The sequence below is a fragment of the Clarias gariepinus genome, chromosome 9 (genome assembly GCF_024256425.1).
Source record: "Clarias gariepinus isolate MV-2021 ecotype Netherlands chromosome 9, CGAR_prim_01v2, whole genome shotgun sequence".
In the NCBI taxonomy this organism is placed as follows: Eukaryota; Metazoa; Chordata; class Actinopteri; order Siluriformes; family Clariidae; genus Clarias; species Clarias gariepinus.
Genome location: NC_071108.1, coordinates 33,398,735 through 33,470,823, shown reverse-complemented (window position 1 = coordinate 33,470,823; position 72,089 = coordinate 33,398,735). Strand labels below are relative to the sequence as shown.

Genomic DNA, 72,089 nt, shown 5'->3' with positions numbered 1-72,089 from the left:
CAGAGACATCGCAAAGCGTAAACGTGTGAGCGTGTACAGGAGTGCTGAACATACTGTAGACAAATAATTAAAGTTAATGCCGTAACTCAATAATGCCGTAGTTGGTGTTAGGAGGCGTAGTAGTTAGTACAGTGGCCTCGCACCGCCGGGATCGGGGTTCGATTCCCCCTGCCCTGGAATCCCCTGTACTTGGTGGGTTTCCTTAGGGGTTCTCCGGTTCCCTCCCACAGTCCAAAGACATTAAACAGCAGGTTATACTGATGGACGTTCCCAAATTGCCCATAATGTGTGAGCGATTTTGTGAGTGTGTAAAGCGAGCCCTGTGTGGGATTGGCACCGTGTCCAGGTTCCCGAGGATAAACAGTATAGAGAATGACTGCATGTGTGTGAGAGAGAGGGGGGGGGGCGGGGTGCTAATTACAGAAATGACAAATTCAGAAATATAAAAAATAATAAACGCCCCCTGACCAATCGGAAAAAAGAAACTGATATTTCCCTTCCTGTACCTCCTCACTGAGCTCCATCTACCATAGGGAGACTATTAATCTAGGGATGAAGTGAATTAGGACGCAGCCTGTAAACAGTATTAGAGAAAAAGAAAGGAAAAAAAAAAAAAACCTCAAAGGCATTTCACAAGTGATGGTGGGAATCCTGAGGTCACGTGACCGGTCATGTGCTGCTACATTGAGACTCGGCACAGAAATGAAAGCAGATGAAGGAAAAGGCTGAAGAAAACCAGAACGTATATAAAATGTACAATATATATATATTTTTTAAATAAAACCTGACATAAACCGGAAATAAAGAACAGGAAGTGACTTTTATTTTAAATAATTTTTCCCTGCTGACTCTCGCGCACAGCTAGTCTGCATTAAGAACTTACTAGCAAAACATAGAATATGAAAAATAAAAAAAAATTAATAAATAAGAAACTTAAAAATATCTAGACCTATATAGATTAGTCAGCTTTGTTTTGTTTTTATGTTAATTTATTTGGTAGTCTCACTCACCCTCCTGTAGGAGACATAAAGTCTCCGTCTTCATCATCAGCAGCGAACATGGTTATCTCTCAGAGCTGCAAATAACCTCGGAATAACCCTAAAATGCACATTTAATCAGAAACACACTGATATAAACCGGTTTAATAACGCACACGGGATAAAGGAACATCCGAGCCCTAAACTTCGCTCCAACTTCCGGCTTGAGCTGATCAGCTGACCTTCCACCTGATGCCGAGGTTCTCGTGCGCCTATATTCCTGGTTTTACTGTAAAAAAAACACACACAAGCACAATGAGTTGCTCACGCGCGCGCCACAATACAGGGCATAAAATGGTCAAATTGTACAATTTTCAGTACTTTCACAGCAATAAAATGTTCGTTTTATACTCTTTTCTGTTCTCAATATGGACTCCGCTTACTATTGGCTGCCCATAAGAAGTTTTTTTTTTTTTTACCATGGTATCCAGTGTTCTATGGTAAACTATAGTAGAGTATACACCATAATATGGCATAGTATTACCGTAAACTATGGTACATACACACCACAGATATATACATAATAGTATTACCATTAACTTTACATAATACATAATACACAGTACACACCATAATATACCACAGTATTACTGCTATTACTCTTACAGTAAGTACTATTACTCACAGTACTTCAGGCATGACATACTGTATGTTACTAACCATAGCACTTTATAAAGTACCAATCCAGGTATTATGGCAATACAGTGGGTACTGTGGTGATACAACGATGTGTCCCACAGTAGGGATAAGTGGCATAAAGGGTCTATCCACATGCCACCCGGCACACCGTGTGAAAAATACTTCCCACCCTGGAGATATATCCGTAGTTTTTGTGGCAGCTACTTAAAGGGGTTGCCAGCTCGACATCCGATTGTATCTGAGCACTTGGGGGTGAATGACCTTGCTCAAAGTTCCAACAGTGGCAGCCAGACTGCATCAGGGCTCGAACCAAGGACCTCCTGATCAGTTACCCCTGTGTACCACAATATCAGGGTACTTACTGGGTACTACAGTGGCTTTTAAAGTTTAACAGGTATCTAATATGGTATGTTTGTACATACTGTACCATATTAGATACGTTAGAACATATTACTTGTATGGTATTGCAGTGGCATATGGTCCAGCCATGTTATATTCAATAATATGTATCATTCTGTGTACAATAATATGCACCGTTATCTTCAAACGTACCATGTACAATGTACTCATGTACCATGAGTTTTAACATACACTATGGCATTTCATAAATGTTAAAACCATAAAATATTACCATTATAGTACATGTAGAAGATATTTTTATGGTATCTTGGTATCTTGGTATATTGTCATAGAACCATGGACCATACTATAGTACATGTACGGTTATAGCAAAGTTTGTACCGTGGTAGAGTCATAGTACCATAGTGTAGTACATGTACTATATCTCAAGTACATCTCTTAAGTACAATTATACCATATATCATGGTACAGGTAGTATCGGACAACCAGGGAAATTATACCATGCTAAGTATTTGTTTTGGGTATATTACATGTCACATTTGGACATAAATATCTCCTAAGCAATGCCAACAGTGTTGTGATAACTGAAAATGGCACTAAGAACCTAAATATTTTACGTGCTGATTGTAGCAACAGGATGCTGCTTAATTAGGTAATAAGGTGGGATGAGCTAAACAATTAAGAGTAAACAGTAATATCAGATAATATATTCTCTGTTTTTTTTTTAAACATTTGCTTACATTCTGCATGTGCATTCATCAACATTTCTAACACCACTAGGGAGCAGTATGAGTCTTTTTTTCTTTCCTCCTGTTGCCATGGTGACTCGTGTTGGCTGTGTTCCAATAATAAGGGCTTGTCATCTCTTCCCTGAGACTTGATTTAAAATAGTTGTTCTCACCTTTCAGAAACCTAAAGGTCCAAGTTTGAGAGGTCAGTGTTGGTCAGGCCAGAGTTCAGGTTTACCTTCACAATTTGGTAACCCTCTTTCTGAAATACGCCCCCACCCCCAAAGTCAGGCAGGTAGTTCCCTTTCATTTAAAGTGTTGCTTCAAACTGTGATTTAAATTAATTTAATTTTCTTTATTTAGCTCGTTTTGTTTCTGTTATTTGTCAGTCAATTCAGCGTGTGAGTTTGTGTGCATCGGGATTACAATTACAAGCTTGATGTTGCTAAGCAACCAAAGTTGATCCAAACAACTAGTTCTCTTAAGGAGTATAAATGATTTATCCTGTTCATGTTCTGCGGTGCTCGTCCAGTCTGTTATGTGTTAAGGTAAGAACAGCTGCAATGCATTCATTTCCATTTATTGATCTATTTATTATTATTATTATTATTATTATTATTATTATTATTGATGTAATCAGTGGACACTTTAATGATGTCAGTGCTGTGATAAACTGGAAACCTTTATGTAAGCATTATTTATAGCATTAGAATTAGGGTAGTAATAAGTAGAAAAAGTAGTGGAATAGAATTTATTTTGTACATAAGTTATGACATATATGTATTATGCATATGAATAAAGAATAAAGCACTCAGTGATCTGTAGATATAGGAAAATAATCAAGGATGTACAGTAAAAGTGTATTGAAGCATAGACACTGTTACCATTAATTGTTTTTCAAATAAAGCACATTCTGATGTTTTATTCCTCTTATTCTAAATTTTCTATTTATCAAAGGACAAGTCATATTATTTTATCTCTATATGACTTTTCTGAAGCTTCCACCAAACTGCTATATAGCATAAAGAAGGTATGTGCTTGCTTTAATCCAACTAAGCAGTAAAGCGTCCTTGCTGCATTTTAGTGAAGGTGAAGGTCATGTCCAAGCTTGTGTCTATGCTGAAGTCTGGTCAGCATGAGGAGTCTCGGAGGTGATGAGCGCCTGGATGAGGTTCACTGTTTATGGGCTCTGTGTCCACATCCGTGCTGCTGGGAGGCCGAGCGACGCATCTCTGAAGGCGTTTACCGCCGTGCAATCAGAGCGACGACGAAACACAGCCCTAACACTGAAGGTAAAGTGTACACACACTCACTTACTCACAAAGCTTTTTCTAGTCTAGTTTAAACTCTAAAAATTAAAGACACAGCCAGTTATTTTTATATTTCTAAGATTATAATACTGCTGCAGGTCCAAAACTAATGTAGAAAACCCTGATTTTTATTATTGACATACAATCTAGCACACTGCTTTTCATTTCAAGTCATTTCAGTGCTTTTCATATTCTGTCCGTATATTTCAGGGCCAGAAATAAACTCCGCCCACAACTGAAGCTAACTAAATAAATAAACGCTCCTCAGTTTTGCATTAATTAAAGGGCAATTCACGAGGGAGGGGGGGGGGGGCACAGAGGATGGTGTTCATTTTGGACAGAGGGGATTTTCATGTGTATATTTTCTCCATCAAAATTTGCTTCTCATTCTAAGAAACTTACCTGAACTGTAAAATGTGTAATGTCAAAATGAACAAAATATTAGCTAAATATTATGAATATTAACAAAAAAAATTATGTCTCCAATCTAATATTTATACAATATGTTCCCATCCATCCAGGAACTTCTATAGTCCAACTAGGGGCCGTGAAGGTCAGTGGTGATTACCAATGTATTTATTCCCTTTTTTTTTTTTACAATCGTGGAAGTACTACAGGCATTTTGGGAACAGCAGTTAGTCTAACCTGCATGTCTTTAGACTGTGGGAAGAAACCTGAGTACCCGGAGGAAACCCACCAAGCACTGGTGGGAATCGAACCCAGACCACAGAGGTGCATGCGACAGTGCTAACTAATAAGCTACCATGCCACCATACAATATGTTTATTGTACAGCTAAACGCTTTATAGAGTAGCAGCAAAGCCCCCCCTAGTGGCCCATGAAGTTACTGCAAGAGCCATTTGTAAATTAATCTTAAAAAGTATTTATTAATAGTCATTGACAATATGAGAAAGCCATGGCATTTAAATAATGTCTCATTCTCAATGTAATTTTATCATGTGTTGATCAAAGTTATGTTAAATGTTACCTTTGGGTTTGCCTACATTATACGATATGTTCTTCCCTCCCATGTAAAACATCTGGATCAGCTGCTTACGGATTTCCAGTAGCATCTCATGTCCATTCCTATTTTATTTTTTTTTTTTTTAAAACATGCTTGTTTTGAGCTTGACATTAATGTGTTGTGAATGCTAAGCTCAAAATCTAATCACGATGCTCGGTCTTTATTATAAGCCCTTGCTGTAGCTGCTCAAGGAACAGTTTGGACTGTTGAGGTAACGATCACGACGTGTCTCATTTGGATCTTTGAAACACTTGTACTGTATGTTCTTTTGTCTGCAGAAAGCTTACCATCTCTGGCTGTGGTGGATGTTTCTGAGTGGGCAGGAACGAGGACTGCAAGTTCATACAAAACAGACCCGAGCACAATTCCCTCCCGGAGCGTTCGTCCATGGAAAGAGACCACTCCGAGGTTTAAAATGTGAGAGATTTAATATTAGTTGATATTCACTATTAGCGCATTACAAGAACATAGTGAGGAATTAATACTGAAATCTTATTGATTATTGATTGAGTACAGTGTGTTATTAATGTGATCATTGCAACTGGTGCTATTAGTTTATTAGTAATAAACCAGATTTTTGTAATAAATCAGATCTCTTTGTTTTTACAGGCTTAAAGTATTAGTATTTAAATTCAGTGGTATATTTGACGCTGGATTTTGATTGTGCAGAACAACAGAACACAATTATGAGAGTAAAATCTCCCTTTATTTCTCTGTATGATCCCCTGATACACTAATGCACTTATCCCAATGTTTCACTAGTGCTTGGACACCATCCAGATGCAAAGTTTTTTTAGTACACCAGAGCCATGATCCGAACGTCTGCTTTATGTATATATAGTATATACATACACTGTGTATAGTGTATATAGTATTATATTGTGGCTGTTTTCCCTGCAGTTCAGATCCACCACGGATCACCTCACAAGCTGCCAAATCCCACACCGGAGAAAGTGGCAACAGAAACAAAGATGTAAGTATAGGTCAAAGGTCAAACTGTACAGGTAGCAAGGCACTGCAACAGATCTTTTGACATATTTGTGTGTGTTATTCCGAAAGGTTAACGCCTTTCACATCAGCCCTCTGATTGACATGCCATGGGGATCAGACTCTTTAGTTCTGTGGGTCTCGAATCCTCATTACATCCCTCAGCGCCGCAAGAGGTGAGCAAGCAAGCACGCGGCACTACAGCATAACAATCAGATGACGTCAGTGTTACGATGAACGTTACATTCTTCTGTTGTTTTATCATCAGCTCCAAATCTCAACGCTGCTCGGTGAACGAGTTGGTCTGTCTCCCGACTGCTCAGACAGAGAACACCCCTAAAGCGGTGAGTAAATGGCATCTCTCGAAGAAGTGACATTTACATTTACATTTACATTTAGGCATTTGGCAGACGCTCTTATCCAGAGCGACTTACATTTTTTTTTTTTTTTTTTTTTTTTTTTTTTTTTTATCTCATTACACATCTGAGCAGTTGAGGGTTAAGGGCCTTGCTCAAGGGCCCAACAGTGGCAACTTGGTGGTTGTGGGGTTTGAACCTGAGATCTTCCGAACCGTAGTCCAATGCCTTAACCACTGAGCTACCCCTGGCCCCTAGTGACAGCATTGTCACGGCATCCCGACCCCTGGCCCCTAGTGACAGCATTGTCACGGCATCCCGAGTGACACGTGTGGTTCCTCGCAATCAGATCCGTAAAGGAACGACGAAGACGGTGCGGTTCCAGCTCACATGTTCACCCCTGACTGTATGCCCCAGCCAGAAGGTGGAGCCAGTCGCTCCTGGTGGGCTGGAGGCGGGTACAGGAGGCGCATCAGCAGCAGTGGACGAGCCTGAAGTCCTGAGACAAACGAGTGCGATCCTGGTGAAGAACAGACCCGTCGTTTATCACAGCGTCCGAGAGAAGAGGGTCAGGAGGGCGAGCCAGGACCAGGCAGCATCACTTTACAAACTGGACAGCAAGGTAAAGGGACAGACATAAAATTGGTCTCTGTCTCTGGTCTCCTTCAGGTCATGATTATTTTCCTATAACAGCATGATCTGGAGTCATTTATTCTCAAACAGTGCTTGTGATGGACATTTTGTCCATCTGTGTTACTCCCTAATCTGTGCAGACAGGAGTGGAGGACGTGGACTGGGGCAGTCTGAGGGGACAGACGTACCTCTGGAAAAGACGCAATGTCCCTCCTGAGCTCCTCGGTCCACCAGGAGGTGCCAGAGGAGCTCAGGAGTCAGTCAGCTTGCCTCCTGTTTCTAAAGTGAGCTCAGATCGAACGCTTCACAGCTCACAGTGCACAGGTGAGGGAACCGTATCACTGTTATTGACTGTATCTGGAACGGGAACTTTTTAAACATATTAAATATATGTGTGTTTATCAGTTACAATGAAGGAGGCGTGGCCTGTGTGTTTATCAGTTTCAGTCAAGGAGGCGTGGCCTGTGTGTTTATCAGTTTCAGTCAAGGAGGCGTGGCCTGTGTGTATATCAGTTACAATGAAGGAGGCGTGGCCTGTGTGTTTATTAGCTACAATAAAGGAGGCGTGGCCTGTGTGTATATCAGTTACAATGAAGGAGGCGTGGCCTGTGTGTTTATCAGTTACAATGAAGGAGGCGTGGCCTGTGTGTTTACCAGTCACAATTAAGAAGGCGTGGCCTGTATGTTTATTAGTTACAATGAAGGAGGCGTGGCCTGTGTGTTTATCAGTTTCAGTCAAGGAGGCGTGGCCTGTGTGTATATCAGTTACAGTGAACGAGGCGTGGCCTGTGTGTATATCAGTTACAATGAAGGAGGCGTGGCCTGTGTGTTTATCAGTTTCAGTCAAGGAGGCGTGGCCTGTGTGTTTATCAGTTTCAGTCAAGGAGGCGTGGCCTGTGTGTTTATCAGTTACAGTGAAGGAGGCGTGGCCTGTGTGTTTATCAGTTACAATGAAGGAGGCGTGGCCTGTGTGTTTATCAGTTACAATGAAGGAGGCGTGGCCTGTGTGTTTATCAGTTACAATGAAGGAGGCGTGGCCTGTGTGTTTACCAGTCACAATTAAGAAGGCGTGGCCTGTATGTTTATTAGTTACAATGAAGGAGGCGTGGCCTGTGTGTTTATCAGTTTCAGTCAAGGAGGCGTGGCCTGTGTGTATATCAGTTACAATGAAGGAGGCGTGGCCTGTGTGTATATCAGTTACAAAGAAGGAGGCGTGGCCTGTGTGTTTATCAGTTACAATGAAGGAGGCGTGGCCTATGTGTTTATCAGTTTCAGCGAAGGAGGCGTGGCCTGTGTGTTTATCAGTTTCATTGAAGGAGGTGTGGCCTGTGTGTCTATCAGTTACAGTGAAGGAGGCGTGGCCTGTGTGTCTATCAGTTTCAGCGAAGGAGGCGTGGCCTGTGTGTTTATCAGTTTCATTGAAGGAGGTGTGGCCTGTGTGTTTATCAGTTACAATGAAGGAGGCGTGGCCTGTGTGTATATCAGTTACAATGAAGGAGGCGTGGCCCATTTTTTTATCAACTGAAATGAAGGAGGTGTGGCCTGTCTGTCGGTTAAGGTGTGTGTGTGTGTGTGTGTGTTTGTATACATGCTTGCATGTGTGTGTGTGTGTGTGTGTGTGTGTATGCCCAGCTCCTGCAGCACAGATGTGTGTGAAGAGGCCATTGCGTTCCTGCCGGTACACTTATCCCCAGCTCTCGCACCGCAGAGGAACCGACTCAGAACTAGACATGACCATCTGTAGCAGTTCTGCTGTAACCAAACACAGAGTAAGACACACACACACACACACACACACACACAAACCCAAAACACAATAAAACAGCTTTTAAACATAACATTATAGGGAACTAATAAGAAAGCACTACAGTATATCTGTGTTAAGGATAAAGTCAATATATATTCTGTTTTTTCTCTCACACACACACACACACACACAAACAATCACAATAAACACGCCGTGTAATAGGAGTGTGTGTGAGAGTGTGTGAGGGGGTGTGTACCCGCAGTATAACCTTAAAAACGTCTTTTTATTGTGCACACGTGTATCTAACAGCTTTTTCCTAAGATTTCCCTGAGAGCAGAGCCGAGATGAGCTTTGTGTAAGGATGGAGCGATGGACGATCATTTAGCCTTCGCGTGCGAATGTGTGCATCTCTATAAGATTGGTATGTGTGTGTGTGCGTGTGTGTGTATGCAGATGTTGGACACACATGAGAGCTGTGAGAGAGGCGAGGGCAGTAAAGGCGTCGTCGTTCCAGTCAACTCCGGGTTTTACGAGCAGCGCTCCACCCACGAGCTCTATGGTGAGACACATGGAGGGGTCAAAGGGCACGAGACGGATACCTGGAGTCGCTCACATTCTGGCCTTCATACTGGTCATGGACAATCGAACAAAACTGAGAACTCTTTAGAACTCTTTAGAAGAGCCGGCAAGTAATGTCCATCACGTTTTACCTACACTGACTCCTGACTAATCCGTGTGTGTGTGTGTGTGTGTGTCTGAGTGTGAGTGTGTGTGTGTTGGGGTGATTAAACACTCACACGGGGACCAAAGTGCTGGCGAGAAAGTGACGTTTGTTAGCGAGTAAACACAGAGAGATTTATGACATAACGAATTTAATATTCCTGTGTTGCAGTTAAATAGGTTTAAAGGAAAGTAAGTGAAAAATCATTTCCTTCTTTCTATCCGTGTGTCTCTCTGCCTCCGTCTGTCTGTCTGTCTGTCTCTGAGTACTTGTTTTTCTCTCTCTCTCTCCATCTCTCTTTCTTCCTGCACTTGCTTTAGTTTCATGTTTTTATCCTTTTCTTTCTGTATGTGTCTTTCTTCCTGCATTTATCCTGGCCTGTCTGTCTGTCTGTCTGTCTGTCTGTCTGTCTCTCTTTTCTTTCTGCCTGCCTCCACCCCAATCATTCTCTCTGTGTCTCTCTCACACTGTTTTCCCACCTTTTCTCTTTGTCCTTCTCGTCCAGTTTCTCTTCTTCTGTTTTGCATTATTTGTCTTTACTCTTGTCTGTCTGTCTGTCTGTTTTATCTTTCTATCTGTCTCTATTACTCTATTCACATTTGTCTGTCTGTCTGTCACATTTGTCTGGCACGAGTGTCTGTCTATCTTTTTATCTGGCCCTGGCGTTTCCTTTCTGTCTATATGTCTGTCTTTTTTCTCTTTGTCCCAGTCTATCTTACTCTCTCTGTTTATCTGTCTGTCTGCCCCGCCCCCACTCTGGCCCTCTACCATCACCTTCTGTCTGTCTATCTGTCTGTCTGTCTGTCTGGATGTCTCTCACTGTTTTTTCTCTTAGAAGAAAGTCTATCTTCCTTTCTTTGTGTTTATCTGTCTGTCTGTCTGTCTGTCTGTCTGTCACCCCCATTCTGGCCCTCTAACATCACTTGTCTGTCTGTCTGTCTCTCTCACCGTCTGTCCTTCTGTCTCTCATTGTTTGTTTTTCTTTTTCTCTCTGTCTATTTCCCTCTCTCTTTGTTTATGTCTGTTTGCCTCCCTGTTTCGCCTCACTCTATCCCTCTTACATCACCTGTCCATCTGTCTGTCTGTCTGTCTGTCTGTCTGACTATTGTCTCTCGTTGTTTTTTCCCTTAATCTCTGTCTATCTTCCTGTCATTGTGTTTATCTGTCTTCCTGTCTTTCTGTCATGCCCCCACTCTGCCCTTCTAACATTACCTGTCTGTCTGTTTGTCTGTCTGTCTCTTGGCTGTCTGTTATTGTTTTTTCTCCTTGTCTCTGTCCGTCTTCCTTTTTTTTGTGTTTATCTGTCCATCTGCTTCTCTGTCTCCCCCACTCTGGCCCTCTAGCATTACCAGTCTGTCTGTCTGTCTGTCTGTCTGTCTCTCTTTTTTTTCTCTTTGTCTCTGGCTATCTTCCTCTCTGTGTGTTTATTTGTCCATCTGCCTTTCTGTCCCCCTTACTATGTCCTGCTAACATCACCTGTCTGTCTGTCTGTCTGTCTCCCATTATTTTTCACTTTTTTCTCCTTCTGCCTTTATCTGTCTGTTTATCTGTTTGTCCACCCACCCTCTCTCTGTCTCTCTGACATTATCTCTCTCTCTCTCTCTCTCTCTCTCTCTCTCTCCCTCTTTAGAGAACTCTAATGGCAGTCCTAACACTGGCCCAGGTCTGAGGGTCTCCAGTGGAGCGATGGAGCCCTGGGGAGGAAGAAGCTCCACCACTGAACATCTCTGCACTTCCACTCCAAGCCTCAGCTTTCTGTAACACACACGTATAATAAGTGTGTATCTGAATCATTTACAGGATTATGAACTACTTTAATGCAGAGCTGTAACAGCTGTGTTATAACATCTGTAAGAGTCATGAGCACCTCACTGAACACAGAATAAATATGAAATATATGTTTAATATGATGCTTATTCATTCTATATGAGATGTTCGATCAGCGTACAGTCGCAGGTCATATTGTCTGGGAAGGAGAGAGACACACCCGGGTTCTGCATTCTTCATGAACTTTAGTGCTTACACAGCAGTTTTTACTTTTTTAGCAATCCACTGCCACGACATATTTCACTATTTTCCACTTACCTCAAATTTGTGGAGCTGGAAGGCTAATGAAGCTTGGAAAGAACTGAATCATGGGAAACATTCATTTCTTTCCTGAACCGTGTAAGGTCTCAGGAACTTACGGCACAAGGCGGGGGACTCAATCACAATCATACACTATGGGGAGTTTGGAAACACCGATCTGCCTGTAGGAGGAACCCGGAGGAAACGGAGGAAACCCACCAAGCATGTGGAGAACATGCAGACTCTACATGCACAGACCAGAGATGAGATTCGAACCCCTAACCCTGCAAAGGTGCCCGGGATTCACCCAGAAATGCTGAAACCCACATTGCTCACCTGTTTCCTTGGCAACATCTGACCTGTACGCGAAACACCATGGGATGATTATCAGCACCTCCACTTAGTGAAGAACAGGAGGCTGCTTTTTGGTGAGGGAAAGAACTGCAAAACTCCTGGTGGAGGGGTTTAGTATCTTAGGATGTAGCTCAGGTGCTCAGTTTGCAACATATCTTTCTGTTACAGTGACTTGCAAAAGTATTCATACCCCTTGAACTTTTCTCCATTTTGTCACGTAAACGTTCGTCATAAACGTAAATGTATGTTATTGGGATTTTTTTTGTGGTAGACCAACACAAAGTGGCACATCATTGTGAAGTGGAAGGAAAATTATTAAAATTAAATTTTAAAAAAGTATCTGAAAAGTTTGTCTGTGGTGGTTAAAGCTTGTTCTTGGAAAACACACGCTCTCTGATTGACGTCCGTTACCATGGCAACCCCGTTTGTTTGTCCTGCTCATTCCTCATCCTCAGCATTAAAGTGGGTGTGGTTTATGTGCTACCAGGGGGTCCCCCATTTGGTGCCCCCCAACACCATCAGATTGCAACTGTTGGACCTTTGAGCAAGGTCTTTCACCTGCAAGTGCTCAGATACAATCGGGCATTAAGCTAGCAACCGACCCCAGATATATACTGTATATCCATTGCACAATATGCCGGGCAGGACGTAGATGGAATCATTTATCCCCTAAGTCATTACTTAGTAGAACCACCTTTTTCTCTACCATCTTTCCACATCTGGCTCCACTGGATTTTAGTTAAGGGTATCAGTGTAAAGGTGGCTGAATACAAATGCATGGCACACATTTCGCAATTCCGTTTTCATAATGTCACTTTCATCCCTTTCACTTGTGCCACTTTGCATTAATTTCTTTACATAAAATCCAGATAAAAACATTTCCAGTACATTTGTGGTTGTAACGTGACAAAATGTGAAAAAGTTCAAGGGGTATGAATACTTTTGCAATGAATTGTAAGTTTATTCTCTCGCTCAGTCTACGTCCCTGTCCCTATGACCAGGAGTCAAAAGCTATAGGTAGTACCTGGAAGAATAAAGTTCCTCCACAGGGACTCTATGTGCTAGCCAAGCCAGGAAAAGCAATCGATTAGCGATTCAGGCATGTTACGAGGACGCCCCCTGGCTGCGTCTCAGAAGAGCTGACCTGGAGACCCTGGGGCAGACCTGAGACGCGCTGGAGAGATTATGTCTCACCTCACAGTCGGTCTGGGGATCCTCCAGGAGTAAGGCTGGAATCTCTGGCCTGGAATAGATGTCTAAACCTGAAACCGCCGTGAACCCCCACACCCCCCACACCCCCCTCCTCCAGAAAAAAGAAAATAAAAAAATGCGTGAATAATGAACGAATAATGAAATTTAACCGATTCGAATTCCTCGAGTCCTCGAGCAGCGGTGATAGTCATGAACATGAGCAGAGCATGTGTATGTGTTTTAGTTTGCATGGTAACACACACACACACACACACACACACACACTTACACACATACACATACACATAAAAGCACAGCTGTGACTTCGGTCAGTTCTCACACCCAGCTTCTGTACCGGTGCCAGAAAACCTGCAGTCCCACCTCACACACACACACACAGACATATCCAGCCTTGTTTCCATGTTGAGTGCTTAGCTTGACAGAGCTATGTGCCCGTAGGTACGCGAGCACGAGCAGTGTTTCCTCAGTGAGAAGAGATTTCCAAAGTCCATGCCTAAATCCACACACACAGGGATTTTCACCTCCACCTTCAGCACCCTGCTCTGGCAACGACGACAACAACAACAACAACAAAAACACGTCATCCTCAGGGAAGACCACAGCGCTCTGAGCGCCGATCACAGGATCACGGGGACCCTGAGGTGTAATTACACACACCGGATTCCTAAGAGCGCACTCAAAATAGTGAATCGGATAGCTTTTGAGTTCGAGGTCAGGGTTAGGGATTATCTAAATGGCTTGGTGTGTACGTTTCTTGGGATGGACCGCCGCTGCATATGGTTTCGAAAAAGAAACCACGCCCACTTTAATGCCGAGGATGAGGAACGAGCGGGACAAACAAACGGGGTTGCCGTGGTAACGGACGTCAATCAGAGTGTGTGTTTTACAAGAACAAGCTTTATTCATGCAAATTCAGTCAAAGCGCCAGTGTCGGTACAGTTAGTTCATGCATTAGGTCATGTTGTTATGGGAAACCAATCAACAACAGGTTAGCGCGATGAACCGGAGTCGCTGTTACTATCCGGAAACTAGATCACTTAGGCGTACGCGTCTTTTTTTAGTGGGATGCTCATGCTGGCCAGACTGAAATACAGACCTCTGTACAGAAATACTGTGTGTGTTTGTTTGTTTGTTCATATAACCAAGTGTCACTATGGTATAACGCGGTCACCAACAGCCAGGTAAACTCTTTGGAATGCGCTCAGGTCCCCCCCGTGAGTGTTGGTAATTTCGTCTGATGGCGTCAGGGTGTGTTTGGTCAGGGTTTTAAGGTCGGCTGCCTCCTCTGCGTGTTCACACACAGTAAAACGAGCCAACGTTGTTAGACTAGTGTGCGCGGTTGCCGGGCAGGAATGACGTCTCTGCAGCGTCTTGGTGCTCCAACGCGGCAGCTGCTGTATATCATACACACAAATGTGTGTGTGTGTGTGTGACTGATCTGGAAGCGTTTGACACAATTAGAGTAGTCCTGAGCACCAGGGAGGCTCTAGGATAAAGCCGTCTTTTGATGGCCATTGACTCAGGGAAAAAGTGAGCGTCTGCGAGGACAGCCTGGCTGAGGCTAACAAGCAAATCGTTGTAATCGTTGAGTAAACAAATGACCTGGTGGCTAGCTCACTGTTCCTGTGTTTGTAAGAGACTTAATTACCCCTGAGCTTGCCATCTTGCTTGGCATCATGGATTCAGCGTAACGCCATGTTCATTAGCACTAAGCATGAGTGCGTGTGTGTGTGTGTGTGTGTGTGTGTGTGTGAAAGTGGTGAGCCGTATTTGTTTACGCCATTCCTTCTGATTTTCTCAACAGGAGGTGCTCTGTGAGCGAGGACTACACACCCTGTGCTGGACACAGCAAAGCCAGTGTAAAGGAACTCCCTTTCGCACCACCACTCGGGTATTTGCTGTGGCGCCAGGTTCTAAAGAACGGGGCACCTCAGGTTCCTCTGGAGAAAGCCCACCGAGTCACTCCTGTGCTTACTGCTCCTAATTTGACCTCGTCTTTGCACAGTGACTCAAGGACGCCAGATATTTGGACTGTACTCTGACACTTATACTCGGACACCACTTGGAGTTTGAATGGTAAATAAATCTTTATGGCAGAATCGCCATAAAAGTGTATTGGAGCAAGCGTATGAAAACTCAGGCTTTAAATTTGAGGACTTGCAAATTTTCCAGTAGCTTCATGGATTCTGTGTGAAATGAAAGAATGTCAAACATGAAGCGAGTCTTTGCTAACATGCCTTGTTTTTTGTCTTTTGTGAGCATAGCTAGCTTTCAAGGAGTTGACCCAGGTTCGATTCCCAGCCTTTATTATGGGGGAGTGATGGCTCAATCGGTTAAGGTTCAGGGTTACTGATCGAAAGGTCGAAGGTTCAGGCCCTAGGTTGCCACAGTTGTGCCCTTGATCTGCTGCAGGGGGCGCTGTATGCTGGCTGACCCTGCGTCCTGACCCCAGGGATTTCACTGTGCCGTAAGGCAGTGAGTGGTCCCCAACCTTTTTATCACAGCGGACCGGTCAACGCTTGATAATTTAACTGCGGAACAGAGGGGGCATGAACCGCCAGATAAGCCTTCTGCATGTTAATGTGTTCGCTAATACTCACAAGCTCTACTCCTCTCCAGAACACCAGTAAGCGACCCATTCCTCGTCACTGAAATGTGCTGCGGTGACTTCTTTCCTGAGAGAAATCTTCGCAGCGGCTCTCGTAATGGCACGCAAGAGAGAATCCGGTCATTTCTTAAAAGAAAAAGTTTTTCAGATAATTCATAGAACGGAAATCTTTAATTATTTATTATGCGGCCTGGTACCATTTGCTCCATGGACCGGTACCGGTCCGCGGCCCGAGGGTTGGAGACCACTGCTGTAAGGTACATGTGACAAATAATTAAATCTTAATTGGTGTATGGGCCAGGGTTTGAACAAGCCAGATATTTTCCAACCTAAAGTGACCTCATATAAGAAAACTCTCTCGAGGCTTGTCGTTCAGCTCCGCTGTTCTTTGGAGGGGGCGTGGTTCAGCAGTAGCTCATTTACATAAACACTGAAACAGCACATTTGCAGGAGGAGTGAAATAAACGGAGTTTCAGGTGTATTACCTGAGGGGTATTTCAGCTGGAGTGTTAACACACATACACACACACACACCCGAGTGGTAACCTATTAAAGAAATGGTAAAACATGGGACCTTTAAGTACATGCTGTTTCTTGAACGATCATGAGTCGTTTCTGATCTATAACACTTTTATAGACCTCCATATGTAAAAATCGTTCTCCTGCAGGCCTAGGAGAAGGTAACATCTCCCAAACGGTCCAGTCCAGCATATGTTCAGGCGTGCTGATCTATAAACCCTGTAAGGTTAATACAGTCATCCATCTGCTCATCACAGCTGTGTGCTAAGGCTGATAAACATCTAGCACCTATCTTACACTTGGACATCTTCCTGATTTAAACCTAACGCTCGAACACAAACTGAATAACAGCTGAACACTCTGAACCCGACATGAGGAATTTTTGTGTGACTTTCGACCTTTTGAGTCTTGTGTGTCAGTGCTGAGGAGGGTCAGGGTTCAGTGAGACACAGCTGACTCCACACACACACACACACACACTCCGTCCTGTTGCATTGGCATGTCTGAGACGGTCGTCCGTTAACCGACAGTTAACTTAGATGCAATTTTATTCATTTGTAATAGAAAGGCAGAAACGTTTTTTTTTTTCTGTCAATCTGTCCATCGCACACATCCGTTGTTGTTCGCCTGCCATGCTGATGCAAATCCTGGTGAGTCAGTGGAACACCGATTCCGTTACAGCTCAGAGGGAAAAAACAAACTGCCTTTCTCTCTTTCTCTTGGTCTCTCTCTCTCTCTCTCTCTATCTCTCTCTCTCTATCCTTCTCTCACACACACACACATATTGCACACCCAGAGTTCCTGTTTGCTCATTCCGTCTATACAGTATGTCCATCATCACAGGTGTGTTTGGCAGGATCTTAGCACCCAGGTGTGAACTGGAGGCGATATGCATCAGCCGGCCTCGCTAAAACACTCACCATGAATGAGAACCAAATAAATGATTTCTGGCACAAAAGGCAAGCTTTTTTTATTCTCACCTACCATCGCTGATTTACAAGGGTTTCTCAAGTGCTTTCCTTTTTTTTTTTTTTTTAACAGAAGCAAAAAGATTCATTTTATTATAGGCCTCTTCCAAATGGTTGAGATGTTGCTTTATGGTAAAAATATGAATATGTTTTCAAATTCCAAAGAATTTCAGAAAAAGTCAAACGCTGTATAATGCATTTTTTTGGTGTGTGTGTGTGATGGTGCAGGAGCACAAGTGTTTTTGCACGTTAGATCCCCCTTAGTGGAAGCTACAAGTTTAAACTGAATTTAACTGAGCAGCGGAAGCTCAGAGGGTTAAAGCACTTACTGAGTTACTGATCAGAAGGTCGACGGTTCAAGCTCCAGCTCTACCAGGTTGCCATTGTTGGGCTCTTCAGCACTTAACCCTATCTCCTACAGGATGTAGGGTATTAACTACAGCTCCAGGGATGCTGTATCATGGGTGACCCTAAACTCTGACCTCAGCTATGCAGTTTCACTGGGCATAATGTATAAGTGACAAAACTTGGTGGGCAAAATCATGGTGTGCTACAAAGCAATTGAAAAGGCATAGTGCTTGAAGACACAGCAACATTTAGTAGACTTTTTTTTGCAGAGCATACTATCTTAACCAAATGGTAGAGATGGCTCAATTAGGTTGAGTGCTATATATATATATATATATATATATATATATATATATATATATATATATATATATATATATATATATATATATATATATATATATATACATGAGTGCTATATATATATACATCAACATATATATGGGGTCTTGCAAATTTCTTTGTTTTTGTTTAGTGATTTATTTTCTACATTCTGCAACACTACTGGGGATTTCAAAACTATAAAATAACACATATGAAATTAGGTAAGTACGTAACGACAAGAAAAACAACAGTTAGTTGTTATTTTAAGACACAGAGGTCAGACTTTCTGTTAAAGTTCTTGCAAGAACAGTATTGTCAAGTGCATTTGCAAAATCCGTCAAGCACCATAATGAAACTGGCTCTCATGAAGGCCGTCCCAGGAGGGCGAGACCAAAACCTACCTCTGCCGCAGACGAGAAGTTCATTTAGAGTTATCAGCCTGAAAAATGACCAAATAACATCACCTCAGATTAGAGGCGTTATGAAGTCTTTACAGAGCAGAAGTAGCAGAAACATCTCAATATCAACTGTTCAAAGGAGATTAATGAATTTTTTGGACGCCTTCAGCATTCCTTTACAATGTAGAAAGAAATAAAAATCAGGAACGATCATGGAGTTAGAAAGTGTTCTAAAACTTTTGAACGTTAGTGTATATATAGAGAGCAAGGCCCTTAACCCTCAACTGCCCGGATATAATAATAAGATTAAAAAAAAATTATATAGTAAATGTATTTACAGTATACTGTATATAATACTTTTTAAGTATATAATTTCCCCAATAAAAGATTGGGGAAAAATGCTTTCTTTTCTTCCACTATTTAAGGAGACTTTTGGGACACCAGTATATTATATATGTATATGGATATAACAAACAACAAAACTAATCAAAATGATATATCAATTAAAACATTTTCCAACCATAGCAATGCACCTAAAAAGTCTGTAATTTTGCACAGAATATTTTTTTATCCATGAAACAGCACCCTTTTGAAAACAACCACCATCCTGTCCAGGTAGCTGCAAAAAGTAAACATAAAACTCCTGCATAAATGACTGCAGGATCCTGCCCCTGACACACACCCCTACCGTTCTTATCTGTTCATCACGCATGTAGAAATACAGGTATTTTCATTTGTATTCTCCAACATCTCTAATATCCTGGTAATCTTTTGTTTTCTTCTTCATAAATCCAGCGCTCCAGGACGTACAGTATGATGCTTTCCAACCTCAGCCTGCTCAAGTAGTCAGGACTGAAGTATTAAAATGACCCTGCGCATTCCGAGCACTTAAACACACCACTGAACGGGTGGCTAGCGTTGAATTAGCTACGCTCCAAATGCAGCTTTAATTTCAAAATATGCTAAGTGAAACCAGTTGCACACGGCCTCAAGAATGATGGCTGAGGATTTTAACACATGAACAAAAATTTGTATGATTGAGCAGTAATACAGTAAAAACCTTAGAAGAGCTCGCGCGCCAAAGTGTGTGTTTGAAGGCAATCTTTCTGAACAATGTCTAAAATTTTTCCAGACACCAACTGCAGTTGCCGTGCTATTCTTGGACGAAAATGGCTGTTTGGGTGATTAAAGAGCTGTGCGGTTAAACACAACAGGGATGATTTTTCTTTTCTTTTAGAGCACTCAACATGATGAGCTGTAATTGTCGAAGACATGATGATGATGATGATGATGAGGATGATTAATGATTAAAAATTGAAAGACAGTGGAAGGGAAAAGTACTGTACGGTATTGTACTACAAACCCACTACAGATTTATCCAAATCTGAAATGATCGTTTGAACTGGAGACTCCTTCCCAATTCATAAATTCCCCCCAAAAAGGTTACAAAAACATCTCCGTACTGAAAACATTGCCATAGCTACGATTATATGCATTCATTTGTTAAATTAGACATCTGCTTCCTATCTCGCTTAGATTAAGTTGTGCATTCACCATACACGCTGTAAATGATCTGTTACTACGGCAACAATACCGTATTAGAGCGAACGCAGAACATTAACATTAATGAGGTGCAGCTTGATACGCAAACCGAAACAGAGTGAGCGGTGTGAGGTTGTGTGGGAGTGTGTACGAAAGTGTGTGTGTGTGTATCGCTTGCCTATTCTGACTTTCCCCTGCTGGTGGAAATGTTTGTCTGGAGCACTAACAATGGCTGGGATCGAGCCAGACTGTCCGAAATGCCAAACTGCCCCGTTTCTCTTTCTCACTCCCCCAGTCTCACTGTTTCATTCTCTTACTCTAAGACTTAAATCACTTACACACACACACACTTATACACACACTCACAAACTGCCCCTCCTTTCGTCCTCCTTCTTACACACACATCCTGCTTTTGTAGGTCCGGAATCTGTGGAATTTCAACTGCGGTCGCCGCCCATGGCGAATCCTGATACAAGGTGCACCTGACCAAACTGGCGATATTGTACGAAATGAAGGGCCGCATGAAGAATTCTTACCTCCCCCCTACACACACACACACCTGTTCACTGATACACTGCTTTTCACTCATCACCTTTTCAGATCTGGGTCTCATATATGTATATATGACCACCCTCACTTCTGCAACATAAAACACACACACTGCATACATGCACACATTCTCCAATCACTGTTTTTACCTGGATAAGCATCGAGCACCTGCTGCCTGCTTACCTACACCACACACTTGTCATTAACACACACACACACACTTCACGGCAGCCTTCACTCTTCACCTTCCTCTAGGACCCGCTCGCGTATCTGAGTGTCGCTCTCATCCCGAGCGCGGCACGACAGGCCGGGGCGCGCGCCCACAACGCAAATGATTATCAGATTTTTTTCTGGCTACGATCGCCATAAACAAGCACGGAAATCTGATCTTCCATCAGCATTCCTGCTTTGAGATCTTTATGAAGCACAGACCCTCGCCTACATTACGTACAGGTTTAATTTTTAACATTCCAGGGTTCGATGTTTTGACTACACGAATGTGATTTTTAGGCCAAATAAGGGCTCTAAGCTAAATCACCAGGACAAACTTTATCCTATTAAGCGTAGCGGATAACAATTCTGTTTTCATATACGGAAATATTCCCGGCATGAAAACCATGCCATTAGGACATAATAATCAGTAATTTTGTTATTTGAAGCTCGAACAAAACAGCAAGCTTTCTGGAGTAAACAACAGTCTGATCTATCCAATCTCCAACCGCAAGAATGAGGTCAGATGTATCTTGTTACAAACGAGATGGAACTCTGATGGTATATGAAAACAACAAACTCAGTCTGGTACAGGTGTAGTCCATAAATATCATGTGAAGATTGGGCTTGTACAATACACATCATTAATAGAGAAAAAAAACAAGAATTTGCTCCACAAGTCATTTATTTTAAATTTCTGAAATTAACACTAACACTTTCGGTTGCCATCGGCAAGTTTCTGGCAGAATTCTGGTTGGATGGGTGACCACTCTACTTGGCAAAATTGGTAGTGCTCAATTAAATGTGTCGGTTTCCTGGCATGGACTTGACTTTTGAACACGCTCCAAAATTTCCGAGGCTCCAAAAGCTTAACGTTAGCCAGCTTTATCCATTCCACATCCAGCTTTGATATGCCTTTGGGGTCATTGTCTTGTTGGAACACTTTAAAAAATGTGGAACCACATTTCAACCAGTTAGATGATGATTTGTGGCTCTGCTGAAGAATTCTGAGGTTCTCCTTTCCCTCCTTCATTATTCCATCCACTTTGCACAGTACACCAGTTTTTTCTGGCAGCCAACCAGCCTCAGAGCGTGATACTACCACCACCATGCTTAATAACTGCTACAAGGTTCTTCGGGTTGAATTCTTTGACCACGTGTTCAGTTGCAAGATTTATTCAAGCTTGAAGGTGTGGACATTGGAGGAGCAGCTTTCAGTTCATGGCAGGCTTATGTCTTGGTGGTTCCTGTGTTGTTCCTGACCATACAAAACTGTTTCCTCTCAGCAGAGGGTGACAGTTTGGGTCTTCTTCTGGTCGTTTTACCTCCAAATGACTCATACAGGTACTTATGTACAACAGTTTGAACTGATCTTGGAATCTGTAATAGTTAAGAAACGGCTCCTAGACACATTCCTGACTTGTGTGAATCTTTCATCCTCTTCCTCAAATTTGCACTGAGCTCCTTTGACTTCTCCATTGTACTGTGTCTTCGTCAAGCCAAGCAATGAGTGCTATCACACAAACCTTTTTGATGTTGCACGGTGAAGCTACCAGATGGACTCCATCATCATTACTAACAGGAAGTTCAGAAGTCTTTGATTTAGCAAATTAAGACAAAAAGACATTATAGGACCCATGGAATTGATAACCTAATACCATTTGTTTACTCTGTCAAATTCAGAAAACTCTAAATGAATTATAAAGTAAGTTGTACAGTTATTCTGCCCCATGAAAAAAAAAATTCAAAGAAATGAATTCAAGCCCAAAATTGATAAAAGGATCTTATTTACAGTATGTTGAGTTAAAGTAAACCCCTGACTGCAACCATGCATCTAATCAGGAAGACACCGATACTGTATGATCAGATACATCAGATTCAAATAAGACCTCTTCTTGCTCAGAAAGGTAGCTTATTCATAATCAGAGTTTTGAAAACGTAATTCCTAGGTCCTGCCTGACCTATTGCAAAACAAAACACCTTTTAAACTCTTTTAAAAGTGACAATGGGAATGTTTGGCTTTTCCTCCCAAAACATGGGAACCAAGGTTTCCTGGAACGCTGCCCGCCTCTAGGAACTGCTTTGAGGGAGTTCTGCAGCTTGACAGGAAGACCTTCTAGCAGAAGGTGTGTAAGGATAGTGCAGTGTGTGTGTTGAGAATTTGTCAAGAGCCTGTTGAGTTGTTTATGGGGATTTCCTTCTCCATCTGCATCACCACTTCCTATTACAGAGGAAAGCCATACGGCCGAGCAGGAGTTCCCTCCTCACTTGTTCCACTATAACGCAGTAGTGTCTGTGGAGCAGGAGTTCCCAGCGCTGGTCAGTGGGTTCCTTTCGTTTAGTGCTTTCCCTAATCTCAAAAGCAGCGCTTGATTTGAGACAGGGTGTAGCTTATTAATAAAAACCTGTCCTCAAACCTCTTTCATGTTTTCTAAATTAACTTTACTTTTCAATATTGCTCTAGATTTTAGAAACTGACATGCTACGAATGACTTTATCAACAACTTTAAACAACAACTGGTTTTGTAGAAATGTTTACTTTTATGGGTGACGAGGCAAAGTGGCACAATGCACAAGATGATGTCTTTTGGCGCACTGACTTATGACGGTTCAGTGGTTAAGGCATTGGACTATGGTTTGGAAGGTCCCAGGTTCAAATCCCATGACCACCAAGTTGTCCCTGTTGGGGCCTTATGCAAGGCCCTTAACCCTAAAAAGTGTAATGAAATAAAAGATGTTGATCTTGAAAAAGTTTTTTGCCAAATGCTTAAATGCAAGGTCAGTGCTCATCTGTTGGCTTATTACAAAACTAGTCTCAAAACTTTTTGACACCACCTCGTCCTCCCTGACCGGGACCTTCAGGGGTTAACAGGGGTTAACAAGTCCAAATGCGTCAGGAATCCCAAATCAACTGCATGAAGTGTGCTGTGTGTTTGGTAGATCTGAACTAAACTGAGCCAAAGGACCAAGCTGTAGCACTACTACAATTGCATTTAAACATTTGACAGACGCTCTTATCCAGAGCGACTTACATTTTTATCTCATTACACATCTGAGCTGTTGAGGGTTAAGGGCCTTGCTCAAGGGCCCAACAGTGGTAACTTGGTGGTTGTGGGGTTTGAACCTGGGATCATCCAAACTGTAGTCCAATACCACTGAGCTACCCCTGGCCCCCTACTACTCATCTGCAGACGTGTCCCAATAAACAAGAAGAGAAAATAAACTCTGAATGTGATAAAGGAAACGTTTTCAAACTAGATCTTATCTAGCTATTTGAGCATGAATTTAACATTCTCTTAATATAATTTTTGTCGAGTAAAACAGTAGTGCAGGGTTAAGCTACATTACTAGCTACATCCTCTAGGGGCAGCAGTGGCTCAGTGACAGGGTTCTTACGCATTATGAAAGCAGAAAAATCCGCCAGTGTATTGAGAGCTGATCCTACGCCCAGAATAAAAACCTGTGCCATGTCAAATGTGCAGATCGTGTAGCCTGACGTGACGACCCCTAATGGCAGAAGCTGAAATAACATCTATATTTATTCTTTATGACACAAGTAAGCTAGCTAGCTAGCTAATAGTTTAATATAAATGTTTTTTTTTATATAATGGTAGAGTTGTATTGTAATTTTATGTATTTGTAAAAACTACAATTTGTCCACTGCTAACACCGCTTACGAAGGTTTGTCAAACCGCTCGTTAAAGAGCAAAATACTTCAGAAAGGTCTGATTTGATTCAAGCCCTAAAATAAATTTTAGTTTTTCGTCTTTTCCATGACCTATTGTTGTTGTTTATAAATATATCCAGAATTTATCCCACATGAAATTTTTTTTTGTCATGTTAATGAACCAGGCTGGTTTGCCAGGGCCTGACCATCTGTGCAGGACCATTACAGATGCTTATATTACAAACGTCCATCATCCATTAGGCCCAGCATTTATGCCACGGTGTCTGAAGGGCACCGTGACACATCGCAGTTATACAGCTTAGACATGAACTACATTACATTCTCGCTTAAACTATGATTATTAACAATCAGGAGGCAGCATGTGATGGTGCTTTTCGTCTTTTTAATCAGTTTGTTCTTATCATTGGCTGGAGATTGTGGTTTGATTTGTGTATTTCACAACAGCTAAATCAGTGCCGTGTACTAACTGGATGTTTTCTTTTTCTTAGCACTATTACCTAACTGAAATATCTGTGTGTGTATGTGTGTGTGTGTGTGTGTAAGAGAGAGAGAGAGCACTTCCTTAGTCACTTTGCTCAATTTTCTGTGCTCTTATGTCAGAGTGGGCCTGTCTCTCTCTCTCTCTCTCTCTCGCCCCCCTCTCCCTCTCTCTCCCTCTCTCTCTATAAGGTGACCCGCTCCAGCTGTGATCCTCCATAAAGCTCCACGAGCCACACACTCACACCGGCTCTCTGCAGATCACACTCTAGACTTCTAACCAGTCACTCGGTTCCTTAAGCTGGAAAGAAAAAGACAACAGCAATAACGAAATCAACATCGATAAATCGAGGAGTCTGGACATCCTGGATATCTGACATCTGGAACTGTTGCTGGATTAATTGTTTTTTTTTGTTTTGGAATATTAGAAATTCTTCTTAGGACGCTGAGAAAATCTTTTCTCCAAGGAGTGTAAGGATGCAGGCAGTTGTGTGCGGAGTGCTGCTGCTTATTCTCTGTGCTGCTGGAGACGTAAGTACACAGGATCCATTCTGTAATCTGTTTTTCCTTTTTTTCTTTTAGTCAGACTCCTGACTAATGTAATTGACCGGTGCTTGAATGAAAATTGTGAGCCATTTCGTAATTAGCCATCATTTTGACAATGAGGCTTTTCACTATGGACACGGTCATTATAATGATTTATAACTCGAGGAACATTCTCATTCGCGAGGTCTACATTGGGACACACACGCACAAAAACTGTGACGTGCATGACAGGTTTCATGGTGGTCTACTATATGTCTGAAGTTTACAGGACAAAGTAAGCCCATGCATTCAGTAACTGCCTGATCAGGGGGCGTGGCCTAAAATTAGGCTACTGCTTTAATTATATTTTGGAGAACTGAAAAAGCTTGAACATTTTCCAGGGGAGGTACAGACTAAATATAATACCTGTGTGAGCAGGATAATAATAATAATAGTTATCATCTGGAGTGATGAGACAGTCATAGACAGGCTACTGGGCATAGTGATAGGGTTCATTTTTAATAAGCCACTCCCACTTTGGGTTCAAATCCAAATATTAACCAGATCCAGATCTACTAGTAGATACAGTTACTGTGTGAAACCTCAATCACAAGAGGCAAGGTCACTACAGTGCACCAAACAGTTGCAATGGTGTGTGTGTGTGTGAGTCTGTCTCAATCCTTCATCACTTTCGATATGTTGACCCAGACGCAGCCTTCTCCGTCTCGCACATCTGTCAGACATTTTGACTACAACTGCAAGCATGTTTAGGGTCATGGCTTTGTCGCTTCACAGCAGGAAGATTTTTATTTACCTTTTATTTATACAAGTAATTTTTAACCTAAGCACATTGCAGCTATCCAGCAGATGATACCGTTCAGAGCCTTTCCCTCACCCTCTCCTCCTTCCTCATGCTGTGCTTCACCAGGTGGTACGAGGCTGTCCAGGGTCGTGCTCGTGCCCCACGACGCCCCCCTCGTGCCCGGTGGGAGTGAGCTTGGTGCTGGATGAGTGTGGCTGCTGTAAGGTGTGTGCGCAACAGTTTAACCAGGAATGCAGCCCAGACAAACCCTGCGACCATATTAAAGGCCTGCGCTGCCACCTAGGGGCCGGAGGTGACCCACAACGCGGCCTGTGCAGAGGTGAGAGGACAATAAAAATGTTTACTACAAGATAAGTTATGGCTACTTTATTCCACTGAACAAACCTTAGAACTCCAGCCAGTAAATTTCTCTAAACCAAAGTTCACTCTTTGAAAAGAAGGAGGTTCCTCAAGAGGTTCTTTAGACACTTAAGGATTCTCAAAACACTTTCTCATGGTAAAAACTTTGTCGTAAGGTTCTTCACTGAACATTAAGAAAGAGACGAATACTTGAGGACTTTTAAGGAACCTCTTTCTCTAGGAGAAAGCTACTCAAGAGTTCTTAAGATACTTAAGGGTTCTTCTCTTGTTAGACATTCTACTCAGTACCAATACTCAAAGTAGAAATCATGTTGTAAGGTTCTGCGTTGATATTTACAGGATTGCCCAAGAGGAACCAACTGAAGAATGCTTCATGGTGCTATGCTTGATGCTCTAAATAACATTGGTCCTTTTGGCTCAAGCTCCACAAGGTCCACCTAGAAACTAATATTTTTATTTGGCTTTTTAAAGTTGTACAGTAGCATGTTTTCTTCCAGATAGAATCTCTTGGGAGACCTGGAACTATTCATGTACTACAGAATAAGAAAGATGTACCAATGGTTCCTACTGAGGATTGGCACCAAGTAGAACTACTAGGACTTGAGGATAAGGCTCATTTTTTTAAGGCTCAGATTATCTTGATAAGTCGATGTATCCACTTGTGTTCCCGTAGCTGAAGCTCAGGGTCGGCCGTGCGAGTTCGGCGGTCGCGTGTACCAGCATGGTGAGGATTTCCAGCCCAGCTGTGAGCATCAGTGCAGCTGCATGGATGGCGTTGTGGGCTGCATGCCGCTCTGTCCACACCGCATACCCCTGCCCTCCTGGCCTTGTTCCAACCCACGCCTGGAGCTGCCACCTGGCCGCTGCTGTGAGGAGTGGGTGTGTGACGACGACAATCGCATCAACGAAGAGCCCCGTGACTCACCATCTGTGCAAACGCATTCAAACTACATCAACAAACTGCTGCACACTTTCAACCTCGTGGCCAGGGCAGGAGACGCCTTCCAAGGTGAACCAGGTCTCAGTAAAGTGTTAGTTCAAAATAAGATCCTGTGTTAACTATCACAAACGGTTAACAATTTTCATACTGGAACCTGATTGGCTCTTTCTATTTAGATGGTTAGCACATCCTGGGATGTTCTTTAAAGATCTCAGGCTCGATAACTCATCCTGCTTGTGTCTTCTTTTATTTGCGCAGAACGGACATTGCTGCCTGTGTCTCAAGTTCCTTTTCCGTCCGCTAAGTGCGTCCATCAAACCACGGACTGGTCCGAGTGCTCCGCCTCCTGCGGGTTTGGCTTCTCTAGCCGCGTGACCAACATGAACCCGGAGTGTAAACTCGTCCAGGAGATGCGTCTCTGTCAGATCCATGAGTGTGGCCCTCTGCCGTTAGTCAAGGTAAGAAGCAGGGTCTAGCCTTAATCTAATCTCTAGAGAAAGGGGATAGAGATTTCATGTCTCATTGGTTTAATGTAAACACGTTTACTTGCTTTGCTGATTCTGAACCAACACCAGGATAAAAACACGGCGCAAACCAGCTGTCGCTAACAAAATCGTTGTCCGTCGATGTCTTCTTTGCAGAAAGGCAAGAAATGTAGACGGATGCTGAGGGCCCGAGAACCGGAGCACATCTCGTTCGGTGGCTGCACTACACTCAGGCGGTACCGGCCCAAAACGTGTGGCACGTGCACTGATACAAGATGCTGTCGTCCGTCCGAGACTCGCACCGTGCGTTTGCGCTTCCGCTGTCCTGATGGAGAAAACATCACACGTAACGTCATGTGGATTCAACGCTGTCGCTGCAGCAAGAGCTACTGCAGCGCGAACGGCAACAACTCGCTGCCTTCTGTTAGCCTGCACAACGACATCCACACTTTTTCACACTGATCACAGACACACGTTACACTTTACACAAAAATACATTTGCACCCCCTCGTTAAAAAAGGCATTTGAATATAAGTTGTTGTTGTTGTTTTTTTTTTTTTTTTAAAAAGGCGTTTACACAATTTTGGTTGTAAGCTAAGACATATTTGGTGTCTGAATGTAGCTGGTTTAGCTTCTTTTTTGCACTAGCACTGTGACACTAATTCAGTTAGATGCTAATTGTGCTAATTCTGCTAACAGTTAAGCAGACGTAGGTGTCTGTCATGCTAAATTATTTCCGTAAATGACTGCATGATAGGGAAGGGAACCGCCAGGGACCACCTGATACCATATTATGCCGATACCTAGGAGTCGATTCGATTTGTATTGCGATTCTTCATTTTGTTACTACTCTAAACAAACGTAGCAAACAATTTGCTCCAGATAGGACGCTATGCTGCTACACTGAATTGTTTAAAGCCTACCACCGGTAGGATTCTAAAGGAACTGCATCCTTTCTTCCACCCCAAATAGAAACAATTTATAGACATTGCTTTAGACATCACAACCTCCATCCATGGAAGGAGCACGACAAGAGCTTCTGTGCTGCATGTTTTTAGCTAAAGTGCAATTGCTCATATAATTTCCTGTTCCAGGCACCAAACATGTCTTAATAATTGTGTAAATGTATTTTTAGTTTTTGCCATAATGACGATGAGACGTTCACCAGGAGTGAAATCTCATAAACCTCCTACGATGGGGGTCTTTTCTCCCTCCTGCTTCACCCGAGAACGTGTTGTGTCTTTCTGCCGGGTGTGTGAGTGTGTTAGAGGGTATGACTTCTGCTGAAACACTGAACAACTCGGCTACTGGACTTCTAGAGACCGGTTCCTGCTGGGACCTGACATGTTGGACGCTTACCGTATTTTACGGATTATAAGAGACTTTTTCAGTGGCGTAGGTTGGAATAATTTTAGGAATTGAACGGGAAATTATTTCAACCAATGTTAATTATGTTAATCATAACCTTAAGTTCTAAGTGCTTTTTGGTCATTCTTTTATTTGTTTTTTTTTTTTATACCAAAAACAGACATTTAAAAATACGACATAGTTTGTTCTTGGATTACTGTTTTAAAATCTAATTTTGAGAAATGGAAAACAAATCAAAGGGTTCAAAATTTTTTTTATTTTTATAGAAACACATACAAAATTTCAATGTAACTTTGGCTCTTTATATTTAAAAAAAAAGAACTGCGCTTTGATCATAGATTATGAAACATTAACCAAAACATTAATTATGATTTTTTTTTTTATTCTTACTGACACTAATATTGACCAAAAAGTACACAATTTACCAACAAATCCTATGGTAAGTTCATAAGATTTGTATTATATTTTGTACTATTTTTGCATCCTAACAGCTAGCCGCAAATAACAGCGTAACAGATGCTCGTTTGCAGTTGACCTTTTATTAACATTGTTTTATCACAATTTCTTTAGAGTTTTTGCAAAATGTTGTGTAACTCCAACGGGGGCATTCAAGTCAAACCTATACGTTTGATTGTGCAGAATAGCAGAACACAGTTATGAGAGTAAAACTCCCTTTATTCCTCTATATAATCCCCTGATACACTAATGCACCTATCCCAGTGTTTCACTAGTGCTTGGACACCATCAAGGTAGAAAGTTTTCTCAGTACTCTGGAGCCATGATCAGACTTCCTGCTTCATGGCCGAAACCCCGGCCTCCCAGGAACTCCTTGAACAGGAGGAAAAGACATGTGGAAACGTCTTTGAGCGAGGTCAGGACTGTACGGGGGACGTGGCAATGACTCCCAGCAGTGTTCCTGTAATGTGCATGTGGTGTTGGTGTTGAAAGTTATCCGGCAATTTTCAGGGATCAGGTGTTCCACTTGCTGAATACTCACAGAAATGACTGCAGCGGGCTCAGAGCCATGCTTCGGCCTTTTAAAATGCATACATTGGTTTAATGATGAACCTCCGGGTTTGCCTTGAACGCCCCTCATATTTTAACATTTACAAACTGTTTTTTGGACTACTGTAAAGCAGCATTAATACCTGATTTTTTTGCTCAAGGTGATGTTATGTGATTTCACATAAAATGTTCATTTGTAATCATGGCTAGCTAAATTAGTTTTCCACAAATATTTAACTTTAGGAAGATTACAATCTTTATGATTCTCTCAAGCCTCGAATGTTTTTTCGTGAATCTGATCAACATTTAGTGCAGAATTCATAATTCTTTAATATTAATCGTAAGTTGGAACCTATGTACTGAACTTATGTTTTCACAAACATATAATTTCTTCCTGACTTTCTATCACAGTCGATAGGAAAAAGAACGACGAGCACTAGCATGAGAAAAGCGACAAGCACTTCTTATATCTTAAGGAGTTGGACGTGGACATGGACCTGATTCAGTCCACAAAAACAGTCTGTTGAGACAAGATGGACATCGGATGGGTTCATCGGTTCGAGCGAAACAAATATTGTTTAACTTTGTATTATCCAGTGTATTGTACGTGGTTATGTTGTGCTTTGGTAATAGACTACAGGAGTGCTTCACTTCCTCGTGTGTGTCATTACGTGGTTATTTGTGGAGAAAGAAGTCTACAGTCAGACTGTACAGATACAGATGATTATGATTGTGTATTATTAGATGATATCTAGAACATTAAGGCTTGCATTTCCTTTTTGTACAGTATACTGGCTTCACGGGCAGTGGAGTGACCACGATTATAGAGATTGCTCCATTTTTCGGGGCGTACTTACTTTCGATTTTCTGAGCTGCTCTCTTGTGTAAGAGTGTATTGGAGTGTATGCGTGTATGTGTGTCTGCGTGTGTGTTCTATTTACCATGTTGGCTGGCGTTGACCTTCAGTGTTAAAGTCAAATACAGTAAATAAAGTATTTAAAACAAGATGTGTTCCTTTGTTTTATTTGTTTACATAGACAGAGAGACAGACAGACAGACACACAGACAGACAGACAGACACACAGACAGACACACAGACAGACAGAGAGATAGAATTATTATGTATAATGTTTATTTTTACTTTCATATAATTTTGCCCATTTTTGTTATAACTGCCTGTCAAAGTGAGTGTCTGAGTTGATGGCTGGCAAAAATATTGGCACCCTTATTTCATGGACCTATTAAGTCTGGGGTGGCGAACCTGTTTGCCATAATGAGCCAAAAAAAAAAAATAAAATCTTTATCACTGCCAAGAGCCACACAACAGATGTGCAAACAACAGTAGCACAATAACTTATACAGTAAACTTAACTACATAACACAATAGTTTTCATGGATTTAAATCAGCCTACCTCTTTTTATTTGACTCAGTGGGACACCTGACAGTCCTTGGTTTCCACAAAGGTCTGGCTTGTATTCAGTTGGGGCTATTCATCGTAACTCTTTCACATATGTGTCAGTAAGCTTTGATTTCACTTGTTTTAGTGTAAAAAAATGTGATTGAAGGTTATAGGTTGACCCAAACACTGACAGTAGTTTGAGTGCAGCCTGTTTGACATTGGGATATCTCTCAACCGGGCCAGTCTTCCAAAACTCCACTGTTCCTTCCTTCAGAGCGCTTTTCGGTCTGTCATCCTCAGAAAGTTCGATTACAAGTATTTCAAGCTAAGATGCTGCTTCATCTTCTACTAAAGTCTGATTCAGCAGTGAATGGGTTGATCAGAAATGTAATCTGTGGTCTTTTTTGCCGTAGGTTGGAGAATCCCTCCTCGAAACCTTTCTCAAGATTTTCAAGCAGTGTTGCATATCATGCAGTACCCCCTTTTATAACCTCTGCTGCTTGTCCACTTGCCTTCAACAATGTTGGAAAATGTGTGAAGTCTCTCTTTTGGAGATGTGTCCTGAACAGCTTGAGTTTGTTGACAAATGTGAAAACCCCCTGCACCAGGCCAGGCAGCATCTTTAACTTCCCATGCAGATCCACATTCTGTCCCTTCAGATGATGCAGAATGTCGACTAAAAATGGCAAATCTGAAATCCAATGGGGAACATGTAGCTCAGGATAGTTCTTATGTTTCTCTGCAAGGAACAGCTTCACCGGATTCAAAAGCTCAAAGAAATGAGAACCACATTACCTCTTGAAAGCCATCTCTTACTGCAGTGCAGAAAAAGATCAGATGGAGGATCTTCAACAAATTCATCAACAAGATTTTTTTTTTAACTGTCTGTGATTGAGAGCATGTGTGCGTATACAATTTCCGGCAGAGCTTTCATGATGCTGTTCAGCTTTTTGGACACCAAGTGCTCTTGATGAATAATACAGTAAAACGCCCAAAAGTCTGGAAAATGATCATCAGCTTTACACAGCCAAGACCTTTCTTAGATCCCAACATGACTTTTGATAACTGCAGATGTACGCTTTCCTGACTCTGAATTGATGATAGACAGGCCACTAACGAACTTCACGTCAATCATGTTAGTCTATAAGTATGTTAAATTGCACGAGAGAAAAAAAAATTTCATTTGGCATCAGATTCGGCAATTGCATATAAATACATTTGCGAGCCACAGGTTCACCACCCCTGTATTAAGTTAAGAACCTTGAACTGAATACTTACACAATTATACTGTATATATACAGTGGAACCTTGGAATATGAGCATAATTCGTTCCGGAAGCGGGCTTGTATTACAAAACACTCGTAAACCAAATTACTCAACTCACACTAATCATTGCACAGGTCAAAAAAATAAATACATAAAAATAATGAACAAAAAATATAAAGTAAAAATAAAACAAATTAACCTGCACTTTACCTTTAAAAAAAGTAAAAAATAAATCCTGACAGATAAGTGTGTGTTTGTGTGTGTGTGTGGGTTTGTGTGCGCACACAATGGAAACTCTGTTTTATATGAAAAATAAACAAAAAATCTCTCTAATCACATTCGATTGAGCAACACCCTAACTGAATCACTGCTGTAAAGTAAAAATAAAACATATTAACCTGCACTTTACTTTTAAAAAGAATCACGACAGAGCGGTGTTTCAGTGTAGAGCAAAGAGAAAGAGTGTGTGTGTCTGTGTATGCGAAAGTAGGAGGGATCTGTGTATGTGTGTGTATGTGTGTAACGCATGCGCACACAGACACAAAGAGCAGGCTGAGCCTTGAGCAAAGAGAGAAAATGGATCTTTAACCTTTCTAATGAGACTTGCTTTTGCTTAACATGCGCGCTGTACACGCATACAGACACAAAATAAATTTTTTACACACACACACACACAGACGTTGTCACAGTGTTATGGTAAACAATACACATGTGCATGGATGTTGATTATCCCAGTAAGAGATGTGTACTAAGATCCAGCAGGGGAGACGATTACCCACGATTTTGCAGCACAAGAGAGAGGAAAAACCATTGGCTCAGTTATGGTGCATGCATGACACTCAGTACTTGTAAACCAAAAGTTGTTTGTTTTCCAAATCAAAATTTATTAAAAATCTTTTCTCATCTTGCGGAACACTCGCTAACCGCGTTACTTGCAATCCAAGGTTTTACGGTGTATCTATATATATATATATATATATATATATATATATATATATATATACTTTTATATACTTTTAGCATTAAACCAACTATGTTTTAAGTTTCCTTTTACCACCTGAGCACTTCCTACCTTGCGCTTCTGAAACAACTCTGAAATAACTTTTGTTGTTACCACTTTGAATATTTTTGTAGACAGATGGATGGACAGACATGAAACAGAAGAGGAAGAGAAAGAGGCTCATTGGCAGGCTCTTCCGTTTCTTCCCCTCTCCACACACAATGCAACAGTGGAGTGCAAACATCACACTCTCGTCTTAAATTCCATACACAGCTTTACTGTTTCCTTTCCTTCCTGGGCAATAACCCCCCTCATCTCCCCTTTAAGTTTCAGAGCACTCAATACCCTCTTTTTTAAAGACAAGTCTGTTAAATAGCAGAGGGAGACATTAATTATAATTTTGGAACTCAGAATTAAGATCTTAATAAAATATTGGTCATTTAGAAATAGAGAAGTTATTGCAGACAGTGTGAGCGGTATGACATGTTGGTATGACATCATATGCTGAAATCACGATCGTGGACAGCTGCTTGTCTTCCAGATTAGGAATTCGAAGCCTGAATGAGTCAAAATTATTTATTTGTGGTTCTTCAGACTGTCAGAGATGTTAGATGAGAAGTCTGTCTATACACCTGTAAAGCGACAGGCTAACTGCTAACTAGTGCAGAAGCAGATGAATTGCAACTATCTAGTGCCTGGGACAACGTGAATAATTAACGCCCTCTTCTTTCCTCTCTCAGGCGTCACACATGGCGTAAAACACAGCCATAGGTCAGGAATTTGCTCGGAAGGCAACATCAACCCCAGATCCTAAAGGTCCTATATGTTTACTCAGCGGCGGGAATGGGTGCTGGTGAAGTTGTCGTGGAAGCAACGTCAAAGTTCCTGTCAACCTTACATGGTGTCCCTTGACGACAAGAACGACTTCACAAACAGGGAACCAGACAGAAGGGAAACAGTCGTATATCGTGCAGATATTGGGTGATGACAGGAAGAGAGAGAGAAAGAGAGAGAGAGAGAGAAGATGATCTGTCTACACTTAGTTTCATTCATTTTAAGGAAAGTGTGAGCTGGTGTGATTGGAGGGAGACGAAATCTAATCCAAACTGAGCAGCCTTTCTGCAACAGTTCAGATCTGGCCTTAAATATTAACATGCAGATTGCAAACAGGAAATGTTGCTCTTTTTATATAAACAGCAGGAGACCAGAAGAGAAAACTGTTGAGGGTTTTACAAACTTTATCTGCTCAGTAGATGAAGGAGATGATGTTAAGGTTTGACATCGCCTCCATTCTGAGATGCTTTTCTGCTCACCACAGATGTACAGAGTGCTTATTTAAGTTGCCATTTTCTTCCCGTCAGCTCAAAACAGCAAGCCATTTTTTCCCAAACTGCCTCGTCACAACGGGGTTTCTATACTCCTATGCTGGATGTTTTTTGTTTTCTCGCACCTACAGTAACTCGCATATTGTATATGGTATTTAAAATTTATTTTTAATAAAATTTATTTATTCATGTATTCAACTTTTATAAAAGTATTTAACCAGCTTAAATATATGAAAATTGTACCAACAATATGAAAATTGAAAAATATAAGATTTAACATAAAAAATAAAAAAGAATAATACAACAACATGTATAAATCAATGGCGGCATGATGGCGTAGTGGTTAGTATTGTTGTCTTGTTCTTACTGCGCTCCAGGATCTTCGGTTCCTCTCACAGTCCAAAGACAAGCAGATTAGGCTAATTGACGTTCCCAAATTGACCATATTGTTTGATTGATGAGTGAGTGAGTATAGGACAATCTTAATATTAATACTTTGGTACTAACTATGTAACAATTGTATGAGAGAGCATATTTACAGCATTACAATAAAACCAACAGAAGTCGAAAATGACTATATATATATATATATATATATATATATATATATATATATGTGTGTGTGTGTGTGTGTGTATGTGTGTGTGTGTGTGTGTGTAAGAAGTTTAGACTCTTATAAAGCTCTGCTGCTCTCTACTGGTACTCTGTAGACCAGTGTTTCTCAAATTGTGATTTCCCTAGTGGTCGGTAAGGGTACTGCAGTAAAATGTTCTCTATAACATAATAAAAAAGGTTATTTATTTTACTGTTGTAATTAGGCTGAAAATTGCCAAAGAATGTTTTACAATAAAATAAATTGTATTTACATTTAAAAAGCAACCAGAACTAATAGAAGAAAAGTCATGGGTTTTGAACAAATTGATATTATGCATTTATCTTAGTTTCATGTGGTGATCGAAGTTGTGATTAAAGGTTTGGGTTAAGTCTAAAGCTTTAATTTTATTTACATCTCATTTTAACTTTATTAACACAGCAAACACATGATGTGGAGTTATAATAATCTGCACTATTAATAAACTAAAGAAAGTCATTTTATAGTCATTTAACATAAAGTTAAGGAGTCTTGTATAAACAGAAATATGCATAAAACTGAAAGAAATTGTTAAAGAGCAAAATGATATTTTCACAAGTATTAGAGAATTTTTGCTTTGCTGGTGAACACCATTACAAGCCGCACTTAAATCTTCGCTTTTCCTTTATTGTTCTTTCACTCTAAATTATAACATTATAAATATGATTAAGCACAAACTCAAGAACAGGAAAAACAACACATTTAAACAGAACAAATAGCCAATTCTTGTGTTTTTATTATTATTATTATTATTTTTATAATTATTTTTTATTATTATTATTTTTTTATTATTTTTTTATTATTATTATTATTTTTTTTTTTACTTGCCATCTACCCATAATTCACCCTTGTGCCATCACTTTTCAACTCTTCTGAACACACACATCAGACTATACCACCTCCTTCTGTTGCTCCTTTGTCTGGTTCTGATGCTCACATGCCCTCTCGTAGGGCTTTTGATACTGATACACAGATCAGCATGTGCACCCTGACCGGTCTGCAGCTACACAGCTCCATACGCAACAAACTGCAATGTACTCTGTGTCCAGACACCTTTCTATCAGAACCAGTTTTACATTTTCCAGCAATTTTTGCCACTTCTAGCTGTTTTGGAGTTGCTTTGACCGAGTCATCTAGACATCACAATTTGGCCCTTGTCTAAGAACCAACTGTTCACTTTCTGACAAATATATCCCAGCCCTTGACAGGTGCTACAGTATCAATATCATTATCTGCATTATTTTACATCACTTATCAATAATCTATGGAATTATCTAATAATTATTATAAGAACAGTATTATGTCACGTGTATTTTTCAGCCTCAGAAATCACCAATTAACAAACAGCACCTCAGATTAGAGCCGTTATGAAGGATTTACAGAGCAAAAGTAACAGATACATCCCAATATCGTATCAAATACAGATCAAAGAGATTATTGTATATTTTATTATTAAAAGCATAATTTATTATTATTAGAATAATAATTAATTTATTATTATTGCATAGTTTTACAGTGTGGAAAGAAATAAAAACCAGACAAGACCATGGAATTAGAAGGGGTGTCCAAACTTTTGATTGGTAGTAAACCCTCAACATGCAAAAAAAAAAAAAAAAAAACTAAGAAAAAAAGGTTTTTGCAGTAAATGAGCTCAAACACAATTCATCTCAACTATTGTGAAAACAGAGGGGCTGGCAACCCGCGCTATTTCGAACACAAACCGTCGCTCTTCCTAACCACGCCCTCAAGCGGTTCTCATTGGCTGCAGGGGGCTACAACACGATTACGTCACCTCGAAGACTCATAAAAAAGCGCGCGTACAGCGCGGCTCGGACACAGTGGAGTGGAAATAAGCGCGTGTCGATGGTTTCCGGTCACGGAGCCGTGTAAAGGCTGTTCACACCGGAGCGGGTCGCGACTCAGGGGATCCGAACAGCACCGCACCGCACCATGGTAACCGTCATCACCCTCACCGGGTCATCAGCATCATCCAGTTCAGATATTAATTATTATTAGAATAACATTTAAGTTTAAGGAGTTGGAAGGTTGGACGCAGGAACAGCTGGGGGAACTGAAAACACCTGTCTCTGGGGTTCTACTGCGCAAAAAAAGTTGAAGGTAAGTGGAGTTATTATTATTATTGTTATTAATATTAGTATTATCTCGTCTATTCAACTAAACCACTCTTAATTTAAGAACTAAACCACTCTATTTAAAAAAAACATTATATATAGATTTTATTTGTCTTTTTTTTAGCAGTATCCATTTAAAACCTGTATTTTTTTTTCATTATTAATATTATTATTGTTTTTGTTATTTTAATTATTACCATTATCATCTCAGGCTTTTAACTGAACCACTCTCTATATAAAACATTTTTTAAAAAGTGATTGTTTTGGTTTCTTTATATAGATTGTTTTTTTAACACCAGTTTATTTATGTATTTTTTTTTATTATTATTATTATTATTATTATTATTATTTATCCTTGGTGGCTGGAAATCTATCATTAGAATAGTTAATATAACCAATTATACTCCTGTCTGAAGGGAGTGAGATAATGGTGTTTTTAGCTCAGTGTGTGTGTGTTTGCATAAAGGGAAAAACCCTGTGCTGTTAATTTGCCTTCAAACTCCGTCTGTGTGTTAAAATCATGCTGTTCTTTACATCCGTAAACACTCATTGCAAGTAACTGATTAGACTTTAAACTGGATTCCAGATGTTTTAAATTCAGCCTCATACAGAATACTGGATCTGTACATCTACTGGATCTGTAAAGGTATAAATCCGAGCAAACGCCAGAGTCTGATTTTATGACACTTGTGTGCGCTAAAAATACAAGAAGGTTGAACATTGTTCCACACAGATGATTTCCTCCTTTAGTGCTTTAGACCGTTCTGAACGACTCCTGACTTTGAGATGAGACCAAAGAATAAAGTTGAGCTGTGTTAAATCTCCTTCTGTTCCTTCTTGCGTCTTCGTGTAGCTTTGAACCCATCTTGGATCTGGGGGTAAAAGAAAAAAAAACAAACTATCAGATATCATCACACATTTGTAATCTTCAAGTGTAAATGCAGTACAGTACTTATTGGTGCCTTAGATCTTGAAACCTCATTCATAAAGAGAGCTTTCTTCAGTCTTGATCTCCATCCTGGTGGAGTTCCTCTGATACGATCAGTCTGCACTGGATGATTTCCCCTTTTCTCCTGCTCTGTTTACTTTCCTGGATCGTGATGATTCAGTGTCTGCATCTTGTCACGTCCGCACAGGTTTCATCATCGTCTACCCGCTTGTTAGGAAGCTCGGGAGGTCGGATTAGGAGTAAATCGTATTCCTGTAGAGGAGCATGCGGACGTCCTGCAGGGAGTTAATTGTACAATGTGGTGCTGTATTTACACACTGTTTCCAAAGGGAAGATGATGCTAGATAATGCATTCTGATACGTTCTGAACCAATATTCAGTTTTATACAGTGCAGTAACTGAAGCTGCACAATTAATCACAGTATGGATTTAATCCACATTATGGATAGCAGGGTTTGCAAAATCCTGCGATTTATTACAGGTTATATATGTGCATAGTCAGGGCTTTATGTAGAGCTTGATGATGATGATTTAAGTTAATAATCTATTTTAAGTGTTTAATTATTGAAAGAAAATTTAAGCTGTTTGAGAAATCCATGCAAACATCATCTTAAAGCTATTATTTGCTATATAAATATTTGTCATGAAGCTATATATAATGTATATATAGTGTGTGTGTAATAAACTGCTTGGATATACAAGTACAGCGGAGTACAAAAGTATATAAATAAAATGGCCATGCTTGATGAAGCATTGAAACTGTAGTTAAATGCAAATGTGTATTTTTATCTATATGCATGCACATTACGAGACAAAAATTATTTTATAAGGTATATATGTATATAAAGTAATAAAAATGGGCCAACTTGATTAAGCATTGGAACTGTAGTTCAATTATATGCATATATATGCATGTGTATATCCATCCATCCATCCAGCTATCTACACCTCTTCTACTGTAACTCCACGGTCTTCCTGTAAAACGATGCTGAAGGCCATCCTGATCCATAAAACACAATAATCTCCTCTATGATATTAAAATTGAGATGTTTATCTGCTACTTCTGCTCTGTAAATCCTTCATAACGGCTCTAATCTGAGATGATGTTTGGTGTTAATTGGTGATTTCTGAGGCTGGTGACTCTAAATGAACTTCTCCTCTGCAGCAGAGCTACGTTTTGGTCGTGCTTTCTCGAGAAGGTCTTCATGAGAGACAGTTTCATCATCATGGAGCTTGATGGGTTTTACAAACGCACTCGACACAATACTGTTCTTACAAGAACCGTTTCCAGAACAGCTGACCCTCGTGTCCTAAAACATCATGTAATACCATGTGTGTTATTGTTCTAGAATGTAGAAACTAAATCTTCTGTCCTAAAACTTTTGATGGTTCCCTCTATCTATCTTATAAATAATTTTGTTGCCTTAACATAATTATTGTGAAGTTTTAAAGAGTTCAAAATGAAATTTCATTACCTGGATGTAATTTGAGCTCTGCATCCAGCGCCTCTTCTTTATTTATGTATGTGTTTGTGTGCATGTATAATATAAATCTTGTAATTTATTCATAAAGTAACAGACCTGTTTAACTATCGTTATGCTTTAGTCAGGTATAGGACTTTATTTAATATCTGTGTGTGTGCATTCTTTTTTTTTTTTTTGGCCCATACTCTGATGCTGGCTGTCGCGCAGGCCACACGAGTTCACTTTTGGTCAATGTTTTTGCTGAAACCCTTCACACGGAGCACATTGAAGTTAATTTTCCGGAGATTTTCTGATTATTGAGCTTCCTGTGTCGGGTTACAGTGTCGAGGCCCGAGGGTTATATCAAGCGCAAATCTAGTTGTGGTTTAAAACTGACATCGTCATTACTCTTGTGTTTCTTTTTCCCTGTGTGTGTGTGTGTGTGTGTTATAGTTTGCTTTTCCATGTCAGTAAAAAGCGAATGTATTTTTCTGTGTTCTGTGGCACGAGTTCAGAGTGCTGAAGTAGTTCACCAGTTCCAGTCTCCAGTCTATAAAAACTTTGTCCGTTAACTTTTCAGTCTGTTCGTGCTGAATGTTAAACGCCGACGCGCGGCTCTGGACGCTGGGAAGGTCGTTACAGCATTCATGAGTTCCTTTAGTCTGAAATTCCATGACTTAATCCACAGAGGCGCTTTATTCCTTAATCAGTGTTTCATTTTCTTCTGTACGTGACGTGATGGCAGGAAACCCGCGTTAACATTCCTAGTGGATTATATAAATATAAGGTTCGTACACGGACTCGGCTTTGAATACATGGTTCCCTTTTTATATTCATAAAAACATGTATAATTCGTTGATTTCTGCAGCTTCAGGTTAAAAAAACAACAAGCAGATCTATTTAAAAAAACATTTTCAAGTCTTTATGTTCTTGGTGATTTTTTTTTATAAGAAAGCAACAATCTAATCGTTCTGATTCATACACATTTCATACAATTCCCGTAATTCTCTTTCCATTCTGTAATGCTGCGTGGCGACAATGACCATCGTTTCAAGGCGCTATACAAATAACGTTTTGTCATAAGGGGGCACAAACTTTCGACCCGAATATAATGTATGCATGCACACTCTACAGCGGTTGAGCCTGTTGTAGTAACTTGTTGATGAGTGAGTCGGACATGCTTGACTGTTCCCCGTTGTTGTTCTGCAGGCATGGTGAACAGCCAGGCGGTGGGCGGAGCCGGGTGTGTGTCACGCGCGTGCGCGGGCTGCGGAGGCCGGATTGCCGACCGCTTCTTGCTCTTCAGCATGGAGCGCTACTGGCACACGCGCTGCCTGAAGTGCTCGTGCTGCCAGGCTCAGCTGGGCGACATCGGCACCACCTGCTACAGCAAAGGAGGGATGATCCTGTGCAGGAGCGACTACATCAGGTCAGAACCGCCGTCACGAGAGACACACAAACTGCATGTTGTAAAAACATTTGTAGATATCTAGATGCTCCGCGACTGTAGGACAGGATGCTCAGGATGCTCTCCGGCTGCTGTTCACCTTCACGGATGAACTGACCCGAAAGAAAAAGTATTGATACTGGTAATTAAAAATGCTGAATATCGGCCCTGATGATCAGCCAGGACGATAATCGGTCGACCCAGAACATCATGTCTGTGCCAAGGCTTTCTTAATACGTTTCCATTAGCTGCAGTTGGGAGATTATTGCATGGCATATCACGAGTCCAGGAAAACATCGAGGTGTAAAATCCGAAGTGTGGTCTCTCCTAAATGCGTGTTGTATTCGCACCATCGCAAAGCGGAAAAGTCGCTTTACAATTACTTACAGATAAGATTACAACTTACCAAATATAAGATTATTCAACTTATTTCAAGAGAAATTGTCAACTTTTTTGATAACTTTTTTTTTTTCACTTTTTTTTTTCTTTTTTTCTTTTATTGGCAGATAATTTTGCCAGTTTTAGAAATGTATTTCTTAAAATGGGTAAAAGTCACACCAAGGCATTGTTGATTGTTTTCCTGTAAGAGCTCAACACGGCGGTTTTTTTTCATGTGACATCACCTGCAGGGCAAAACTCGCCTATCCGGGTCAACCTGGGTCAAAAATAAATAATAAATACTAGCATAATTACCAGTAAATAGAATAAGCCTTTTTTCACTTGTAATTTTAGTAATAAGTAGAAATAAACTTAATAATCTTATATTTTGTTTGTCATTTTATTTTGAGACATTCTTAAAGATTTTCGCAGTAGTTTTATTATTATTACCTGCATTATTGTTGTATGCAGAGTGTTAAAAATGAAACTGATGTTGCCATGGTGATTTGTCCCACCATGGGTCGTTTGGACAACAGGGTTTCAGGTGTGAATGTTGGTGAGCTTGAACCTTAGGCAAACCTATTATTATTATTATTATTATTATTATGATCATTAATCATTATTATGATTGGGTTATTTTACAGTACAGTAATGTTTACAACGATAAATTCTAATAACATTTATTGAGTGTATTTATAATAAATGTATTTTATGAGTTATGAGATTTCACACAGGTGCTGCTTCCTGTCGGATTAAAATCATTTTTTTATGAATATTTTTTTAAAATATGCATCAATAGAATACTGTACTATAACCAAGCTATAGAAGCGAATCTCAGACTCTTTTTGGCCAAACTTGAACTCTGACGTATGTGTTTGATGTCCTGTTGCATCTCGTACCCCAGCGTTCCCGTGAATGAGCGCTTGTCCAAATTTACATTCGGACGTGATGATGTAATCCTGAATCTCTCTACAATCATGGTTTGCGTCTGAGAATAAATTACGACTTTTTAAAATATTTTTTTTTTCTACCCCCCGTCCCCCCACCCCCCTGGATCGGTTCGTCCTTGAGTCAACAGCAAATTCCACAAACTCCTCCCGAGTGAAGACAAGGGCCGTGTCTGTGAAGGCGTCCTGGTTTGCCATGCAAATGAGCCGGGCGAAGCCGACGCGGCTCTCGGCTCTGACGGATGTTCTGCTCTTACTTCCATTTGCATCAGACTCATTTACATCGTGCACTTTTTTTTCCCCCTGTGCTTCAAAGTGTCATAGATAACTTGTATGGTATCGTAACCCTGGTCCCTTTCCTTCGTGGCTAAGATAAGCCTGGTACGTTTAATGATGTGCTCATTATAGCGAGTTGTCTCAGGGGTGCCATTTAAAAACACAGATAGTGAATGTTGTAGTCCCTCAGGGCGATGATGGATCCTTTCAGCTCACTCGTCACCTCTGTGTGTGTGTGTGTGTGTGTGTGTTTTAGGTTGTTCGGGCACACGGGTGCGTGCAGTGCCTGCGGCCAGTCGATCCCTCCCAGCGAGATGGTGATGAGGGCGCAGGGCAACGTCTACCACCTCAAGGTGAGCGTCGCGGCCCGTCTGCTGGTATGGTGTCAGAAAATAAACGTTTAACCTCCTGTCAGTTCGGTGTGTGTGATCACGCCGAAGAGAAATGTGCAGATGGAACAGAAAGCAAACGCTGCCATTATATTAAACACATAGCAAGAGGTAGGATTAGACACTCATCATTTTATATTTATAGAAGATATTTATTTTCAGTTCTGTTTCAGGAAAATTCTCAAACCTGAGTGGTGTGAGGAAGCAGAGTAACTGATTCTGCTCTAAACGGCGTTCACACAAGTGTTTAATCCCTATTGTTTGTCCTTTTCATCCAACTTGTCCACTACTGAGCTACTAAAGAAAAAAACAACAACAAAGATGTTTTCCATTCCATGATAAATCCCGCCTTCTGTATTCTGATTGGTTACAAGAATCCTGTCTGGTCTGTAAATGGTTAGATCTTCACCAAGCATGAAATGCAAGCCAATCCTCTAGCTCGAAAGCAGGACTACTGAGTCATGAATACGATGGGCGTTCAAGTCAAACCGGGACTTGTGATGCCATTTCTAGTGAATGAAGGCATCCGAGTGATTGATGTTTACAGAAGACTTCGAGCACAGTGCGGTGATGAGACTCTTAGCCGCAGTAAAACATTTGAACGATACACTTTTTGTGTTCATTCCGGTCTCTTTCATGGCACAAGTGTAACCCTTTCATAGTTTAGAAAGGTTTGTCCAGTTAATGTCATGTCACGTCCATAGTGCTGATGACAAAATCTGTATATTAAGTTTGATCTGTGTTTATCTGCAGAGACGCTCGTCCGTGCTTTTGGGTTTTTCTGACACCAAATGTCTCGTCTATAACTCCCAAAAAAGTTTTCAATCCGTCTGTTGGACCAAGTCGACCGTCTGCAGTCCAACTCCCCGTGAACAACTTACCATTGGACCGCCTACGTATTAGACCCTGCGCGTTTTTTTTTGTTTGTTTTTTTCTCCCCTTTCCTTCCTGGCAGAGCTGCTGTTGTACGAAATCCTCCAGAAACACCTTCAGGTTTAGAGGAAGCACTTGACAAAAATAATTGCACAAAGTCCGGAAATGAGTAAGACTTTATGGAGATAATGTCACTAACACCGTTTCATTATTGCAGTATTTGCCTCATTAATACTGATCTTGCCGACACCCTTGTTATGCAAATCAGCCCTCAGACAAAGCACATGTTTGGTCTTGTGAGCGCTCTGACCTTTCCGGGTTTTCTTTAAATATCCACAGCACGCAAATACAGAGGCGGCGACAGGCGGGTTAACGCCGATTCCGTTCCTCAGACACGCCGTATCGCACCGTGCTCGTCCCAACTGAAGCTAACAGTGTGCTTTTTTTTCTTTTTCAGTGTTTCTCCTGCGCGACGTGCAGAAACCGCCTGGTCCCCGGCGACCGGTTCCACTACGTCAACGGCACCATCTTCTGCGAGCACGACAGACCCAGTGCCGCCCTCCTCAGCGCACATCTGCAAGGCAACCCCGTGCTGCCTGACCAAAAAGTGAGTGAGGACCCACAATCCCTCGCGCTGCTCCTGACATACTAAAGGCTTATTTGTCTGATCTGGTCTAAGAATCTCAAAAACGCCATGTTAATATTATTTGCGATGCGCATGTTTGCGTAACTTCTAGGTTGTAACCTTTCAACTTACCTGGTGTCTCTTCAAGGCATAATTTGTGTGTTTTTATTGTTTAATCATTCCTTGCCAATCATTGCCAAAACTCCGCCCCAGACCACACCCTGTGCTGCTTTGACTAGAGCTTGCATCTTAACTAAAATCATTATTAGCTTTAGCAAGGGCCGTCACTGCGTCGTCACTGTCTTGCAGTTGTAACGATATACGAGGGATGTTCTAGTCAAACTGTGACTTTTTTTGATTGTACAGTTGTAAGAATAAAAACTCCCTTTATTCCTCTATACAGTAAAATCCCCTGCTACACTACTGCACTCACCCCAGTGTCCCACTAGTGCTTGGACACCATCGAGGTAGAACGCTTTATATCAGACTAACTGATTCACATCTGAAACCCCGGCCTCCCAGGAACTCCTTCAATAGCCCGAACGTGTGGAAATGTCTCGGAGCGAGGTCAGGGGGGCGTGGCGATAACTTCCAGCCGAGTTCCCGTAACGTGTTGGTGAATGATTGATTGTGTGTACAGTTCACGCAGACAGATGCATCTCTTCTGCAAGTCTTTGACAAGTTATCCGTCAAGGATCAGGTGTTCCACTTATGGGAATTACGACTGCAGCGGGCTCCTCGGCCGGGACCGTCACTCACAGACGTACGGCCTTCTTTAAAACGTGTTTTACTGCGGCTAAACGTCTCATCACGTCGTCTCCTATAAATGTCGTCATCATTCACCATAAAAGTCCCGGTTTGACTTGAACATCCCTTGTAGCATTGCTTTCAACCACAGCGGCTTATACACACGCCAAATGAAAAACATGTGACATCACCTGCAGGGCAAAACTCGCCTATCCGGGTCAACCTGGGTCAAATTTCTGATCAGGAATAACAATTTTACATATTGCATATGGTTATGGATGACGATGATTATTATTATTATTATTATTAGTTTGTTTCCTGGTCATTATTGAACTGAATACAGACTGGTTCCATTCAGGACCCTAAAGCAGGAACTTTGTGGATCAGTCCAGCTTCCAAACGTCCTCCTGAAAAAATGTTGATAAACTTTAAGTTAATAAACTGAAACTAAAGCTTTGACTGTTTTCTCTTCTCCACAGGTTTGCTGAAATCCCATCCACCTCGTCTGCATCCTCACTCCATCCCCCTTCCTGCACTCTTTCTCTCCCACACACTCTCTCTCTGGCCTCGTGATCTTCTCCAGCTCTCCTGTGCATGCACTCTCATCCTGAAAGGCCCTAAAGCACTTCTGTACTTCACTCCGCGGCCCCTCTGCAGGAACTCGTCCTTCCTTCCTTTCCTTTTTCTAAATGGAGCGGCAGGATTTCTCGATACGCAAGACTCCCCTCGGGCCGGGGCGTGTATCTCCTAACGGACTCTTCTGGATTTCATAAAGACTCTTCATAAAGACTTTAATCCTGGAACGTCCTGAAGAACCTGAAGTGTGGCTTTCTACAGTACTGCGCTGCTCCTGCTCTCGTTTTTATTGCTGGGTGTTTGCTTTTTCCTAGACGACAGAACCACAGTGGGTGTATGTTTTTTTTTTTTTGTTGTTTTTTTTGGACGTGGTTCAGGGTGTAAATACTCTTTTTATAACAGTGCCATGTGTTCTGGTTCAATCATATGGTCAATATGTGACATTTACTTATTTAAAAACGCATTATACAATAAATGCTTAAAAAAAAAAAAAAAGATGGAACTTGAATTTTTTTTAAACACACAGCTGATGATGCTTATTGTTTATTGCTGTTTGTTCATGTAGTGATTAACTTCACTCCCGCTGGCGCGAAACGCATTACCCAAAGGAGCGAGAAAGCTCGGAACATTACAGAAGCAATTAATTGTATGCGTGGTGTGTGTGTATGTGTGTGCATGTGTGTGTGTGCATGCATGTTTATGTCTGCTTTTGCATTTGCACAGGGGAGGCTGAACTTTGCTCTGATCCTGTGTTTGAATTTAATAAAGCCTAATCTGCCTCCTAGCTAATTAAGAGGGACTCGCTGCTTTCGATTCACTGCCTGAAAACAATCACGCGCATTAAGTGTTTACCGCCTTGCAATCAAAGTACACAACACCCCTCTAAACCCCACCCCTCCTTTTCCTTCTCTTCCTACACACACACACACACACACACACACACACACACACACACACACACACACACACACACACACACTCTGCCCTTGACTAATCTGGCTTTGTCATTTCAATTGAATGGCATTAAAGAATAACTCCTCCATTACCTAAAGAAAGTGTGTGTGTGTGGCTTCTCCCACATCTACACGATTAAAACCAGTTTTCAAGAGTGTCACAATGTTCGAGATGACCCTGATTAAATCCTTTTGTTGAATTCTTGATCTAAGACCGCTTGTACTTCACGTCACACTGTAACAGTGAAGATCCTCCAAGCATGCACCTGCGATTTATAAATACAAGTCATCATCAATCAGCTGTGTTTCTTCATAGCTGCGGTGAGATGGGAGTGATCCGACACCATCCTCCTACTGGTGGGACCTTCAGGTTTTAAGATTTAAATCAAGAAATTCTCACAATGCCAGAAGCTTGCCATGGAGCACGAAATCGTGAGCACATCAGGCTATGATCGTTGGTCTTCGTTCTTTTACGATGCGAGTTTTGTCTGCGACGCCAGAAAATGGGTGTCAAAAAAAGAAAATCTAACAATGCATACATAACAAATGTTGTTATTGGTCAAATACGTGACATTGTTAATATAGATAATACAGTTCCTGGCCCAAAAAAAGTCAGCCATTTTAAAAGGGTTAAATTATTGACTCGCATCAAGCAAAGACGACAACTAAGGAGATTAATGGAAGAAATGTGGTTGTGGGGGAAAAAAGATAATGACTGGATATCACTTAAATATTTAAATTTGCATGGTAAAAAAAAACAGTAAAACCCAGAGCTATATTTAATAGTGAAAGTCAGAGCATTTTCATACACACAGTGTGATGAGCTCATGGGATTGGGACTAAACAGCTGTGTGTCTAAGAACTTGAATTTGCTAGGAAGCATAAAGACCGGACTTTGGAGTGATGGAAAAAGGTCATGTGACCTGATGAGTCCAGATTGATCCTATCCCAGAGTGATGGGCGTGTCAGGGTAAGAAGGGAAGGACATGAAGCGATGCTCCCATCATGCATAGTGTCCACTGTACAAGCCTCTGGAGACAGTGTTATGATCTGGGGTTGATCAGTCTCTCTGGTCTCGACTCAGCGACGTTATGGGGCAATAAAATAAAGTCAGCTGACAACCTGAATGTACTGAATCACCAGGTTGTCACATCTATGGAGTTTTTCTTCTTCCCTGATGGCACGTGCCCTATTCCAGGACTCAGGAGTGTGAAAGAGTGCTTCTGGGGGCACGAGGAATCATTTTCACACATCACATTGTGTGCTGTAATCAAAGCTAAATGGCTAATTTTCTTTTGGCCAGGGTGTGTAGTTCTACATTAATGTTTTTTTTTCTTCTTAAAGCTCCCATGTTTGAATATTTCTTGAGCAAGATAACACAGGTCTCAGTGTTCCTTTAAAGTGTGTGTTTATGCTCCAACTAAAATACTGCTCAGATCATGGAATGTTTTATACATCAAACTCCCTGTTTTCAATGTCTTTTGAAATGAGTTACTACTCCAGAGAACATCAGAGCTGAGCAAAAAGCCAGGGGAGGGAAAGCTTCTCATGAGGTCACAAGGGACGAAAGAGACACTCTTGTTTTTGGTAAAGTGCGCACCCTATCATCCGGAGATCGCTGGTTTGATTCCTGGGTGATGCTGTAGACTCTTGCAGCCGGGGGCCTAGAGAGAGCTGATTGGCCGAGCTCTCTCAGTGGGGTGGAATGGGAGCACAAACCAAGCCATGAAGTCCAGGGAATTTTCTGTAGATCTCCGAGACATGATTGTATTGAGGCACAGGTCTGGGGAAGGGTAAGAAAAAAAATTCTGCAGTATTGTCACCCATAAATGTAAGAAATTTAGGACTACTGGGACTCTCCCTGGCCAAAGTGAGCGATCGGGGGAGAAGGACCTTAGTCAGAGAGGTGACCAAGAACCCAATGGTTACTCTGAAAGAGCTCCAATGTTTCTCTGTGGAGAGAAGAGAACATTCCAGAAAAAAAAACATCTTGTAGCATCATACCCAAAAAGACTTGTTTCTTATGGTCTTATGGTGCTTGTTATGTGCCTTTTACTGAGGAGTGGTTTCCGTCTGGCCACTCTACCATGCAGGCCTGATTGGTAAAGGGCTGAAGAGATGGTTTCTTCTTCTGGAAGGTTCTTCTCTCTCCAAAGAGAAATGCTGGACCTCTTTCAAAGTGACCATTGGGTTCTTGGTCACCTCCCTAATTTAAGCTCCTCCCCCAGTCGCTCACTTTTGCAGGTTGGGCCTCTTCACCAGAGAGTTCCATTTATGGTCCATAAATGGATGGCCACTGTGCTCATCTTGACCTTCAATGCTGCAGAAATGTTTCTGTACCCTTCCCCAGAACTGTGCCTTGATACAATCATGTCTGAGAGGTCTACAGACAATTCCTTGGACTTCATGTCTTGGTTTGTGCTCTGACATGAACTGTTAACTGTGGGACCTTTATATAGACAGGTTAGTCTCTTTCAGAATAATGTCCCATAAAGTAAATTTACAACTGGTGGACTAAAATCGAGTTGAAACATCTCAAGGATGATCAGTGGAAACAGGAAACAGGATGCACCTGAGCTAAATTTTGAGTGTCATGGCAAAGGTTGTGAATACTTATGTACATGTGATTTTTTTTTATTTTTTTTTATAAATTTGCAAATATTTCCCCAAAACTTCTTTCACATTGTCATTATGGGGTATTGTTTGTAGAATTTTGTGAAATACAACTTATTTATTTGTTTCATATAAATAAAAGACCGATGTATGCTACTAAATATGTTTCTGCCATTAAACAAAACAAGAAGTGAAATCTCTCTCCAAAATCAAAAATTTGGTTAGTTTAGGAGAAAATCATTCAGTTCACATGTACACTATCGAGTGCTTGAAATAAAATGTTGTTCAATAACAATTATTGCATAACGTGTTGACATGAACCCAGGGACACAGGTGCACGCTGCGGCCATTTTAACCCCGATTCCGTCATTAGCGATCGATTATCCGCTTCATGAGCTTTCATTAGATGTGGGTTTTAAATTAGCGGTTAATGAGCGACACCTCATTAACCGCATCTTAATACAGACTGGACGATCTGTTGGATTTCTGTCGTTCCTCTAATTCCTCGTTTCTCGCTCGGTTCTCACAGCACAACCCTAAAGTTTTGTACAGAACGATTAAACATTTTCAATGCAAATCCATTAATTGCAATTATCTTCATATCTCGAGGTATAAAACCACAGGCGCCATCCGCACACCCACCGCGCCACGGCTCGCACACCGCGTTCAGTTGAAGTGAGCCTCATCTGCATATTACTAATTAGCCAGGCATATTCAGATTCCAATTAGCAGGTCTGGAAGAAAAAGCTTCTTATCCTGATGAGCTTTATCGTCGATCAGAATTTTTTTTTTTTTTTTGTTAAAAAAAAGTTTGTAGGTGTACGGATTGCGGTGTGGCTTCTGTCACAGAAAAAAAAGTGTTTATGCTCACTAATTAATCATATTAACACATGCAAATGAATCTAATTGCTTGAGCTTCTGCGCTTCATGCTGAGAAAGAGAGAACGAGTGTGATAGGCAAAAAAAAAGAGGCAGGAGTGTTTTAAATACCAACCTAACAAGAGGCTTCATGTGCTCTGTGCATCTCTTTTCTGATGCGTGTACAGTAAAGGTTACAGGTTTGCAAATTAAGGCAAATGACTTACTGTAGGTGCATCCTTCAGACCTGAGGTCTAAGCACATAGACATTACTTTTTTTTTTTTTAGCAAATGAGTTATTACAAACAAGGACAGAGTTGAACACTTCAGGCTAGACAGATGTCACTAAAAGAAAGAAAGTTGTAGGATTTAAACTCACAACCTTTGAGTTACTGTCACAAAAAATCCTAACTCCTCAGCTACTTTTACTTTATAATGTAGAATATAAATATGTTAGATACTTGAAAACCATTAAGATAGAAAGTTGTCTCAGTCAATCTGCCATCTGCTTCACATCTGAAACCCTGGCCTCCCAATTTGGAACTCCTTCAATGGGTCAAACATGTGTAAATGTCTTGGAGTGAGGTCAGGACTGTACGGGGGATGTGACAACAACTCCCAGCTGAGTTCCTGTAATATGCAAGTGGTGTTGGGCTCTCGGTCGGGATCGTCATTCACAGACGTACCACCTTCTTTAAAACATTCAAATGCTTTATTGCGGGTAAGAGTCTCATCACTGTACGTCAATCGCTTTTAAGTCCCAGTTTGACTTGAATGCCCCCCATAGCAACAGAGCACAACAGACCATCCACTGTATTGCTCATAATAACATTTGATGATCTTAATACTTGGTATGACTTTCAGTTTATGCTGAAAAAAAATTAAAAAAGAGTGACAAACATTTCTTTTTCTGAGTTTTCCGACACGCAAAAAAAAATTAGAGTAGTTCCGTCACAGGTGTCTTGTTGCTATGCAACAAGGTAAGGAAATAGGTGAAGCATTTTGAGCCTGTAAACCTCATTAATACGCATCAGCTAATGTAATTAGTAGGAAAAGGCAAAATGAGATTAGATTCTTTGAACACTGCATTACTGTCATTTCAATACTTGACAATTTGACTAATAAAACATCTTGTATGTTATTTTTTCTTAACACTATATTTTTTCTTGGCTATTTATGGATTGGTATAGGTCACGAGTCAAACTGTTTTTGGAGGAACCTTAGGGTTGCTGTTGCTTAGCGACCAGTGATCCAGACTGAAACATTATTCAGCCAATCGGATTTCCATGAACGATCCTGTGGTTTAAATGTTTATTGACGGGATTTTCAATGTAGATACGTTTCTAGTCAAAAGGATTTTCTGATATTTTACATTTCGTACTGTAAAGTACCAGTGTGATGGGACAGCATGGATGGGGCAGGGGTACCTCAGTGGTTAAGGTGTTGGACTGCTGATCGGAAGGTCCTAGGTTCAAACCTCATCACCACCACGTTCCCGGTGTAGAACCCTTTAAGCAAGGCTTTTAACCCTCAACTGCTCAGACGTGCGAAGAGATAAGTCATAAGTCGCTCTGGAAAAGGGTGTCTGCCAAATGATGGACAGGCAATAGACTGAAAAACTTAGATCATAATGGAAGAAAAAATTGCGTACAACTGTAGGTCAAGCCTAAATTTCTATATGTCACAGGTTCCGGCCCTCGTGGACGAGGACATTGTGTAATGCGTTACTGTCATGGGAACATTCTCGAAGATGTCTCCTTGGGACGAGGGGGCCCTGATTCGTGAGCGCGCACACACATTTATACTCGTTCGTACACACTTGACAACTGTGAACTTGGTAGAGCTGAGAATGTCAGAGAAGGAGAGTCGACGAGACAGGGGTATGGGGGAATGGGGGGGGGGGTTGGGTAGAGCACGTCAGCCAATAGGAAGGCTTTGAATAATTAAGGCGATCGGCTTAATTAGCTCAATTACGTTAATTTGACCACGGAACATGGCCATATGGTGAAAGGAAACAAAAGAAGGGGAGAACTAATTAAAAGTAAAATAATGAGGATTTTAATTAAGCTTCTCCCCAGACGTGGGTGAATGGGGATCTGGAGCAGGAGAGAGTAATTAAACTAGTGTAGCGCTGGCAACATTTCTCCCCTGTTATCTCTCTCTCACTCTCTCAGAACTGTGAGGGCTCAATCGGTCTAATTAAATCTGTAAATAAATTAGCTACATGGAAGTCTGTTCGAGTTGACACCCCGAAGCCCCCCCCCCCCCCACAACACACACATGCTCTCTCTCTCTCTCCTGTATCTGTCCTTCATTTGCAGTAAGACATGACAAAAGGGTGGGGTCGATGGCTGATTTATATATATATACATTTTGTTAACCTCTCATTAGCTCAACAAATGAACTGATGCTGCACTAGCGTGCTACGCTCACGCTAGCAAGTCACAGTAGAATCTCCAGAAGTTCTACACGAGATAAATTAATGCACTAATCGGTGTGAAAGTCAGTTGGCTCAGCTTTCGATATTAGCTCTGTTTCCAGATTAGCAAACAACAATAAGCGATGATAACTCTACTAGCTTCCACTAGACGCTGCCATTTCCTTTCAAGCTCTTTCGATAATTCCTTAGGTGCCGTCCACAGGAACCTAAATCCAGTTAGATTATTCAGAACATTAAGTGAAGTATGTGAAAACTCCAGCTGAAGTGTCACCTTGTCAGTGGAAGAGTGGAATAAAACTGACAGGTTTGTCAGTCTCGAGATTCTGGTGGATCTACACCTGACAGGACCGCAGCTGGTATATAAAGGCGAGGGTGGATGTAAACAAGTATCAGGGAGAAAAGTGACACATGTGACTCATTTTTTTTTTTGTCCTGGAAGCTTAAATAGTGCAGTGTTTACTTTTAGCATACATTTATATAACGCGTAGTCTCTATTTTAACAGGTAATCTGTATTTCGTTGTTTTAACTCTTTAAAGATTAGACTCAGGCATATTCGGGTTTGTCAGGTGTCCAGCACTTTCCAACTACTTTTCATGAACTCGCACTAAAAGACCTGAAACTAGACGAAAAATCTCACACACTGGAAAAGTGAGAGACATTTTCATCCTGCCTTAAGTAGGAAACACATTCACTGTGGTGTGCACGCATTTCTAATCTGCAGTAGTGCGTTTTTAAAAAAAAATTATTATTCAATTATCATTTAGTGCAGAATCCATGATATTCTCAAACCTCTCTTAATCTGTACATCATAAATACAGTGTCCAAATATACACGAACCCTTTGTTGGGCGGAGCTGATGAGTGCGGAAATCTGTTTCTAATTATAAGCTGTAAAACACAATTTTGGTAGCTACAATTGTTTTTAACTAAGCAAAAAACAAACAAACAAAGAAACAAAAACCATGTAAGCTTGTTCCAAAACTAGCTCCTGGTGTAAAAAGCATAACTCTGGCAACCCTAATTATATTTGGGTCAAATATAATCCTAATCTAATTTATTAGGTCCAAAACTTAAATGAATGTTTATTTTTTGGTCCTGCGATGCAATGTTTTATTTTATCTGAATATTGCCAAATAACTACATAGTATAATATCAGCTTCATTAGCATGCTAACAGCAACGTGCTCAAACACAGCAGTGACTCAAAGTGAGCTCACAAAGTGTTAACTATCATTGTTTATCACTAACATTTTTTTTTTTGGTAGTTTTGGTCAACGAACTTAACCGTCTGCTATCTGTTATTAAGCAAATACATAAAAACATATATTTTTCTTATTTAATAATAAAAAAAGGCATTTTATCATAGCCTGTGTCATGAGCACATGTCACCTGAGACTGCATTGGAAAGGCTTAAATGAAAAGTTGTAAGGGAGGATTTTAAAATCAGGCAAGAAAATGTTAGGGAGCTAAAAAATAAAAACGTATTGAAAACATAAAAAATTTATGATAATAAATGTATGTTTCGACTTTAGTGGTTAATGCAGTATTTGAACATATGGTGTAGCTAGCATTGATGTTTCCTTTGTCTTGGGATGTGCAACATTAAAGTCTAATTATTAATTAATAATCATTAAAATGTTTCTTGCAAGTTAAATTTGGGGGGAATTTTCAAAGGGAAGTAACAGCCTTGATTAGCCTTTTAACTCATAATTCATAATATTATAATTCAACCCATGAACATGTCAGGATCACAAACTCCAACCTTAAGATCATTGTAACCACACACACACACACACACCCCGCTCGGTTTTTCCCCTCTGGGCTTTAATGCTGGTCCGTAATCCGCATTAACAAGCCCTTTGTAGTGACTCAGTGCCCCAGTGGGTGCCAATATTTACACCGGTTAAACGCTAAGTGCTGTCCACCGTGAGGTCCGGTTCCCACGTCGGCGTGAGCCTTGGCTTTAACAGGCCTTTTGTCAGTAATATCTCATTACGACAGACCTTGATTATGTCCTCGCTCCTCTGCCTAGCCCACTCCATCCTACCGCTGCCTGTTCCTCACCTTGACGGCACGTTTTTAATTAGAACACGCATTCGGATTGACAACAAAGTCATTTGCATTTTAAATGAACAGCTATGTATGCTTGACAACGTGAGCTGTTTCAAAGAGGCCAAATAGGGAAGGTCGGACTCATGCTCCATCTTTTAGCAATAAAAATCTGCTCTTAAGCAGAAAGTTAACACTAATCGTTAGGTGTGTAAAAGTGCCAAACTCCTACAAGGATTAGGCATAAATAACATTTTTAAAGGGATACTCCTGTGTTTTTTTAAAGCATAATCTTTACCATAATTCTCTAAATTAAGGAGCTCTTAAAGGATGTGATTTTGGTATGTAATTTTTATTGTTAACTTGAAAGAACCTTTTGTGAGATATATAATCTTTTATTAAACATATTGTTTTTACATGACGGAACTCTTAAGGGATACTATTTTTTTTTTTAACATAATTTAGCTAAACTGTAAAGAACCCGTAGCCTTTAAACATTTTAGTCATTGTTTGTTTTGCAGGTTTTTTTGTTTTTTTTATAAACATATATATGGCTCAGGATTGTGCAATACAGAGTGACATCTCCTTTTTTTCAGCACAACTTCGGCAATATGATGAACTGAATTAAATTTTTATTTTAACCAACTGTACAAAAAATTTGAAAATGGGTCATGCCGTGTTGCCGGCCCGGATCTGTGCTGCTTGATTTTTAAGGGTTTTAAAAGGGATACTCCAGCATTGTGTGATGTAATCTTTATTGCTAAAAATAAAGGTATGCTTAAAGTGATAAGTGTTCAGCACACTGCCCTGTACCAAGAAAAGAGCCGAGAACCTCATCATTTCAAGCTCACATATAGCAGATGTCTAAGCGTAGTTGTTCAATTTTATCAGTAAACATTTATAAAAACCTACACATTTTGGTATAATACTTTAATTCCTTACATGGCTGAGTTTGTAAATTATTGTCCAAGATCGTAGATAAGACTACATTTAGATAAGACTACATTTCGGCCTTGTGATGCACTGATATCAAAAGTTCATAAGATGTTTTAAAGTGACCTGATGTGTTACATTTATTATTATACTTTCACTTTTGTTACCATTCACATTAACTGGGCACATGTAGCTCAGAGGGCTAAGGCTACGGAAGGTTGGCGGTTCGAGCCGCAGCTCCACCAAGTTGCCATTGTTGGCTTATAACCCTATAATCTGCTCCATGGGCGCTGTATCGTGGCTGACCCCAGGATATGCAAAGAAGGAATTTTATTGTGCAGTAATGTATATGTGACAAAAAAAAGGCCTTAACTTAATTAAGGCTCCTCAAGTGCGAAAGAAATATGCTAATATTGGTAGTAATAAAACAACAGTTAGTTTGAGATGAGCTGGTCCGCTGTATACTTAAAAACTGGAACTGTTCACTATTTATGGGTGATGTATTAAATTTACTACTCAACTATTGCCCTGTAAATCCAGAGCACACAGGTGGCATTTTTGTATAAATAAACAGGGCGTGGCAGTCAGAGGGACAGGTCGAGGGGCACGTCGGACCCCCACAGGAAGGCCAGATGCTGTCGTTCGTCTGGGGGCCAAGCGAATACAGAATAAAAAGCAGCATCCCAGTGAAACTAATAGAGATGCCCATGGGAGACATATGCATTGTGCAGTTTGGCTAAAATTAATCAGAACATCCAGCCCGACACACACACACACACACACTCCCACACACAGACTCAGAGGACCGGGGGAAGCCCGCCGGCATGAAGTACAGCAATAGTCTGGAGGCGTAGACGATGTAAACAAGGCACTGGTTCATTAACAAAGACACAGCGGTCTCACAGAGGGGGGTATGGATGGATATTTTACCTTTTTTAGAGAAAGAAGAGTTACTCTGTTTGCATTAAAGCCAATGATACATGTAAAAGCTAGAGTGGAACTCAAAATCAATTGAAAACTTTAATCAAAATACTTTTTTTTGTTGTTTAAATGAAAAATAAACAGTGCTATGCTATGACAAACGTGGATCATCGTAAACAAAATGAAGAAATTTGTTAAACTATAATTCTATCACAGATTGTGGAGTGGTGATGAAACAGTTTTGAGTGCAGAACATCTTTAATAAGACATGGTGCAGACAAACAAGAACAGGAACTCAAAATCTCGGCAAATATGCGCTGAACTCCTGAATAAATTTAAACAGTGGTGCCGAAGCAGGAAATAATGAGAGGTGAGGTGAACGTGATCAGGGGCATGTGGCGTGCTGGGGCTGATGGGAAGTGCAGTCCAGCACCTCTATGTAGCTACACCGACACAGATACTAACACTGGACTGGAACAGTGTGTAAGCCTCTAAATAAGACACACTGGCAGTGCAAAATGTTTGCAAAATGTGCAAAATGGTAATGATATAGGAAAGGAACATAATAATAATAATAATAATAATAATAATAACTATTAAGGTGTGTTGAATTTTTAACTCTGATTTTAATTATATCTCAGATTCACACACTAGAACACCATGATACAAATGATTAAACTAGAACTACTAGAATTATATTAAAAACAATAAAAATGGAACTCTACATTAAAACTTAACATTAAACGCATTCACATAATTGAACTAGAAATAACAGAACTAAAATTGTAGTTATACTAAAAATGCTATGTTTGGAAATTTAACTATATAAGGACTACTAAAACTAATATTGTAACACTATTAATAATACTAAAAGTGTATCAGTAATTATTTATATTTATAATATATTTATATTTATTATATTACAAATACTAAAACTAGAACTGTACTTGTATTACAAATGCTAAAATCTAAGCTTAAAGTATATTTGCAAATTTTAAAACTAAAACTGTAATTATATAACCAAGGTTAAAATTGGAACTGTAATTCTATTACAAATACAAAAACTGGAAATGATTATAATATAAATACAAAAAAACTGTAATTGTTATACAAATACAACTGTAATTATATTACAATTGTTAAAACTAGAACTATAATACATTAGACATACTTCAACGCAAATGGTCATTATAATTACAAACAATAAAACAAAACCAGTAGTTATATAACAAATACTAAGTTTTTAGAACTTTTTAGTTTATGGTAAATACTTACATTGGAACAGTAACTTTATATTAGAAACTGGAACTCTACACATGGTATATTAGAAATACTATAATATTAAAAACAACATCTAATATTATTAGATACACTAAAACTACAACCCTAAAAAATATTACAAACGCTATAAATAGAACTCCGATACTAATACTAGAGTAGAATATTGTGTATAAAGGATTCGGTTTATTAGGAAAGCAATAAAACATATAATGATGGAAAGACAATAAATGAGTGGAGGATTTCAGACTCCAGCCTGTGTACTGCTATTACTCAAATGACAAAAAGGGGATATGAGATAGAATAGGCACGTTGTCTCAGTTCTCCCTGCACCTCTCTCTCTCTCTCTCTGTCTCTCTCTCTCTCTCTTTTTCCTCAACGTCTCCAGCCAAGGTGACTAAGACTGTTCATTAGCACCCTGTAGAGAGGAACAGATGCAGTAAGAAACACCTTCATAAACACACGTACAAACTGAAACTGAGCTCGGTACCACAGCGCACAATTAACGTTTTTTTTGCACTGAAGGCGACAGTTTTCAGTTCGAAGCCTTTGGCACATGCGAAGAGGCCCCACGGCATTGCTTTACACAGATGCTCCACACGCTCTCACAAAGATGCTACTCTGAAGCGGCCTGATTGACAGCGTTTCTATTATTTTTTAATCGGCTTCACATTCATGTACACGATACATTTTCGGACATTCGTCCAGTAATTAGGAACTGGTTATCCAGTGTATATGAACAACATTTCCAGGAAACAGTACATCATGCATGCTCAAAAGAGTAGCAAAAAGTCTTAAGATGACATCATAGGCTTATTTGCATATTAAGTGAATCGCGAGGTTCATTTGCATCTCAAAACACAGAAATGGGAGATTTTGTGAAGGCAGAATAGAATAGAATAGAATAGAACAATAGATTAATAACAAATTATATAATGTTATAATGTCATAATAAGACAGACTGTTTGGTCATGGCATCGCAAAAGAAAGATTTACTGATTGTATAAAATTATACAGTTCCTATCAATTATGCAGATTGATTTCTCTCTCTCTCTCTTTCTCATGCATACTTTCTCTTTCTTTCTCAATCTGTCTCTTTCTCATGCATGCTCGCTCTTACTCTCGCTCTCTCAATCTCTCTCTCTCTCTCTCTTACACACACACACACACACACACACACACTCAGAGGCACAGGTGAATCAGGCCATGTAGCTGAAATGTCAGTTGGTGGTTTGGTATTTGTGAGAGAGATAGTAGCAGAGGGCCTCACACCTTTCTGGGTGGACCCTCATTGATAGAAGAAGGTTTGTGCGCAGACAGGCAATGAGGAGGGCAGTTGTGAAAGCAGGGGTCCTAACCGCAAACCCCAAGGTGCATTGTGGGAAACAGGGCCCAGGTTCTTAGCTGGAGAGATAAGACTTAAGGCTGGGGCTTAGCCTCGGATTTAACCTGCCTGGAAATACCAGGGCTCGAGAATATGTGTGTGTGTGTGTGTGCGTGTGTGTGTGTGTGTGTGTGTTTAAATGCCACTACAGATTCTCAGAGGGAGGTCCACCTTGCTGAACCACAAAGCACTTCTCTCGGTTATCGTCTGTCACACACCTGCGCACAGACAATGGGGGGCTAGGACAGGATGTGTGTGTGTGTGTGTGTGTGTGATGAAAATGCTTGCTCAGTAAGATCCTTCTCCACTTAGCATTCAGTATCGCCTGCACTTCAGTCAGTTAAGATACCGTTTATATGATCACTTACTCTGTGTGTGTGTGTGTGTGTGTGTGTGTGTTTGTGTGTGTGTGAAAGAGAGACAGAAGAAGGAGCGAGCAAGAGAGAGAGAAAACAGTCATGCTTTGATTCCTAATCTTAGTATCCCCAATAGATTTTAGCTTTAAGCATCACTTTGCCTGCTAAGGTTAAATTAAATACTAATCCAGCTGTTAAATGACATTTAGACCACACCTTAGACTCTAGTATATATAGTATATGGAATCATAGGCTTTAAGATATTTAGGCTTTTTTTAATCATCACATGACTTCATGACAAGCCTGGACTACTTACTTTACCAACAACTAGCTCAAACTAGCAAAGTCTCACTTGCATCACTTGTAGTTTGTCTCTTGTGGGCGTGGCATAATATATAGTTATTTAAAGAAATACATCAATAATATATTTTAATTATCCTATAACATAATGCCTAATATTTCTGAAATGGATTCATAGTGGCTGAAAAGTAGCCCAGGTTCGTCATGAAGTCATGCAACGAAAAAAAAAAAAAAAAAAAAAAGCAAAAATTTTAAAAACTACAATTCCAACTGACTAGTGATGAATAAACAAGTATATAAATGGATGAGGAGGACATAGAGGGAGATGTGTTAGAGTGCTCCCTCACCTGCAATCAAAATTACATTCAGAATTAAACTACTCAATTATGGATATCAAACAACGGTTAGTTCTGACCAAGTAATCTGATTAGACTAAAGATTTTCCACGAGTGGTGATAATAGACAGTAACAGCACTGCGGCATTTAACTATATGTATCACTCTGTATCCCAGGTGTTTTACAGTGGTTAATTACACTAATTGTCGGTCACAGCGTGGGTGAGAGTGGGTCTGTACGGTCCGCAGTACTGAGGAGAGAGCAGCTGCCTGACCAAACCCACATTCACAACCAGTCACAGAAGCACTTTCAGCGAGAACACACATCTGATGACGTTATGTCGTCTTAAACAACACTTTTTCTCCTTAATAACTGCTTCCATGTCGGTTTAATTGTCATTCGTGTTGTTTTATTTACACCTAAGACATCTGCAAACTTACTAGTTTCTAACACAAAGCTGAATCCTAAACCTTGTTTCAAACCCCTGATCAAGGGCACTACTTAGTGTGTGGAACAAGTGGATTGTACAGCCTAGAGCTGACGCTAATTTGGGGTTTTAACGCCGGAACCTGTAAGTTAATAAAGCTGATATTCTCAAGTGGAATACTGTAAGTGGAAAAATAAAGAGAAACGTACCCGAGTTACAGGACTGTCCACCACCTCCATGGCTTATTCTTCTCACCTTTTGGCTACATAGTACTGGTAAAAATGTTAAACTATTTTCATCAATGTTATTTACACTAACTGTTAGTCGCCAGCTCCACCAATCACAATTAGTTCGTACCTTCAGTCGCAGACGTATACGTGTTGGCAGAGCAAAATATCTGACCAAATAAACAAAGAAATCATATTATGATGATTATGAATAAATGATCATCAGCAATGGTTATCAGCAATGCATCTGATGCGGTCATAGGGATGAGGGTGCAGGGCGATAACCAGCAAAACAGCACAACCAGTGTGACATTGCTTTTATACAACAGTTCCACAAACACAATTCATCATTCACAGACTATGATTTTTTTGTTTATAAATTGTGGAACAGTTCTATAAAAGCAGTATCACACTGGTTGTGCTGTTTTGCTTGTTATCATTGATGCTCCGGCTGCACCCTTATACTTTTAGACCGCATCACATGCATGTTGATAACCAGCACAACAGCGCTATCTCTCATATTGCTTAAATATGTTTTGAAACACTTTCCAATGTTAAGTAGACAAACGGGTTGGTCATTTCCTTCTACCTGTGATTCATATGTTTCAGGTTGTTGCTGGGTGGTATGTGTATGAATTTGTACGTGTGTTTTGTGTACGTGAGTGTGTGGGCACCTACAAATGACAATGTGTGTTATTGTAAAAGTCTGATAAGCCGGATGGAGCCAGACAGCAGCCCCGGTGCGACAGACCAGCCGATGACTGCACTGATACTGAGAGTGATTGCGAACAGAGAGCTCTCTTTCTCCGTTCTCTCTGTCTCTCTTGTTCATTGATTTCTCCATCTTCCATAATTTATGTAGTATTTTGTTCTCTGTCAAAATTTTATGCTAACTTCGAGCTTGAGCTGTAACACAAAACTGAAGTTTCTCATTACGAACACATAAACAATCATTAGTGGTTATTGCTAAGTGTATATTGCTTTTGCTGACAGGTTTCTCTTTTTTCCAGTTAATTGATCTCAAAAATTGTAAAATTGCTATGTTTTAGCTAGGTTTGTTATTAGTAAGCAAGTTCTAATGTTTGAGTTATGAGCAATCTGACTGAACAGTTAAGAAATTTCCCAAAACCTAAACATGCAATAAAGGCTGTTGTTCTAACAGTCATCAATTACACGAATTCTCAGTCGCAAGCATTGGTGAAAGCAGGTCGCAGGTATACAGTTCACAGTACTGAGAAAAGAACATCTGCCACATTTAAAGCCTGTCATGGAAGCCCTTTCATGTCTCCTTAGTAATTGCTTCTTCCTAGTAATCCATGTTGTCCTGTTCATGGCTAACATGAGCTACAAAACTAACTACAGTAGCTCCTAACACAAGGCTGAATCCCAATTCCCTTTCCATGTAACGCTATTTGGAATTCAACCCTAAAGTTTCTCAAGACTGTCCACCACCTCCATGGTTTCCTCTCCTCACCTTTTAATTACATACTGTAGTACCGTTAAGAACTTAAAACTTCTTTCATCAATGTTAAAACTGTTGCTCGTTAACTGTCCAGTCACGCTTAGTTAGTTTCGCTAGTCAGGGAATGATATGTGTAGGCGGAGCAAAATAATGATAAATAAACAAACAAAACATAATTTGTTAACATTTTTGGAGCTGTTGTATAAAAGCAGGATCAGACTTAAGTTCGTGCTTTTGCACAGGTGTGTTCTTGCTGCGTTTACTATTTAGCTTAGTTTTATTTTTATTTTTATACTTTACAAAAAATTCTTGAGCGACTTTAGCCCAATCCCAATTCTATTTTCTACCCCTTCCCCCACCCCTCGCCCCTTCCCCTTGTCCCTTGAAACGAAGTGGAAAGGGGAAGGGTTAAAATATTTCCCCTAAGAAATGGGACACCACTACAACACTGTTATACGTCATCATACGTATCCGTTCATTTACATGTACACATACAGTATGGCCGTAAGCAAAACAAACAATGCGTTATCAAATGCTCGGCAAACTGCCGTGCTACTGAACTTTCATATTTGTTTGTAGCATGCAGTAAAGTGTATATGACATAAAGATATATTTTTGTAATATCGCGCGATCGGTGCTATCCGCTAGCAAACTTTAACGTTTTTTTTTGCAAACGTTTTTTTTTACAAAACATCACCATAAACACAAACACAGGACTAAAGGTAATATACATATAATGAAAACTTGTCATAAAAAATACTTATTAATGGCAAAAATTTGTTACATTTATGGGTCTGCTTGCTCGAGTGAGCGGCCATCTTGAAAATTTTGCTTAGCCCTTCGTTTGAAGTGAGGTCACGAAAAATCTTCGTTTGGAGGGCTATCTAGCCCTTCCCCTTCCCCCTACCCCTCCAACCAAAAGAGAAATGAGACACCCCTACCCCTTTACATGAACGCGCCAAACAGAGGGGTAGGGCTAAGTGTAGGGGTAAGGGGTAGAATTGGGATTGGGCTAAAGTGGCTATAAAGTTAGTTTCAAACCCTAAACTTTCAGTTATTATACATTTCCTAACACTTCTGAGGTAAATGTTGTCTATAAAGTACATGCTCACTATAGCTAGCTACAGTAGCTAGCTTCTTGTTAGTTTCTGATTTCTTGGCAACAATGTTCTCACAGCATTAGCTTCTTAAACAATTAGCATACTGCGTCTTTTTATTTCAATTAAACTTATTACATTTTCAGACTTGAAAGATGACAGATTTAGTGTTCTAAAAAGCAGCCTTACCCAAAATGTTTAAAAATTGCTCAAACAATGCTAACCCATTACTAAATCTGCAAATTGTTATTCGAAATGGCTGGTTGCAACCTAAAAGGTTAGTTTTAAGTCATTGCAATTTATTTACTATAAATTTACTAACACTTCTAAAGTAAAAGTTGGGGGAAATTGTCTCAAAATTGTAGATAAAATATGCAATGGCTATATCTAGCTAGCCTGCCTGTGCGTAAGCTAGGTTGTTTGCATTCTGTGTTTCCTGTTGTTTGGCAACAGTGTTCTCACGGCATTAGCTTCTTAAATGATTAGCATACGCAATCTTTTTATTTTAATTAAACATATTACTTTAAACATTTTTTAAACAGACCTGAGAGATTTAGTGATCTACTGTAGAAGTGCCAGAACCATAATGTCTTTTTTTAACGTTTTTATTTGACTCAGGAGGAAATTATACATTCTGTATAATGTAAACATATTTATACATATTATATAGTTTATTTCAATTTATTGTAATTTGTAAATCTGTACATTTTTAGATTTATAATGTAAATTGTTTTTCTAAGTGCATTTTTTCACTTTTCCTCTTTTTGAAGTGAAATCTTATTCTATGTTAGTTTTACTTTATAAACAGCCGTTTTAAGCATTTCACTGCATATCATACTGTGTATGGTTGTGTATGTAACAAAGAAAATGTGGATTAGATTAGATTAGATTGGATTAGATTAGATTCAACGGTATTGTCATTGTGCAAAGTACATGTACAGAGCCAATGAAATACAGTTAGCGGTTAGCATCTAACCAGACGTGCCTTATCAGATTAATAATGCTGTGTATTATGTAAACTTTGTCATAAAATGAGATAATAAAACTCTCTATGTATGATCATCTACAAACTGTAAATAACAGCGATTAGCCAATCAGAATTAAATATTGTAATGCGCTGCTCACAAGTCGATGCAAGTTTGCATATTTTTTTGCGCTGTTCGCAATTTTTGCAACAGCCAAGAGAACAGTTTAAGCACAGCTTTTGACTTATTTAAAAATAGAAGAGAACTGAAGATATGATAAATAGGCACAAATCCTCACAGCGGAGACGGAGTTTTAACACAGGAGTTTTCGAAATAACTGACAGCTTTAATGATTATAAAAGATGAGATTGCAATTTCATTCTCAATTTAATGGAGAAGCTTTGTTTTTGTTTTTTGTTTTTTTCACTTTGTGACTTCACCTACATGCTTGGGTATAGAAAAGGGTCAAAAATAGATTTTTAAATGCCATAATACTAATTTGATTATTTGTGTGCATGTGTCTGTGTGTGTGTGTGAGTGTGTGTTTGTGAGAGAGAGAGAGAGAGAGAGACTGGTGCATAGTCATACAAAACTACAGTACTATTAAATTCAATTATTTAATTACTAATGTTTATGTTTACTAATGTTACTAATTATAATGTTTAGATTTTTATTCCACTCTTATAATTCTCCCCAGATAAAAGCCATGGAAAGGATCAAATGATAGTTTCGACAATTGCATGTTAAAATGCATGTTTTGTTATGATTAATAGGTTATATTTTGTTAATTAAACTGTTCTTAATAATGTAACATATTTTGCAATCATTTTGTGTGGTTTATTGTGGTCCCCTGCATATATATGAGTTCTGTATGATACAGTATATACAGAGTACATATGGGCGGAATTTACAGTATTGCAATGATAAACATAAGTTATGGATGGTGCAAAGATGCATAGTGGATGAAGCAATATAGACAGAAAAATACAGTGAATTGGTGTAACATTCGATGATTGGCTGTTCAGTGCAGTAATGGAACCAGGCAAAAACAATTTTTCAATCTGTTATTGTGGGCTCTGTGGCACCTGTAGCGCCTGGCGATGGAAGAGGAGTGAATAGTCCATGATTGGGGTGAGAGGAATTTTTGATAATGCCTCTTGTCCTTCAAGGTGGGTAGCTGGTGCCAATAATTCATTGTAGTAAGTGTACGTACAGCTTACCTATTAATAAGCTAATCTACTAGTTTAAACTAATTCTATTCAACCATTAATTTTCTATCGTATTCAATTTTCTATTAATTTTCTATCGTATTTCTTTTATTTCTTTTATTCATATTTATTTATTATTATGGCATATTTCTTATATAGAAGTTTTAATTCTCTTTTTAAGGTCACTGGCGGTCGTATAAGCTTTTCACTGCATATCGTACTGTGTATGACTGTGTATGTGACAAATAAAATTTGAATTTGAATTTGAATGTTATTTAAAAACTTTTTTACATGAACTCTAAATCATAGCATTTTAAAAAGGATTGGTTGATCAATGTTTTTTTTAGGACAATCAAATGCTAACTGTGGACTAATTTTATAAAAATAACTAGTGGGATTGAGTTCATGTCAAGCCCTGACCTACAGACCAGAGCTGTGGTTTGACAGTATGTACAGTATAATTACACACTAAAATATGATCATCATTGGTAGAAACATTATTGGTGGAAAAAAGGGAGGAATGAGAAAGGGAAGGACGTGTGTATGAGGTAGAACTGGAGGCTGTTTATGACTCAGGTGAAGCAGACCATCACGAAAGGAGTTAGGCAGCGGCTGCCGGCGTGATACAGTGATTACGGGAGGGAGAGACAGAGCAAGCTGATGCATGTTCATGTGCTTCGTTCTCAATCAGAATGAAAAGAAATATCATTTATCAGTATAAAGTAACCTGCTCACGCTTATGGCTAACAACAGTCATATTGTCACACTACATCTGCCATGTCCATTAACAGGCCGTGTTCATGTGTGTGTTTTGATTAAGTTACTGTAAAACTGGGTCTTGGAGGAGAATTGACACAATCACTCCTACCATCTAAAATAGCAGGTGGTACACCAAGCATTAAGCGCAATGCATCATGGGTTGGCATGCAAAACAACCAAAAAACAAAAACGAGCAGGCGGCTGCCAGCATGGGGAAAATTCAGAAATATGAGTATGAAGAAAGTTTGTACACTGAGCCCTGATTGCTCTAATTACATAATTGTGTGCAGGTGTGTGTAGAGATGACAGACTACCTGCACGCACGCACATTGTTCTTATGCAAACGCTCTATTTTTTTCTCCCACGAATCCCTCACTATTCATACGATACTCTGATGTGTTTAAGGTTTTGTTTTTTATATAAGCTTCTACATGCTTTTTAGATTGCATTAAGGCAGACTTAGTCGTCTAGCCATCACATTTTGGCCCTTGCCAGAGTCGCTCAGATCCTTAGAGCTGCTTTATTTTCTGTTTCCAATTCCAAAGTGCAATTATAATAATGTAATCAGTGTTAATGATGTCACCTATTAGTGGTTTTAATGTTATGGCTGATCAAAAATTAGCATGGAAAAAGAGAAAATGAAGTACTGTTTTTGCTATATAAATGTTTTATTATTAAAGTTTTATTGTGGATAACATTCCACAGTCATACACAATTTTTTTATTCAATTAATTAATTTTTTTTTTTACTGTTTTTTAACATTATATATTAGTACTGAAGATGCTGAAATTATGACAAAACAAATATGCAATTATAAAGTCAACAGAAATGTGTTAAATTTTTTTCTTGATTCTTTAATCAAGAATCCACCTTTGCTTTGATGACAGCTTTGCACACTCTTGAGATTCTCCCAGTCAGCCTCATGAGGTCGTCCTGGTATGGTGTTCCAACAATCTTGAAGTTGAGTACTTGTTGGCTGCTTTTCCTTCACCCTCTGATTCAACTCATCCCAAATCCGCTCAGTTGTATTGGACAAATGGCTCTTACTGTACATGACCTAGAGGTGTGTTTGGGGTCATTGTCCTGTTGGAAAACAAATGATGGTCCCAATAAGTACAAACCAGATGGGATGGCAAAAGTCCCTGAAAAATGCTGTGTCAGCCATGCTGGTTAAGTGTGCTCCCAATATCCCAATTAAGTCACCAACAATTAAGTCTTTAAAATTTACCTGCTTAAAGTTTGAGAAGCATTTATGTGGGCTCTAATCTGAGTTGCTGTAAATCTGTGGTTTCTGAGGCCATTCATTCTAATAAACTTATCATCTGCAGCAGAGGTAGCTCTTGGTCTTCCAGACATGGAATGGCTCTCAGGAAAGCCAGTTTCATTATAGGATTTGAAAGTTCTTGATATTTTTCAGATCGACTAATCTTAATTTCTTAAAGTAACGATTAAGTGTCTTTATTTTTTACTTAACTTGTTTTTTTTTTTTTTGCTATAATATAGATTTGTACAGCAGGTACAGTAGCACTAATAGGGCCATAGACTGTACGCACTGTTCTTCTGCACAAGACACCCGATGGTCTAAGGCACATGTCACAGGTCAACTCTAGACAAGACACTTGTGAACTGAAAATCATTCAGACGACTACTATACCTTGTGAATCTGATGAGAGAATACCATGAGTGTGTCATCAATTTGCAGAAGAATCTGGCTACTGTACTGTCTTAAATATAAAACATATCCTGAGATGTTTAACATTTTTTTTTGTTCACTGCATAATTCTGTATGTTTTATTCCATAGTTTGGATGTCTTAATGTACAATGTTGAAAATAATAATAAAAAAGGAAAAAACACTGAAAGAGAAGATGTGACTGGTAGCGTATGCAGTATGCTGTTGTAGTAGTGGTAGTAGTAAATCACATCCTTTGAATAAATTAATACTGTAGACGCTGAAATTATGACAGAACAAATATGGAATTATGAAGTCAACAGAAATGTGGTAAATTTTGCTAGACCTGAATAAATTCCAGGTCTAGCAAAAGACAGAGAGTTTCTTTCATGGTCACAGAGCTTGGTCACGCATTTACTTCATGCATTCGTTAATGAAACCTTTATTAACTGCGGTATCATGGTCTGGGTCACTGGGGTGTAATTAATAAAACCTGTTTATATTTCTTAAAAACTAGAACAGAAAGAATTCATTAGAAAAATAACTACAGTTCTGTGCCACCTCTCTCTCTCTCTCTCTCTCTCTCTCTCTCTCCCTCCCTCTCTCTCTCTCTCTCTGAGTCATTCAGTGCTGCGACTTTTTTCTCTGGTCCCATCTGGACCAGGAGGCGGTTGGGGGGCTGAGAGGGTTTTCTATTAAGGCTTTAATCTTAAATTGTGTAGGTGAATCTGAGCTTTAAGTGCGCCGCCTAATTGGCTGCAAATGAGTCCATCTGCTTTGATTCGAAGTTCAGTAGGACAGCATGGGGGAAGTAATAGCACCCTGTCTTTGTATGCACACTAACAATAATTACAGTAACAAGCCAACAACGAAATCTTTTCCATTATGCAAGAGTAGGATTTTTAAAACAACATCTTCATCCTGACATCTAGTAAAGAATTTAACCTTGTCTATGGTAATACAGTTTTCAATAATTTCTCTCTTTCTCTCTTGCTTTCTCTGTATGTTTTATAATTGAACAGGTTGTCCTGTTGTAAGACATGAGAATGAGCTCTGAAGTTGATTTGTGTGAAGTTGATTTTAGGTTCAGGGTCTGTAATCGGAGGAAACAAAATCATCCAGCCAATCCAGAACAAAGAGAAAAATCAGCATTTAAAATCCCAAACTCTGTACTGCTCAGTATAAACCACTGTTATCAATTACTGAAAATATTATATTGCTAAAGAAGTAACATTAACAATGACACGTGACTAATTTAACTAATCTTATGACTATATAATACCGTGCTGGTGAAAGCTCAATTCTGATTGGTCACTCATTCAAATCTCTCATTCAAATATTTTATTGTTTTTATGGTGAACACATAAAATATTTATTTGACAACTGGTAACTGTTGTCCTGGTGATGGAGATCTTTATTTACTGTTTGTTAGATGGAGTTTCCAGTGTAGTATCAGGTTTTGCAACATATGAAAGTTTTCAGGATAGAAAAAAATAGAAAGATAGAAATAGATAGAAAAAAATGGAGCTCCTAATTTTTTTAAATTCATAACTATTCCTATAAGAGCTTTGTTCTATAAGAGCATGTTCCCTCTCTTTTAGACCTCCTCCAAATGCACCCTTTCAGTTTCTATGTGAATAAGCTACTTGTGGAAATGGCTTGGCGCGAGGTCAGGACTGTACGGGGGATGTGGAAATAACTCCCAGCCGAGTTCCTGTAATGTGCAAGTGGTGTTGGTGAATGACAGGTTGAAACATGCTCTTCCGCAACTTGGTGAAAAGTTATCCGTTGATTTTAAAGGATCACCTGATCCTTCTTTAAAACATTTGCATTTTAATGTTACATGATTAGACTTTACTATGCTAAAGTCTTCTGTAAAGTTTTACACCTTTATTCCTCAGAAATTTCATCATAGGTCCCGGTTTGACTTGAACGCTCCTCATAGACATTCTACAGTAAATTGACTTTCATGTTCAAGGATGTAGTGCTTTTTGTTTTTCTTTGTAGGAAACTCTTATGTGTTCTAAGTGCCAATATTAGCACGTTAGCATTGCTTTCAAGCACAACCGACTATACACACCCTAAATTTGGCTTAATAATTGTATATAAGATCAATGTTTGGGATTTTCGCAAGTAAGTAAAACATGTTAGTTTTGCCCTGAAAGTGATGTCACCTTCTTCCATAAGACTTAACTTCAGAACCTGGTTTAAACAGTGTTGAATTTCTGATCATAATTATAACATTTATGTACGGCTGGACGACTGCAGTGGGCTCCGAGCCATGTCGATCGGGATTGTCATTCATAGATATACGGCCTTCTGTAAAATTATTAATTTAATAGAAATTTCATCACAAGTCCCGGTTTGACTTGAACGCCTCTTGTACATGCATGCTGCACTGTTTCTGTAGGTCTGCTGGGTAAAACAAAAAAATCAATGTAATACCACAAACATACTGCCTCATCTCTGATTTCAAGATTCTATGAGCTAATGAAACTATGTGCTGACCCACATTCATTATACACTTGATCAGTGTCGGAGAGAGAGAGAGAGAGAGAGAGAGAGGAATTACTGAGTAGGAGGTGATGAGTACTTGAGAAAACGATGTCTGAAATCACGTATTCGCCTCTCTGCAGTAATTCGTTTGTTAATTAGCGTGTGTCTACAGCACGTCAGGTCTCTCGTTAATACCCGTTTGGTACGTGACTTTGCTTATGCGATAAAGATGCCGAGAGCGTTGACGTGTCAGTTTTTACATGTAGGATGATTCGAGTGGCACTTAAACTTTGTTGGAGCATTTTCTTGAAATCATGCACAGTGATTTAATCTCTTCATAAGCGCCAAAGCGTCTGTATAATGACCCAAATAAAAAAAAAGAAAAAAGAAAAGGAAAAAAACCCACAAGTGTTCTCATCTGATGTCATCAACTAACACGACCTTTGGCAGAAAAATAGGAATATTTGATTAGCATGAAGAAAGGTTAGGGGTTAAGTCCAGGTGTGTTTTAGCTTGGTTTATTACAGTAGGTTCGATTGAAAACACCCATAAAGATAGAAGTGTGTGGGCTGAGAGTGTGAGGGAATTGTGACGGTGTGAAGTGCAGGCTCTCAAACACGA

The 72,089-nt window shown here is 40.0% G+C and overlaps 4 protein-coding genes across 6 annotated transcripts in view; 3 read left to right on the top strand and 1 right to left on the bottom strand.

Moving 5' to 3' along the window:
• fkbp15b (FKBP prolyl isomerase family member 15b) overlaps positions 1-1,205 on the bottom strand; it is an 18,615-nt gene extending 17,410 nt beyond the window's left edge. For all 3 annotated transcript variants that reach the window (XM_053503492.1, XM_053503490.1, XM_053503491.1), the window contains exon 1: positions 1,011-1,205. In XM_053503492.1, coding sequence (XP_053359467.1) covers positions 1,011-1,060 — 50 coding nt within the window. In that variant the 5' untranslated portion in view covers positions 1,061-1,205. The remainder of the gene's footprint in view (positions 1-1,010) is intronic.
• Positions 1,206-5,907: 4,702 nt separating this feature from the next.
• On the top strand, positions 5,908-9,514 carry LOC128530623 (uncharacterized). Its single transcript, XM_053504671.1, has 8 exons — positions 5,908-5,918; positions 5,999-6,071; positions 6,158-6,261; positions 6,354-6,429; positions 6,791-7,063; positions 7,215-7,398; positions 8,707-8,843; positions 9,275-9,514. Exons 1-8 carry the CDS (start codon positions 5,908-5,910, stop codon positions 9,512-9,514), a joined length of 1,098 nt encoding a protein of 365 aa, XP_053360646.1.
• Positions 9,515-25,042: 15,528 nt separating this feature from the next.
• On the top strand, positions 25,043-31,290 carry ccn1l2 (cellular communication network factor 1, like 2). The gene is made up of 5 exons (XM_053503497.1): positions 25,043-25,337; positions 26,260-26,473; positions 27,188-27,523; positions 27,713-27,912; positions 28,096-31,290. Exons 1-5 carry the CDS (start codon positions 25,284-25,286, stop codon positions 28,399-28,401), a joined length of 1,110 nt encoding a protein of 369 aa, XP_053359472.1. The 5' UTR covers positions 25,043-25,283; the 3' UTR covers positions 28,402-31,290.
• Positions 31,291-37,783: 6,493 nt separating this feature from the next.
• si:dkey-90l8.3 (LIM domain transcription factor LMO4-B) lies at positions 37,784-47,246 on the top strand. The gene is made up of 5 exons (XM_053503501.1): positions 37,784-38,052; positions 41,688-41,907; positions 43,783-43,879; positions 45,246-45,395; positions 46,640-47,246. Exons 2-5 carry the CDS (start codon positions 41,690-41,692, stop codon positions 46,646-46,648), a joined length of 474 nt encoding a protein of 157 aa, XP_053359476.1. The 5' UTR covers positions 37,784-38,052; positions 41,688-41,689; the 3' UTR covers positions 46,649-47,246.
• Positions 47,247-72,089: the final 24,843 nt, after the last annotated feature.

Excerpts from the sequence above, each read along its gene's own strand:
- LOC128530623 (XM_053504671.1), top strand. Across the intron at positions 6,072-6,157 it reads GTGGCAACAGAAACAAAGAT|GTTAACGCCTTTCACATCAG; the intron begins GTAAGTATAGGT and ends TTATTCCGAAAG. Across the intron at positions 6,262-6,353 it reads ATCCCTCAGCGCCGCAAGAG|CTCCAAATCTCAACGCTGCT; the intron begins GTGAGCAAGCAA and ends TTTTATCATCAG.
- ccn1l2 (XM_053503497.1), top strand. The coding sequence starts at position 25,284 with ATGCAGGCAGTTGTGTGCGGAGTGCTGCTGCTTATTCTCTGTGCTGCT. Across the intron at positions 26,474-27,187 it reads ACAACGCGGCCTGTGCAGAG|CTGAAGCTCAGGGTCGGCCG; the intron begins GTGAGAGGACAA and ends GTGTTCCCGTAG. Across the intron at positions 27,524-27,712 it reads GGCAGGAGACGCCTTCCAAG|AACGGACATTGCTGCCTGTG; the intron begins GTGAACCAGGTC and ends TTATTTGCGCAG.
- si:dkey-90l8.3 (XM_053503501.1), top strand. The coding sequence starts at position 41,690 with ATGGTGAACAGCCAGGCGGTGGGCGGAGCCGGGTGTGTGTCACGCGCG. Across the intron at positions 41,908-43,782 it reads TGCAGGAGCGACTACATCAG|GTTGTTCGGGCACACGGGTG; the intron begins GTCAGAACCGCC and ends TGTGTGTTTTAG. Across the intron at positions 43,880-45,245 it reads GCAACGTCTACCACCTCAAG|TGTTTCTCCTGCGCGACGTG; the intron begins GTGAGCGTCGCG and ends TTTCTTTTTCAG.